The 56,984-nt window shown below is 32.1% G+C and overlaps 1 protein-coding gene across 4 annotated transcripts; it reads right to left on the bottom strand.

Moving 5' to 3' along the window:
• Positions 1–7,056: 7,056 nt before the first annotated feature.
• LOC134686946 (recQ-mediated genome instability protein 1-like) lies at positions 7,057–53,630 on the bottom strand. Of its 4 annotated transcripts, none has more exons than XM_063546809.1 (14): positions 53,566–53,630; positions 44,461–44,578; positions 43,148–43,294; positions 41,729–41,833; positions 36,856–36,975; positions 31,761–31,894; positions 27,497–27,654; positions 26,452–26,489; positions 24,424–25,087; positions 21,426–21,511; positions 19,624–19,737; positions 12,840–12,881; positions 10,441–10,494; positions 7,057–7,502 (listed from the first exon to the last, which is right to left on the bottom strand). In XM_063546809.1, exons 2-14 carry the CDS (start codon positions 44,566–44,568, stop codon positions 7,335–7,337), a joined length of 1,938 nt encoding a protein of 645 aa, XP_063402879.1. In that variant the 5' UTR covers positions 44,569–44,578; positions 53,566–53,630; the 3' UTR covers positions 7,057–7,334. The 4 variants fall into 4 exon arrangements, with proteins under 4 accessions (XP_063402879.1, XP_063402880.1, XP_063402878.1 ...); XM_063546810.1 differs by having other exon boundaries at positions 44,461–44,624; positions 53,566–53,626; XM_063546808.1 differs by having other exon boundaries at positions 44,461–44,624; positions 53,472–53,623.
• Positions 53,631–56,984: the final 3,354 nt, after the last annotated feature.

The raw sequence follows: 56,984 nt of genomic DNA, 5'->3' as shown, positions 1-56,984 counted from the left end.
TCCTAAACTGTTTGGACCAAAACTCCCAAAATCAATACCAACCTTTCTTTTATGGTCATAAACCTTGTGTTTAAATTTCATAGATTTCTATTTACTTATACTAACGTTATGGTGCAAAAACCAAGAAAAATGCTTATTTGGGCCCTTTTTTGGCCCCTAATTCCTAAACTGTTGGGACCTTTACTCCCAAAATCAATACCAACCTTCCTTTTGTGGTCATAAACATTGTGTCAAAATTTCATTGATTTCTATTTACTTAAACTAAAGTTATTGTGCGAAAACCAAGAATAATGCTTATTTGGGCCCTTTTTTGGCCCCTAATTCCTTCACTGTTGAAACCAAAACTCCCAAAATCGATCCCAACCTTTCTTTTGTGGTCATAAACCTTGTGTCAAAATTTCATAGATTTCTATTAACTTAAACTAAAGTTATAGTGCGAAAACCAAGAAAATGCTTATTTGGGCCCTTTTTGGCCCCTAATTCCTAAAATGTTGTGACTAAATCTCCCAAAATCAATACCAACCTTCCTTTTGTGGTCATAAACCTTGTGTTAAAATTTCATAGATTTCTATTCCCTTTTACTAAAGTTAGAGTGCGAAAACTAAAAGTATTTGGACGGCAACGACGCCAACGTGATAGCAATATATGACGAGCGGTCGTATAAAAACTGTTGATTGCACCCTTAAAGGGACAAACATATAATATAGTGAGGTTTTCGCATAGAAATGTGTTAGTGAATGGACTAAAACAATTCTGAAAAATATTGTATGGCATGTGTACATTAATTTTAAAGCATCAGTTTGGTATATTTAATGCAAATATTACAGATTTGTACATAGCAACCAGATATAAGAAAACCAGACTCTGTTCAAATTTTGAAGTTTTTCAGCTTATTGCAGCGTCATGAAACTTTTATTAATTCTCTCCTATATATGGAACCAAAAGTTGCACATGCAAAGTGTTGATTTTTTCTTCTTTAGCCTGTACTACTGATTAGTGTAACATGGATTTTTTTTCAATAATTTATATTTTTTGTACTTTTTATAGTTAAAAGGCTCCAAGTATCATATATAAGAAATACACTATTTCAATATTTTTCTCAACTCAGCTACAACGTAGTTCATATAATAATAGGGACAAAATATGTTTAAAGTAACTTTATTTATGCTTATTTTACAGTTTTTATTCTATTCATTCAAAAGAAACCCAATTTTATGTTTTTTCTTTTTAAATAAACTGATGACAATAGGATACAGGAGATGTTTGGAATATGCCAGTTAAACTATTTACCACTGGCCAAAATACCACAACTATGCAACATATAAAATTAGCTGTAGTTTCACCATTTGGGGTCACAATCCTTAAAGTAAGACATCATTTTAATCGGTATTGTGTACAGATTCATAAAAGCTGAGAAGTTTTTATACATTGCATACAAGGTTTTGCTTAAGGGTGCTATAAACAGTTTCGTATAAAAAACTAGGGGTTATTCCCCCGACTAAAAATAGACTTGGAGGGAAGTCCCTTTTTATCAACATAATTGGTAACCAGATGCTCCGCAGGGCGTAGCTTTATACGACCGCAGAGGTTGAACCCTGAATGGTTGGGGCAAGTATGGACACAACATTCAAGCTGGATTCAGCTCTAAATTTGGATTGTGATTAAATAGTTGACACAGAATGAATGTGTTCTAATGAACTTTAAACTTTTGTTTTCTCTTAGAGCAATTCACTATGCTGTTGAATATTAATCCTCTCAAAAAAATGTTTGAAGAAATTTTCTTTTTATTTATGAAATTTCAAATGAGAAAAATTGAACCCAATTTTTTTTAATCACATCCCCCTTTCCCTTATTCCAAAACTAATCTCAATTAAAATTTCTAATGGAGTTTGCAACAATAACTACTCATTTAAATACATCATAATATATTAAGATGTAAAAAAAATGCTTGTTATCACTGAATGGTAAAGATTATTTTAATTTATCAGTTGGTAGTAAAAAGTGAATATACATTGTATATTGTATATAACAAAGATTTAAGTTGATTCTGGACAAAGAAAGATAACTCCAATTAAAAAAAATTATTGCTATTGCAAAATATTGTGAAATTAGATATTTCTTGTTGATTCTGGACAAAGAAAGATAATTCCAATTAAAAAAAATCTTGCTATTGCACAATATTGTGAAATTAGATATTTCTTGCAAACTATCCTGGACAAAGAAAGATAACTCTAATTAAAAAAATTTAGCTATTTCACAATATTGTGCAATTAGAAATTTCTTGCCATTGCGCAATACTGTGCAATTGAAAAGACTTGCTATTGCACAATACTTAATATACCTGATTTGGACCAACTTGAAAACTGGGCCCATAATCAAAAATCTAAGTACATGTTTGGATTCAGCATATCAAAGAACCCCAAGATTTCAATTTTTGTTAAAATCAAACTAAGTTTAATTTTGGACCCTTTGGACTTTAATGTAGACCAATTTGAAAACAGGACCAAAAATGAAGAATCTACATACACAGTTAGATTTGGCATATCAAAGAACCCCATTTATTCAATTTTTGATGAAATCAAACAAAGTTTAATTTTGGACCACGATTTGGACCAACTTGAAAACGGGGCCAATAATCAAGAATCTAAGTACATTTTTAGATTCAGCACAGAACCCAACCGATTCATTTTTTGTCAAAATCAAACTAAGTTTAATTTTGGACCCTTTGGACCTTAATGTAGACCAATTTGACAACGGGACCAAAAGTTAAGAATTTACATACACAGTTAGATTCAGCATATCAAAGAACCCCAATTATTCAATTTTGATGAAATCAAACAAAGTTTAATTTTGGACCCTTTGGGCCCCTTATTCCTAAACTGTTTGGACCAAAACTCCCAAAATCAATACCAACCTTCCTTTTATGGTCATAAACCTTGTGTTTAAATTTCATAGATTTCTATTTACTTATACTAACGTTATGGTGCAAAAACCAAGAAAAATGCTTATTTGGGCCCTTTTTTGGCCCCTAATTCCTAAACTGTTGAAATCAAAACTCCCAAAATCAATCCCAACCTTTCTTTTGTGGTCATAAACCTTGTGTCAAAATTTCATAGATTTCTATTAACTTAAACTAAAGTTATAGTGCGAAAACCAAGAAAATGCTTATTTGGGCCCTTTTTGGCCCCTAATTCCTAAAATGTTGGGACCAAAACTCCCAAAATCAATACCAACCTTCCTTTTGTGGTCATAAACCTTGTGTTAAAATTTCATAGATTTCTATTCACTTTTACTAAAGTAAGAGTGCAAAAACTAAAAGTATTCGGACGACGACGCAGACGACGACGCCAGTATGCCAGTATGATAGCAATATACGATGAAAATTTTTTCAAATTTTGCGGTCGTATAAAAATGAACACAACTTATTGTCTTGCTTGACGTAGTCAAAAAGCAAGACAAAGGCATGCTGTTTACGGCATCGGCGACGTCAAAAATGTATTAGTTTGTGATTAGGCCTAGTTTGTGGTGAACAACTAGTTGTAGGTCAATGATATTTGGTATGCAGTTTTATAAGCAGTCATGTCTCATTTCCATGGAGATTATTTGGTGCCCCTCAGTCATAGTCTATTGACTTTAAAACTTTTGCTTAGTTTAAATAATTTTTTTTTATATAATTTAGTAAGGTTTCTAAAAATATCGACATATTTAAATTGCAATCACAATATGAAGTTTCAAAGTCAACAATTTTCACATAATACAGACCACTCAAATAAGTGTATCAAATAAATGCATTGTAAAATAATATAAAAATTCTTTAAAAAAAAGTTAAAATGTACAAAAGGAATTCTACCCTAAACTATTTAACTTTATCATAATCTACTTAAATATCAAATTCAAAACCCAGAAATACAAAAACTCTCTAACTCAATTATTACTAGAGAATGCAGTGGAATTAGACTCTATATTTAGAGGGGCTTTAGATAAAACAGGTCAAAATAAAGTAACTAAGCATCACCCTGGGAAATAAAGCATATCAGTTTTACTCAAAACAAGTTGCAGTGTCTTATAAAGACATCAGGGTGTCATGAACCTGTAAGTGGTGATCAGTTTGGCATGTTTATTTGACCTCATTTTCATGGTTCATTGGTCAATCTTGAGTTTTCCTGTTAAGATTGTTTCTGAGATACTATATGCAATAGGTCATTTATATTTAAAGCATGTAATGGTTGTAGGCTGTACAAAGTCTATCTGGCAGGGTTCAACTGACCTTGACCTAAATTTAATTACGGTCATTGTTGAATGTTAGTTTTAGCAAAAAAATATATTTAAGACTATCAACATAAAATCAATGGTTAGTAAAGAAGGCGAGACATTTCAGCGTGTGCACTCTTGTTACTTTAAGTCTTATCCTTTTAGATGGGTCCATTTTATTTTACAACGATGAAACAGCTTACTTACCAAATAATCAAAAATAAAATCTTGCAGAATTGTTTTACATTTTTTCATGTTGGGGCCTTTTAAACCCAATCATTTTGTATTTACTAGTAGGATTTTTCTCATTCTTGAAGGCCATACAGTTGCCTGAAATTTCTTACAGATCCACTTCATATAAACTCTGGAAGATTCTTTCATCAAAACTGTTAAAAAAAAAATTTACATTTAAGGTAGTACCCAACACCTTCACTAAAATTAATTTGGCTCGTTTAATTTTCATAAAATTTTGACAAAGTATTAACTTTGACCCTTTGACATAAATGTAAAATTTTCAAAACATTTGAACCTACCATTTTATCAGAAAAATTACACTGGTTATAGCAGTTTGACAAGCACTCATTTTGATCATTGAGAAGCTTAATATTCCCTTAACAACACAACGTAATTAAAATGTTTAGATGATTTTACAGAGTTATCTCCCTGTAGTGTTAGGTACCACTTTAAAGCAAAATTAAGTCCAATATTCAGGGAGAAATTTCTTTCAAATTACTTGAGACTGAAAAATTAATGTAGAGGCATTTCTAGCAATCAACTTATGTGGAGCAGGATCTGCTTACCGTTCTGGAGCACCTGAGATCACCCCTAGTTTTGGGTGGTATTCGTGTTGTTTATTCTTTATTTTTCTATGTTGTGTCATGTGTTCAATTGTTTGTTGTTTGCCTTTTCCATTTTTAGCCATGGCGTTGTCAGTTTATTTTTTGATTTATGGGTTTGACTGTCCCTCTGGTACATGTATCTTTCATCCCTCTTTTATGGATGTGTTTAGTTAAAGAGTTCAAAAGTTGGTCACACTTTTTGGCAACTAAGAAATGTCAAAAAGCAACAAGAAGTAAATTAAGAAAAGAAGGAAAATTAAGCATTAAGAAAGATTATTTGGTATTAATACAAACAATTTGTTCTTTACTAATCATTGATATTATTTTAATAGTCCTTAATATAAAGCTGTATTACAACTGTCACATAAACTTAACATTTACCAAGAAAACTAAACATTGACCAATGAACCATGAAAATGAGGTCAAGGTAAGATGGAGGCAGGCATGTACAGCTAACAATTCTACCATAAAACAAATATAGTTGAACTTTTGCTTATAGTTTAAGAAAAACAGACCAAAACACCAAAACTTAACACTGAGCAATGAACCCTGAAAATGAGGTCAAGGTAAAATCAAATCTGCACGACTGACATATAGATCATAAAATATTTCCATACACCAAATATAGTTGACCTATTGCATATAGTACAGTGAAACTTCTCTAAACCGGTCCCTCTTAATACCGGTTCTCCCTTCATACCGGCCAAAACCGAATGTATTAGAAATAGTTATCAAAAGTACCAGGATTATAATTTTATACGCCAGACGCGCGTTTCGTCTACATAAGACTCATCAGTGACGCTCTAATCAAAATAGTTAAAAAGCCAAACAAATACAAAGTTGAAGAGCATTGAGGACCCAAAATTCCAAAAAGTTGTGCCAAATACGGCTAAGGTAATCTACTCCTGGGGTAAGAAAATCCTTTGTTTTTCGAATAATTCAAAGTTTTGTAAACAGAAAATTTATAAAAATGACCATATAATTGATATTCATGTCAACACCGAAGTGCTGACTACTGGGCTGGTGATACCCTCGGGGACGAAACGTCCACCAGCAGTGGCATCGACCCAGTGGTGTAAATAGTTATCAAAAGTACCAGGATTATAATTTTATACGCCAGACGCGCGTTTCGTCTACATAAGACTCATCAGTGACGCTCTAATCAAAATAGTTAAAAAGCCAAACAAATACAAAGTTGAAGAGCATTGAGGACCCAAAATTCCAAAAAGTTGTGCCAAATACGGCTAAGGTAATCTACTCCTGGGGTAAGAAAATCCTTTGTTTTTCGAATAAAGACCAAAACTCAAGAACTTAACTTTGACCACTGAACCATGAAAATAAGGTCAAGACAGATGACACCAGCCAGCTAGACATGTTCACCTTACAATCATTCCATACACCAAATATAGTAGAACTATTGCATACAGTATAAGACAAACAGACCAAATCACAAAATAATAACTATAACCACTGATTGCACTGAACCATGAAAATGAGGTGAAGGTCAGATGACACCTTACAGTCTTTCCATACACCAAATATAGTAGACCTATTGCTTATAGTATTTCAAATATGGACTTGACCACCAAAAGTTAACCTTGTTTTCTGATCCATAAAATGAGGTCGAGGTCAAGTGGAAACTGTCCAACAGGCATAAGGACCTTGCAAAGTCCAAATACAGTTATCCTATAACTTATAATAAGAGAGAATTCAACATTACAAAAAAACTTTTTTTCCAGTAGTCACTAAACCATGAAAACTAGGTCAAGGACATTGGACATATGAATGTCTGAAACTTCTTAACATGAGGCATCCATATACAAAGTATGAAGCATCAAGGTCTTCCACCTTCTAAAATATAAAGCTTTTAAGAAGTTAGCTAATGCTGCCGCCACCATAGCTGCTTGATCACTATCCCTATGTTGAGCTTTCTGTGACAAAAGTCACTGGCTCAACAATAAGTAACTCTGTTTTAATTGATTTTATTTTTGTAATTTAACTATTTAACAGCTCATTTTCTTGGGATGTCAAATCTGTAGCATCACCAGGGACGACTTAGCAAGCATTGAAGAGTTCTAAGTGTTTGCAGGAGATGATTTGTTTTGGCCATTAGATCTTCTAAGTAACCAAGCCTGATAATTCTACTCATTGATATTTTTTAAGAAACAAATAGAGAAAACATTGACTGATAACCAGTATGTTGTCATTCAATCATTTAGAAAAGCATAAATTGACAATATACAATTAACTGTATTTCCCCTCTATATTGTGAAGTCTATCGGCTAACACTGATACATCTGCAACTGTTATTTCTGTAAGGGAGGTAACTTCTGGTTTGGCTACATGTGGTGATATTTCGATCTCCATGATACAAAGTAATTCAATTAACTTCTGTTGACAACTTTTGATTCCCTGAAATAAATAAATTTAACATAGAAACACTAGAGGTTAGAGTAATTTACAAATGGAGTTTTTATCTCTGAACTCAAAAGTACAAATAGATTCACCTGAAATTACCTATTGTAAATTCAAAATTAAATGAAAACATTCATAATTGTACATTTCAGTTAACAGATGGTGATAAAAACATTAACTTAAAATATTATCTACATGTAGACAATTTTCTATTAAGCGATTTATTGATGATTTCCATTTTTTTTGTAGATCTAATCTTTCTATGTCATTTAGGCTATGGTAAGGTTCCCTGAAGTGGCTTTGCTCTTACTGCTTCTTTTTGTGAGATATAAACTTGAAACTGCAGTTTTACCCCTTATGTGGATCCATTTTGTTCATCCTATAGGAACAAAGATGATAGGGGTTTACGCAGTATATATTGGACGTGTGATGTAGTCTTTCGGAATACCGGATGTTATTCGGAACACTTCTGTTCTTTCCATGACCACCTTTCAAATACATGCGCAATAGCTATGACCACTTTTCAAATGCATGCGCAATAGCTTACTTATCAGTTGAATATGCATTAGCATCTTAAGTTGCTATAGAGATATTTTACGTATGATCTGAAATTTATATAACACTTTCTTGCACACGATTACAAGCTGCTAATATTAACCTACATGCGTAGTATTTCAATTAGTCAAACGATGTAACCAGCTGTGCTAGATATGAGATAAGATTTCATGTAAACAATGCGCTTTATATTCTGAACGAGAATAATTAAAAATAAAATCTTTAGAAAGAGTTTTAGTAGCATTTTATTTTAGATTTTACGTTAAGTGAAGATGTACATGTTTTTTATACTGAAATTAAAGGGAAGTCTTTCTTGCATATGATTAAATAACAGTTAATTATGAAAGTTATGTCCGTATTTATTTTCATTAATATTGCAAATTTAAAGTTATTTTCTTTGTTTAAATATTGCAACATTATTTATTTTTTTTTAAAACAAGGAGGTCACATAACAACCTCTGAATCCTTTTCGTCATTAAAATGCGACTGATAAGTATAGATATTCAATATGAAAAGGGGGGAAATAACCGTGACTGAAATCTAAATCTAAAATTTAATTAAAAAAAATACACATTTGACCATGCAGATGTAAGAAATGATACTTCAAGCAATAAAACTATGAATTAAATGTGCCACTTTCATTACGACTGATAACCTAAAAATGAATCATGCATGCATTTTTAGCAGACTCAACCAGGTCGGCGATTAGATATCGAATATAAAAAAGAAGATACAGTTTGGTGTCAATGAGACAACTATCTACAAGAAACCAAAATAACACAGAAGTACAAACTATGGGTCTCCGTACGGCCTTCAACAACAGGCAAAGCACGTACCGCATAGTCGGCTATAAAAGGCCCCGAAAAGACAATGTAAAATAACCAGTCAAAAAAGAAAATTAACAAAGTCTGTATCATCGTATGCGTAACTTAGTTGCTCACCAGAGGAATGCTACGCAAGCATTTAAACCCGCGTTCCATAAGTTTGAAGTACGTCAAAAAGCAAAGGTATACGCTGGGTGAACGCTTTTCCTTCAGGAAAATTTTAATGGAACATAAAAAATTTCATTCAGCTCAAGCGTTTGTCAAGCGTATACCTGTATAATGCACATACATAATATACATGCTGCACGAGTGTTGAAAACGCTACAGATAAGTTTGAGACAAGTTAAGGGCACATTGCATAAAAAAATACTTGTCGCCTTAAAGCTTTCATTCAGGAGAAGAAGTCCGATACGGGTGAAACTTCATCAAACCTACAGAAGATATTACACCCTCTCCAACCATGCAACATGGGACAAGACATAGAAGTACAGGAACTACTCCCATTAGTTTGAGCTGTACAAGATCAAAAAAATATCCCGCCTGCCTCAAAGGTGCATAGGATCGACCATGGTCCAGCACTAATGATACAAGTATCAACCAGAGTTACAATGACGTGGTATTAAGTCTTTAAAGGCCACCGAGCGGCCTCCAAAAATGAAAAAAACTCTATTTAGTCGGCTATTAAATGCCCCGACCATTAAGATTTAAAAACAAAAATCAAACAAAACTAAATAGCCTTATTGATAACACAATAATTTACGAAAAAAACTTGACCGACATGAATTATGAACAACAACCACTGTACTACATGTTCCTGGCTTTAGAATGGACATTGGTATATAAACAATGTGGTGGCCATAAACCCAACCCTCCCTAATGAACCAAACCATAAGGACAACACATTGCAAGAAAAAAACTGTAAAATATCAGTTGCAATTTGCGTCCCTAAAAATATGGGTAAGGTGCACAATAATCACTTACATAAAAACAATAGACACAAATCACTGAAATAATCGCACTTACCGGAAACTATTTCAAAGCTTGTGAACATGTAGACGAACCAGTGGGCATAGACTGACTGGTAAACATATAAACAGACGGGTGAATGTGACAGACTTTTTGACAAACATTCACATATAGACAGACCTGCAGTCGGGAATGTAGAAAGACTAGGAGAAACGCATAGGTACGCTATACGCACACCAAATACACGTTTTAGGTCGTTGGTCACACGATACAGATATGATTGACAGGTTGAATGCATCAAATTTACTAGCGTATTGGTAACGTGCATGATTTTTTTTACCACGGCCGACATACGTCGGATCTATACGTTGATGTGTGAAGCCGGTATTACATTAGGTAAACAGGCAATGTCAGTTTCTAATTCTTATGCACAACAACAAAAGTAATATAAAACAATACATCTTTATTAAACAATTATCTAATATATATATAATGCCAAACAAGCATTTGGGTTTACGATTGCATTTCTTTTTTTAAAGAAAGCAACTTGTTTGTAACATTAATCATTACATTGTATTATGATAAATTACCTGTGTCAATCTTTCCTTCACATGACAATCTGTTTTGGCCATTCTTCTCATTACCTATCAGAAAAACCATAAAATAATAAATTATTTGAAGAAAATTTTAAATATCACTCCAAGGTTAAATATTAAGTATAAAGGGCTAGCTAACCTGTGGTTACAATGCTTTAGCATGTGTAATATTTTTTTATATAACGTACTTCGGGTTCCAGAAGGTGTGACTCGATTGGCAGAAGATATTTACAGATAGATAGATAGACATGGTGGCCATGTTTTATTGGTGCAGGAAGCGAGAGTACATAAAGAAACCCTCAAAATTCAGCTGGAAACTTGCAATCTTATTGAGTTAATCCACTGAAGCAGCTTAAGGTCAAGTTCCAGAAAATGGGCTATGTCACAGATTCCAGTAAAATTTGGCATACAACTCTGGCTCGTTGAACTACAACTGAAAATTGAAATAATAATGCATTTATCTCTTCCATTATCTGAAATATTAGTAATTGAATTCTTACAAAATGAGTGAATATTTGTATAGAAAGCACATAAAATCAGCGAAATATCTTCTAAAATTTGTCTTGAAATCATAAAATTTCTGATTTTACTCCATAGATTTTTCTTAAAAAGCTTTATGTTGTTAATACAAATATTTCCGTTTTAATGATGCAATATAAAGATAGGGTGACCAACTTCATTTTTACAGTATACACCATTCAAAGTTGTGTTTATTGTGAAAAATGCCAAAATGTTACCATGTTATTGGCCCTAAAACATTATTTTTTTACATATTTCACTACCTAAAGGTAACAAATTGATTATTAAACAAAAAACGAAGTCGGTGACCATATGATTATTTTATATCATTAAAACAGAATTGTATGTGTCAACAACATATATTTTTTCAAGAATAATCTAGAGTAGAATTAGAGATTTGATGATTTTAAGACAAATTTTAGAAGGTTTTTCGCAATTTTATGTGTTTCCTATACAAATGTTCACCCATATGAAAGAAATCAGTCTGTGTTTTTTCAGATAATAAAAGAGATGAATGCATTATTATTTTGATTTCTCAGTTGTAGTTCAACAAGCCAGAGTTGTATGCCAAATTTTAGCAAAATCTGTGACATAGCCCATTTATTGTTCCTTGACCTTAACATCTGACCAGTCGAACCTAAAGAACAAAAATTTAGAGGGTCAACACAAATTATGTCATTGACCAGTTAAATAGTATTACTGTTTGTGACTGTTTCATTTAAATGATAATAACCATCACAGAAAGTAAACCAAAAAAATGTTCACCCCTTTTGTTTATTTTACAAGCTTTAGTAACCATATCACCTCAAGTTGCCAATATCTTTTAGAGGAAAACCACATAAAACAAGGTGTCCCTAGTAGAGGGAATGAAGCACTATAATTTTATATGCTCAGTGGATCCTGAAAATGGGTTAAATACTCTAATTTGGCATTAACATTAGAAAGATCATATCATAGATAACGTGTGTACTAAGTTTTACTTTGATTGAACTTCACCTTCATCAAAAACTACCTTGATCAAAAACTTTAACCTGGAGCTGGACAGACCAACAAACAGATGAAAGGACGGACAGACAAACAAACAAACAGAGGAAAGGACACACAGACCAGAAAACATAATGCCCATAAATGGGACACAAAAAGAATGGTAAACCCAAGCTACGATGGATGTTTGTCATTCCAGGGTTAATTTCCTTCAACAGTCAAACTCAAGGTAATATTTTTTCATATGAAACAGATGTGACATACTATGATTTGGTGGTATAACACCAATAGTTATCTCCCTGACACCTGAAAATGAAATTTAAGCAAGTCCCAAGTCAGGAGCCTGTAAATCAGTGGCTTTTGTTTGTTTAAGTGTTACATGTTTGTTTTTCATTCATTCTTTGAACATAAATAAGGCTGTTAGTTTTCTCTTTTGATTTGTTATTTTCCAGGTCTTTTATAGCTGACTATGTGGTATGGACTTTGCTCATTGTTGAAGGCTGTATGGTGACCTATAGCTGTTAATTTCTCAGTCATTTTGGTCTCTTGTGGAGAGTTGTCTCATTGACAATCATACCACATCTTCCCTTTTTTTAGATTAAGAGTTATCATCCTTACTTCAGAGGGTGAAAATCAACATTTTCTACAGGACATGACTTCCAAATGGGCATCAAAGTTATCTCCCATGCATACTCAATAAAATGAAATCCAAACAAGCTGTAGAGTTATTTCCTTATTCATGTCTATGTCTGAAATTTATTTTATTAATTTTTAACAAACTTGACAACAAGAAAAGAAAATTGTAAATTGATTGTTGCCATAAGATTAGAATGTAATATCTGGTTATTAAATATTTGATAATCATCCCTTTAACACATTTATTTGCCTACCTGGCTTTCAGCTGCAGAAAATCCAATGAGTTCTGTTAATACCTGTAAGAACAATTACAAAATATAACCTTCTATTTCATAGCAACATATTTTAATAAACCTGGGCTCTTACTCACAAACTTTTTATTAAAGTCCTTTGGACTTTTATTCAGTTTGTGAGTTAATCGGCCAGGTTTACACATCAATAACCTCAATAAAAAATGTGTTTGATGTGTTTAATGTGTTTAAATGTTAAGTGTGATAGTCAATCATTCCAACAGTCTAAATGTAAAGTTTGATAGTCAATCATTCCAACAGTCTAAATGTTAAGTTTGATAGCCAATCATTCCAACAGTCTAAATGTTAAGTTTGATAGTCAATCATTCCAACAGTCTAAATGTAAAGTTTGATAGTCAATCATTCCAACAGTCCAAATGTAAAGTTTGATAGTCAATCATTCCAACAGTCTAAATGTAAAGTTTGATAGTCAATCATTCCAACAGTCTAAATGTAAAGTTTGATAGTCAATCATTCCAACAGTCCAAATGTTAAGTTTGATAGTCAATCATTCCAACAGTCCAAATGTTAAGTTTGATAGTCAATCATTCCAACAGTCCAAATGTAAAGTTTGATAGGCAATCATTCCAACAGTCTAAATGTTAAGTTTGATAGTCAATCATTCCAACAGTCCAAATGTTAAGTTTGATAGTCAATCATTCCAACAGTCTAAATGTAAAGTTTGATAGTCAATCATTCCAACAGTCCAAATGTAAAGTTTGATAGTCAATCATTCCAACAGTCCAAATGTAGAGTTTGATAGTCAATCATTCCAACAGTCCAAATGTAAAGTTTGATAGTCAATCATTCCAACAGTCCAAATGTAAAGTTTGATAGTCAATCATTCCAACAGTCCAAATGTAAAGTTTGAAAGTCAATCATTCCAACAGTCTAAATGTAAAGTTTGATAGTCAATCATTCCAACAGTCTAAATGTTAAGTTTGATAGTCAATCATTCCAACAGTAAAGTTTGATAGTCAATCATTCCAACAGTAAAGTTTGATAGTCAATCATTCCAACAGTCTAAATGTAAAGTTTGATAGTCAATCATTCCAACAGTCCAAATGTAAAGTTTGATAGTCAATCATTCCAACAGTAAAGTTTGATAGTCAATCATTCCAACAGTCTAAATGTAAAGTTTGAAAGTCAATCATTCCAACAGTCCAAATGTAAAGTTTGATAGTCAATCATTCCAACAGTAAAGTTTGATAGTCAATCATTCCAACAGTCTAAATGTAAAGTTTGATAGTCAATCATTCCAACAGTCTAAATGTTAAGTGTGATAGTCAATCATTCCAACCGTCTAAATGTAAAGTTTGATAGTCAATCATTCCAACAGTCTAAATGTAAAGTTTGATAGTCAATCATTCCAACAGTCTAAATGTAAAGTTTCATAGTCAATCATTACAACAGTCTAAATGTAAAGTTTGATAGTCAATCATTCCAACAGTCCAAATGTTATGGTGGCTCGTGGGTACAAAAATTTTAGCAAAAAATTAAACCTTTATTTTTTCATTACAAATTTTATTTATTACAGTATATGTTGTTACTTTATGATTTGGTACAAAAAACAACCCCAAAAAATGATTTGGTTTGGCCCCAGATGACTTTTAAAAATTGAAAAAGCTCCAATTTATCTCCCTTTGGTGCAAAAATGCCATTTTTTGGCCTTAAATTTGAAATATCTTTTTAAGCTCATTGGTGACCTATATTTTTTATTATTGTTTTCAAATAAGCTGTACATAAACTAAATAATTGTAAAATTTAAGTGATTTCTTATATAAGGTTATTTTTTTATTTCGATATTTCCTCTTTTTCTCCTATTAGTTCAACAGAAAAAAAGGACATTAACAAAAATGTATGCTTCTTCCAGAGACAGATTTGAGCTTAAATGAACGGTGACCCAATTTTTTTATTTCATTTTTCTTTTAAGTATATGATAAAGTTCATTTAGGAAAAAATGTAGTGAAATCCTATATTAGAAAAAAAAATCATTTATACCCAGGAGCCCCCTTAAGTTTGATAGTCAATCATTCCAACAGTCTAAATGTTAAGTTTGATAGTCAATCATTCCAACAGTCTAAATGTAAAGTTTGATAGTCAATCATTCCAACAGTCTAAATGTAAAGTTTGATAGTCAATCATTCCAACAGTCTTAATGTAAAGTTTGATAGTCAATCATTCCAACAGTCTAAATGTAAAGTTTGATAGTCAATCATTCCAACAGTCTAAATGTTAAGTTTGATAGTCAATCATTCCAACAGTCTAAATGTAAAGTTTGATAGTCAATCATTCCAACAGTCCAAATGTTAAGTTTGATAGTCAATCATTCCAACCGTCTAAATGTAAAGTTTGATAGTCAATCATTCCAACAGTCCAAATGTTAAGTTTGATAGTCAATCATTCCAACAGTCTAAATGTAAAGTTTGATAGTCAATCATTCCAACAGTCTAAATGTAAAGTTTGATAGTCAATCATTCCAACAGTAAAGTTTGATAGTCAATCATTCCAACAGTCTAAATGTAAAGTTTGATAGTCAATCATTCCAACAGTCCAAATGTTAAGTTTGATAGTCAATCATTCCAACCGTCTAAATGTAAAGTTTGATAGTCAATCATTCCAACAGTCCAAATGTTAAGTTTGATAGTCAATCATTCCAACAGTCTAAATGTAAAGTTTGATAGTCAATCATTCCAACAGTCTAAATGTAAAGTTTGATAGTCAATCATTCCAACAGTCCAAATGTTAAGTTTGATAGTCAATCATTCCAACAGTCTAAATGTAAAGTTTGATAGTCAATCATTCCAACAGTCCAAATGTTAAGTTTGATAGTCAATCATTCCAACCGTCTAAATGTAAAGTTTGATAGTCAATCATTCCAACAGTCCAAATGTAAAGTTTGATAGTCAATCATTCCAACAGTCCAAATGTTAAGTTTGATAGTCAATCATTCCAACCGTCTAAATGTAAAGTTTGATAGTCAATCATTCCAACAGTCCAAATGTTAAGTTTGATAGTCAATCATTCCAACAGTCTTAATGTAAAGTTTGATAGTCAATCATTCCAACAGTCTAAATGTAAAGTTTGATAGTCAATCATTCCAACAGTCTAAATGTTAAGTTTGATAGTCAATCATTCCAACAGTCTAAATGTAAAGTTTGATAGTCAATCATTCCAACAGTCCAAATGTTAAGTTTGATAGTCAATCATTCCAACCGTCTAAATGTAAAGTTTGATAGTCAATCATTCCAACAGTCCAAATGTTAAGTTTGATAGTCAATCATTCCAACAGTCTAAATGTAAAGTTTGATAGTCAATCATTCCAACAGTCTAAATGTAAAGTTTGATAGTCAATCATTCCAACAGTCCAAATGTTAAGTTTGATAGTCAATCATTCCAACAGTCTAAATGTAAAGTTTGATAGTCAATCATTCCAACAGTCCAAATGTTAAGTTTGATAGTCAATCATTCCAACCGTCTAAATGTAAAGTTTGATAGTCAATCATTCCAACAGTCCAAATGTAAAGTTTGATAGTCAATCATTCCAACAGTCCAAATGTTAAGTTTGATAGTCAATCATTCTAACATTTATATAATACATTTGATAAATTCTCTTTTATTTCAATTTCTATTTTTTACCTAAAGGGAGTTCACTTCTCAGTTTCAAAATAATTAACTTTTCAAAACACTAGTTTATATTGATAAGGAATTAATAAAGGAATCCAAAGAGCAAAAAATATATATAGGTCACCAGGCTTGTTTTCGAGATATGAGCGATTGAAATTTTGGCGGGAAAATATTCTCTCTTGACTTATCATAGCTTTATCATTGACTAGTTAAAGTTCTCAAAAACAGTTAAAAAGTAATTAAAATTTTATAAGACTTTTACAGATGGCTTATCATTATACATGTTAAAGAATTTCAAAAAGAAAAATGGGGGTCACTGGGGAAATTATTTCAAGGCATTCAAATGAATAAAACCAGAGGATTCCGAAAAAATCTGACAAAAAATCCAAAACATGACAAGCCAGCTTCCTCAATATAATGTGGAAATGTACAAAGAGAGACAACTCTTATCTTCAACATTTTCCATGTAAAACCCTTACATTATCAAACCAAAATTATTAAGTTACTTTCATGCTTATTTTCTCATTTAATTATTAAACACAATATGAAATATTGAAACTACATTGTATCTAATAAGAATTAAGCCTCTGATATAATTAGGATTAATGGATTTGAAATTTATTCCTATAACTTTTCGTGCATAAATGACAGTGCATCATAAGTCTCTAAAGGCTGGTTGGTATAAATAAACAAATTAATTGACTGCTTATGTTTAAAATTGTTATATATTGTATTTCATGTATATTTACCAATTTGTACTTTAAAATAAAAATATCTATCTATAAGTACCCAATTCTGTATATTGCTTTCACGTAGAGCTAGAATATCTGTGCCTCTGTCTGTGAGTCTGTCCTGTGTACTTTTTAGTTAAAATTTGAAAGGATGCTCTATTGCTAGTGCAAACAACATCCCTTTAGGAAGATTCACTCATATTCATTTAATTCTCCATGATTTCACATATTTCCTTAAGCAAGATGTGCAATTCTGTAATCACCTTTATTTTTAAGATGTCATATGTATGTAGATATACCGTTATGGTATGAAATTTGTAGATTTACAAGGCAATTGTACAATTAAAGGGTGAAAGTGTTGTTGACTATACTGTTGTGTCATGTCAGGGGCGGATTCAGCCATTTTAAAAAGGGGGGGGGGGGGGGGGGTGTTCCAATCACATGTTCCCATTCAAATACAATGATCGTCCAAAAAAAAGGGTGGGTTGAACCCCCCGGACAACCCCGGAACCCCCCCCCCTTCTGGATCTGCGCCTGTGCCTGCATGTGTGTGCCCTAAGGAGAATTTAATATTTTAGAATGTAAAATTTCAAACCTATTCTATCTTTTTACACATTCCTAAATTTAGTTGGTGAAGGGTTAAACATTCCCCACAACTCATAACCATATAATAGAATTGGTTCAATTGTATGATCAAACACATGCACACTAGTTTTAACAGAAGAAATCAGTGATAAAAAATCTTTTGATAATTTGCAGTATTCTTATTAGGCTTTTTTCTAAGAGTTCTTCTTGTGCAAAAGGGAATGGTTGTGATGCACAAAAGTGAATATTTGTATCAATTTACACATTCACACAACATATTTGTAATCTTGGATAGGGCGTATGACATTTGCGCCGATTTAGAATTTTTGAATTCTTTCATTTGCGCCGATTTTATATTTTTTCCTAATTGGATTTACAGGTAAGTTTATACTTTTACATTGGCTGAGCAGAGAGTATAAAGACAAATCAAGTGACATTGCAATTAGTAAATGGCTATCCCAATGTTTCGGGTTACCATTCCTTTCCCTAAATGAAATCGATGACTGCTTCACGTTTGACATTGCCTGACGCTCCACTCCTTCTGATGACAAATGTCATACATTCTTAGACAAAGTACAAGTACACATTCGGCATAACGGTCAACCAATTCGTGATAGCATCCATAAAATTAACGAAGGGATGAATTCACCATTTGGAACTCTTGGTTGAATAACTTCATTGTGAGAAAATGCTATCTCTAGAAATACCCCCACCAGTACGTATGTCAGACAAAGAAAAGGTGGCCTTCATTATCAACAATTACGCCGAAAATAGAAGAGACGAAATCATAAGAAAGATGTGTTGTCTATACATACTCGGAAAGAACAGATTTATGATTTAAATGTATTCCGTTTTTATGGATTTGAATGCTGTACATATATTTTTAATTGGTCATTTTAGTATAAACAAAGTGCTTTTATCTTAGGTTTTTACTTCTTGATTTTAAGCAGGAGACAACAGTTATATACATGTTATGATTGCATGACAATTCATAACATATAAACAACTGGCTAACGGAATAGGTCTTTATAATTATAAATGAAAATAACATTACTGGGATGGAGAGTTGTCTCATTGGCACTCATACCACATCTTCTTATATCATTTCACCTGTAAAAAAATCGGCGCAAATGAAAGAAAAAATCGGCGCAAATGAAATGCAGATCGGCGCAAATGCAAAACGCCGCTTGGATATGTCTACCTGCCTTGTTTAAAATGATTTTTGTTTTGTTTGTTGGTATTTACAAGGTTAAGACACCAATCATCACAGTATTGATTAAGTACACGTTTCAAGTACACGTTTCTTTTGGAGTCCTTTAAGACTTTTGAGAGTTTGAAAGTAAATTAATGTTGTCTGCATACATTAATCAATGAAATGAACAGTTATTTAACATTTAGCATTTTTTTGTAAATCATTAATAAAGATATTAAACAGATTAGGACTAAAGTTATTGCCCGGTTTTACAAATTAATTGATTATGTTACAGCCTTCTATTAAATTTTTTTTTTTATGTTTTGATCAGCTTCTAAAGCTTGAGTTGTCTCTTTTGCGTTATCTTGTATATTTAAGAGGTCAATTACCATGCATCATATTACTTAGTACTGGTTTATTGAAAAATGTTGAGAATGAATCAATTCAGTATTCTTAAACTTGTGTTCAATGAAGAACTTGACCTCTTGTAACTCTACTATTGTGCAGCCCTTGACAGCTGATTTTGAGTGTTGTTCCTGTGGAACCAAGCTTTCCCTCTGTTAAAGTTCTGTTACGTAGAAATATACATAATAAATATAAGTTATATACTAACCTTGTTAGAAAGATCAACATCCATGCTGGCAGTTCCATCATTTATCTTGACCGGTAAACACCATCTTTTAGAATCTGGACATTCAAGTTTTCCAATTAGTGTTGATATATAAGCCTATGAATATGTAATTTAAAGAAGAATGTACAGTATTTTATAGTATATACATATAAAGTAAACTAATTAGTAAAAGCAGGAATTATGTGATAACATATACTCTTAAAGTGAACTTTTTGAAGAAAATCCAATATTAAGCCATTATAAAAGCCCTCCTTTTGATGATATAAAAACATTTTGCAATGCTGCACAGGTTCTGCCCATTGTTGAAGATAAAACACCACTAATTCATGTCTGGTCATAAAAGAACATACCAGATGGTACAAAAACTAGAGGCTTTAAAGAGCCTGTGTCGCTCACCTTGGTAAATGAGAATATTAAACAAAAGGAGGAGATATTCATGACAAAATTGTGTTTTGGTGATGGTGATGTGTTTGCACATCTTTACTTTACTGAACATTCTTGCTGCTTACAATTATCTCTATCTATAATGAACTTGGCCTAGCAGTTTTTCCACTTAGTAAAAATTTACAAGTTTTATGAAAATTGTTAAAAATTGACTATAAAAATTGACAATAACTCCTTAGGGGGTCAATTAACCATTTCAGTCATATTGACTTATTTGTAAATCTTACTTTTCTGAATAGTATTGCTGTTTACAGGTTATCTCTATCTATAATAATATTCAAGATAATAACCAAAACAGTAAAATTTCCTTAAAATTACCAATTTAGGGGCAGCAACCCAACAATGGGTTGTCTGATTCATCTGAAAATTTTGGGGGAGATAGATCTTGACCTGATTAACAAATTTACCCCCATGTCAGATTTGCTCTAAATGCTTTGGTTTTTGAGTTATAATCCAAAAACTGCATTTTACCCCTATGTTCTATTTTTAGCCATTGCGGCCATCTTGGTTAGTTGGCTGGATCAAAAAACACATTTTTGAAACTAGATACATCAATAATGATTGTGGCCAAGTTTGGTTTAATTTGGCCCAGTAGTTTTAGAGGAGAAGATTATTGTAAAAGTTAATGACGATGGTTGACGACAGACGACGGACAACAACAGACGATGGACGACGGACGCCAAGTGATGAGAAAAGCTCACTTGGCCTTTTAGGCCAGGTGAGCTAAAAATGGTTAAAAATTGACTATAAAGGGCATCAACTCCTATAGGGGTCAACTGACCATATCTGTAAATTAACTTATTTGTAAATCTTACTTTGATGAACATTATTGATGTTTACAGTTTATCTCTATCTATAATAATATTCAAGATAATAAACAAAAACAGTAAATTTTCCATAAAATTACCAATTTAGGGGCAGCAACCAACAACGGGTTGTCCGAATCATCTGAAAATTTCAGGGCAGATAAATATAGACCTGATGAACAAATTATCCCACATGTCAGATTTGCTCTAAATGCTTTGGTTTTTGAGTAATAAACCAAAAACCGCATTTTACCCTCATGTTCTATTTTTATCCATGGTGGCCATCTTGGTTGGTTGACTGGGTCACCGGACACATTTTTTAAATTATATAACCCAATGTTGATTGTGACTAAGTTTGGTAAAATTTGACCTGGTAGTTTTAGAGGAGAAGATTTTTGTAAAAGTTAATGACAAAGGACGCCAAGTGACGGGAAAAGCTAAAAATCTATTGCATTGGCATAAATTTGTATTTTTCCCCCTTTTTTATTTGTTAAGTTATTACTAATTCTTTCAATTATAAAATGTCGATCTTACCTTGACCTTGAAACTGATAAGTTGCTGTGTTTGCAAATATTTCTTGACAACACTCAGGTATGTCCATGGATCATAGCTCAAATTTACTGTAATAAAATGATGGCCAAACTGGCGTATTATTAACAACATAAAATTATCTCAAGTTATCTTCATTTATCAATAAATAATATATCTAATATTGATATGCTGATTAGACTCTTCCTATTTAGTGAGGTTTAAAATGTCTGTTTATAAATGAACATTTCTGCTTTTAGTAAAATAGACATGATAGAGGCATAAGTTGAAGACACCAATGTACAGTTGTATGGTATCTTTGCTCACATGCCAGCCTGGCTTCTTTTGCACAAAATTCCATAAGAAATGTAAGTGTGCTAACAATGCAATGTTCCAAATTAATACATTTAAAAGAGACTTATCTCTAGTAAAATTATTGAGTCATGCTAATTTTTCGAACCCACCCTAGAGATTGCTTTGGCATAAATTTCATAAAAGTCTAACAAAAAATAATGCAGGATTGAGCTACAGTAACTTACCATGCAAATTTTAAAATAATTCTAAATATTTCAACATTACTACCAACATTATCAAACATGATGTAAGTGTTCTGGTCAAGTGGAATTTTCACTTGTTACAGAAAAATTAAACTCTAACAGTTAAGTATTAATATTGCATATTGATAAAGAAATACTCCAAAAAGAAATATATTTGATTTTGTTTGAAATTGGGTTTTTTCCTTTGTAGTTTGCATTAATTATATTTAAAGATGGGAACTAGTATTAAAAATAGTTCTGATACTGGTTCTGCAACAGTATGTACTATTTATAAAGTTTAATGTTAGGTGCATAAATCATGAGAAAAGTTTTGGCAGTTTCTACAGGTGGGGTTTAATTGTACTATATAAAGTTTGGCATTGAAATATATTAGTATCGAAGGTGCTCACAGCTGCGTCAAATTGAAGTTAAGTCACATTGGTATATTCACAGTTGCTGCTATGTTAATTGTATGTTACAGGCCTCTAAAATAACTCTTTTTTTCAACTTGTCCTGTAGGACAAGTACATACCAAAATTTACTTGTTCGAATGAAATTGTTACTTGTCCAAAAAATTTCTATTAAAAACAACCTTTTTACATTTTTAGTTGATTAAAGGAACAAAACGAATTTAAACAATAGACCGGATTTGATGTTTTTTTATTTATTTAAAATACTTTCAAAAATATGAGTCAAGTACAAATGTACAACTGAATCTAGTCATGTCACATGACTTAGGTTCTAGTTTTTCACCAATGCCAGTCTAGTCAGACTCTAGACATGAGGAACAATCTGATAAGCATGTACACTCATTGGATTTGTATCCTGATTTTTTTAAGTCGAAAAAAGTTTATTGAAATGCAATCAATAAAAAGAATATGATTTTGTGAATTTTATGGTAAAAAATATTTTTGTGAAAAAATTACCAGCATGGTATTTGTTATAAGGAACAGAATCATGTAGCAAAATGAGGAACTGATTTGTCTTGGTCCCGAAATGTCTCCTGTCTTGCCAAACTGTCTATCAATCATGTCTACTAAATATGTCTCCTACCCGGTGCCAAACTGTCTATCAATCATGTCTACTAAATATATCTCCTACAGTGCCAAACTGTCTATCAATCATGTCTACTAAATATGTCTCCTACAGTGCCAAACTGTCTATCAATCATGTCTACTAAATATGTCTCCTACAGTGCCAAACTGTCTATCAATCATGTCTACTAAATATGTCTCCTACAGTGCCAAACTGTCTATCAATCATGTCTACTAAATATGTCTCCTACCCGGTGCCAAACTGTCTATCAATCATGTCTACTAAATATATCTCCTACAGTGCCAAACTGTCTATCAATCATGTCTACTAAATATGTCTCCTACAGTGCCAAACTGTCTATCAATCATGTCTACTAAATATGTCTCCTACAGTGCCAAACTGTCTATCAATCATGTCTACTAAATATGTCTCCTACAGTGCCAAACTGTCTATCAATCATGTCTACTAAATATGTCTCCTACCTGGTGCCAAACTGTCTATCAATCATGTCTACTAAATATATCTCCTACAGTGCCAAACTGTCTATCAATCATGTCTACTAAATATGTCTCCTACCCGGTGCCAAACTGTCTACTAAATATGTCTCCTACAGTGCCAAACTGTCTATCAATCATGTCTACTAAATATGTCTCCTACGTGCCAAACTGTCTATTAAACTTGGAGCTAAACATGTCCAGGTGAAGAACTCTCCTGTAAAGTTACCTTATCTACAAAGCACATCATTGATTTGGATCAGTTAGACTGGTTTTCAAGAATAGTATACCTTTTACCTGCTAAAAAGTACCTGTTAAAGAACCAGTTAAAAATTATCTATTGCAAAAAAACATGTTGAAGAAAAAGGTTTTGCATTTGAATAAACAGAATGCAGAAACATGTCAAATTAGTATTTGTTTTCTTAGTGTTTTTTTTATAATTACTTTATTTATCAAAGTTGGATTACATTCATTTTCTCCTGAATAATTGTACTTGTCCCGACGGACAAGCTTGATACAGCTTTTACTTGTCCAACCTTTTTTCCATCTGGTAACAGACAATCGAACAAGCTTTATTGTTGAGGCCTAATGTACAGGCATTGAAGGTATTACCTGAGGAAAAAGAAACGATGCGAAAGAGGAACAATATTGTATGTCATGTATTTATATGATGTTTGAATCAAAAATCTGTACAATAAAGTAAAATAAAATATTATATCACAAGAGAAAATAATATGTTACTGTGAGAAACTAATCCTATATCTGTGTTTGTCTTGTTTATAGCCTATTGAATTTAGAGATTAAATACTTTAAATTCGGATGAGCATGGCTAGGGAGAATTTAACCCAAGTTATAATCTGGCAAGAATTTGTCAAAGTTAGTATTTCATTTAAACAACTCAATACATTGTATGAAACATTAATACATGATTGACTTTACCTTCCTGTGATAAACACTTCTGTCTTTCCCTGTTAGTAATGTTTTCAGGTGAAAAAGCTACTTCAATGTTAATATCAATATCTACATCAGATATACCACTGACAATGCCACCTTCTAATTTCATGTTCAGGACAGGTTCTTTCCACTGATCTGTAGCTGATACATCAGGTCTTATATACTCCCCTACATCACAATTTGACACATATGACCTCCTTTTGCAATTTTGATTGTCTACTGGTGATATTAATTGCCTCTTCTTTGTGGCACTGACTTGTAATTTTTCATTTGTATCTAATTTAGTCCTTGAATTAGTGAAATCTGACATGTCAAAGTCGTCATCAAAGTCTTCCTCAACAAAATTCATGTTAGTTATGTCCTCATGTCTAGCTGAAGCTCTTGGTAAGCTTTGTCTTTGTAAACTCATTTGTACACTGTTGTCTTGATGAGGAAATTGATTGTTTATGTTTGAATTTAAAGATGTGATATTATTATGATTGACAATTGATCCTTTGGTGACTCTTGTAGGATAAGTGTTCACACAACTGCTATGCTGAGATTGAAGAGGTAAGGTTGTTGTTGAATTACTAACATTCAAACCTACCCTGTCAGTAAAATCATCCATATCATCATCTAAAAATACATCCAGTGGCAAGTCTTCATCAAACTGAAATATATATATATATCATATAATTAGCATTGATATGATTGCTTTTGCATATGTGTAATAAGCGGAAGTACACAAGCCATAATTTCCCACCCGGGCTGATAACCCATATCAGGGGCGTCTTATGCAAAAACCCATAACAGTGCTTCTCGTGCAAGTTAATTACGGTGTTTCTGGTATAGATTGTTTTCTTTTCCATTGTGACGTCAGATATTTTTTGTGACGTCAAAATTTATGGGAACTTTTGTGGGGATAGTTTAGTACTTGCTAACAAATGCCATTGACAATTAAGAATCATTTTTATAGTACAACAAACAGTAATAATGATCATAAAACTCTTCCAAATTTCCAATGTTTCAAAATGCCTCTATAGGAAATGTTACCATACATATATATGGAGGTAGTGATGCTGTTGTTGGATATTAATTATAGTATATTTGATTCATAATTTAACTTCTTTATAAAGCTTTTGACTGTTTTTGGTTATTGCATTTATTTATTAGCCTTACATGAAACTATTGTCGGAAGTATATGATAAAGCGATTAATACATGGCCTTTTCCACATCAGCCTGGGTATCATCCCTCTACCCATATCAGCCCAAGATGGAGTGGAGGTGCTGATATGGGGGTCTCGGGATGATACCCAGGTTGATATGGAAAAGGCCATGTATTAATCTCTATATATATACCAGTATATGTAAACATTCTAGAATTACAACTGTGTTTTCATTTTTTGTGTACAGACACTTTAGTAATTGTATGCAAAAGCACAGCTGCATACACATCGAAAATTTGACAAAAATAAAAATATGGTGAATCTATTAAGAATAAAACTTAATTAATAAAATAAATTAAAAAGTATTATACAAATATGTGAACAGTCACTTTGTATCAATATTATGTTCCCAAAACTAGTCTTTCTTTTCTTTACAGAAGTTCCAGCATCTTGATTATGTTGCTGATGCAATTAATTAAAAGAGTCCTGGAGGTGTCAGAACACAATTGTTATGTCTTTTACGTCTCCTTACCCTGGCATCTTTTATGAAGATTTCAAAATAATTGATGAATTAAATTATGACATTCCAAAAAGAGCATGCATGGGCAACGATTCATTTTTATGATTTTTACTTTCTGTATGTTTATATATGTCCTCCTTAACATATTTTTTATTTTTTTAATAGTCCAGTCAAATTTAACACGGTTAAGGTTAACTGGGATTGTTAAGGGTAGTTTTTGTGCAATGTTTTCACCTCTTTTCGCCCCTGTTCAACTTGTTCACCCAAATAAATAATTTTTGCCTTTCGAGATTAAAAGTGACCTTAATGTTGTATTGTAATGAATAATAGCTGACTAATCTTCTTACCTCATCAATGACAGACTTTTCTTCTTGTTTGAATTTTTCTGAAAAATATGAATTAACTGTATTTATTATTCAAAGATTTTTGCCTCTGGAATTCATAATAATTACATTTTTATATTGAATTTATATTTGCAACTTACTTTTGACCTTGATCAATATAAAAAATAAAAAAACTCATTCAAAATTATGAAGATAAGTTGCTATGTGTTTAGTCCCAATAATGTAAAAACAAGTGAAACTGCTAGCTACTGCTCACTGATGATACCCAGCCGCAAGTCATGCAAGTGGATAATATAAATAGTGTAAAAATATGCAAGTGTTTGTTAAACAGGAAGTTGTCAACTGATGAATCTGAAAAAGCATCACACGGTATAGCTGACTTATATAAATCCTGAAACCAAATTTCAGAAATCCTTGTATTGTAGTTCCTGAGAAAAGTGTGACGAAAATTTTCAACTTGGCTATCATGTGTAAAATCGTACAAGTGTTTGGTAAACAGGAAGTTGTCAAGTGATCAAATCTGAAAACGCATCACACGGTATAGCTGACTTTGATAAAGCCTGAAACCAAATTTCAGAAATCCTTGTATTGTAGTTCCTGAGAAAAATGCGACGAAAAATATTCATGGGACGGACTGACTGACGGACGGACAGACAGAGGTAAAACAGTATACCCCCCTTTTTTAAAGCGGGGGTATAATAAACAGTTACCGTTTATATTCCTGTAAGACATGTTTTAAGTAGTCTGTGAAACACATGTTCCTCATTTAAAACTATAACTTGTTCATTGGATTTGTCACCTCTACAGGCTGTTGTTACATGCTGAAGTTTACCTTTGTGTAAATCAAAGAGACAAAGAGGATATGTAAATTCCATCATGGCAACAAATGTTTTTTTATGGATTGTTGAGTTGCTCTACCATTGATGTTTACCTGAAAGTTGCTTTCATTTTTCAGTAATCAATTGGTGTTTATTTGACACAGCATCAGCTAAAATAAGGTAAATCCCATGGTGACTGTCAAAAGTAAATAATAGGTAACAATATTTACCAGAATGGGTTTTCCTTTGGTTAATTGATACTGCACCCCTTGTTCCATTTCTATTATCTCTAGTAACCACAGGCTTAATATCAGACTTTGTATTCACTGTAGGTCCTCCTTCAAATTCCTGTCTATATTGTTTACCAGCATTGGAAATATTGTTTTCTCTAAAATATATTTATCAAAATTATTTTAAAGGTTTCTACTGATATGATGGGTAAAGATAACTCTAATTTCTATTGTGAATGTATATTATACATTGCATTGTATTATCGTTTTATAATACAATATAATGTATATTACACATTGCATTGTATTATCATTTTATAATACAATATATCATAATGACCTTACTATGGCCTTGTTCAATGATATATAAACACAACTAGAATGTGTCTAAAGTACACGGATGCCCCACTCGCATTATCATTTTCCTTGTTCAATAGACCATGAAATTGGATAAAAAATATAATTAGGCATTAAAATTAGAAAGATAATATCATAGGGAACATGTGTACTAAGTTTTAAGTTGTTTGGACTTCAACTTCATAAAAAACTACCTTGACCAAAAACTTTAACCTGAAGCGGGACAGACGGACGGACGAACGGACGCACAGACCAGAAAACATAATGCCCCCTCTACTATCGTAGGTGGGGCATAAAAATGCAAAATCATGTTTAAGAGCTTTTTTCAAAACATGATCCTGACATCTGGACAAGGGGTTAAAATCCTAAAGATCACTTCTAAACTGTGAAGTTGGCAGGTATGCTGTAACTAGAGGCTCTAAAGAGCCTGTGTCGCTCACCTTGGTCTATTTGAATATTAAAAAAAGGAAGCAGATGGATTCATGACAAAATTGTGATTTGGTGATGGTGATGTGTTTGTACATCTTACTTTACTGAAAAATTCTTGCTGCTTACAATTATCTATATCTATAATGAACTTGGCCCAGTAGTTTCAGTGGACAATGTTAGTAAAAATTTACAAATTTTATGAAAATTGTTAAAAATTGACTTAAAAGGACAATAACTCCTAAGGGGTCGGGTCAATTGACCATTTCGGCCATGTTGATTCATTTGTAGATCTTACTTTGCTGAACATTATTGCTGTTTACAGTTTATCTCTATCTATAATAATATTCAAGATAATAACCAAAAAAACAGCAAAATTTCCTTCCTTAAAATTACCAATTCAGGGGCAGCAACCCAACAAAGGGTTGTCCGATTCATCTGAAAATTTCAGGGCAGATAAATGTTGACCTGATAAACAATTTTACCCCCATATCAGATTTGCTCTAAATGCTTTGGTTTTTGAGTTATAAGCCAAAAACTGCCTTTTGCCCCTATGTTCTATTTTTAGCCATGGCGGCCATCTTGGTTGGTTTGGCTGGTCACGCCACACATTTTTTAAACTAAATACCCCAAGGATGATTGTGGCCAAGTTTGGATTAATTTGGCCCAGTAGTTTCAGAGGAGAAGATTTTTGTAAAAGATATATAAAATTTACGAAAAATGGTTAAAAATGTACTTTAAAGGGCAATAACTCCTAAAGGGGTCAACTCACCATTTTGGTCATGTTGACTTATTTGTAAATCTTACTTTGCTGAACATTATTGCTGTTTACAGTTTATCTCTTTCTATAATAATATTCAAGATAATAACCAAAAACAGCAAAATTTCTCTAAAATTACCAATTCAGGGGCAGCAACCCAACAATGGGTTGTCTGATTCATCTGAAAATTTCAGGGCAGATAGATCTTGACCTGATAACCAACTTTACTCCATGTCAGATTTGCTTTAAATGCTTTGGTTTTTGAGTTATAAGCCAAAAACTGCATTTTACCCCTATGTTCTATTTTTAGCCATGGCGGCCATCTTGGTTGGTTTGGCGGGTCACGCCACACATTTTTTTAAACTAGATACCCCAATGATGATTGTGGCCAAGTTTGGTTAAATTTTGCCCAGTAGTTTCAGAGGAGAAGATTTTTGTAAAAGTTAACGACGACGGACGACAACGGACGACAGACGCCAAGTGATGAGAAAAGCTCACTTGGCCCTTTCGGCCAGGTGAGCTAAAAATGGGAAAATCAAAATGAGAGTACAATTTGGTCAAATACATGTGATGGATAAAAATCCGACAAGTATGAGAGCTTTTCGTAAAATCAACACAGTTGTGTTCACAAAATATCACTCTGATAAAAATGTCAATTCATATAGACAATATAACAGTCAAGAGAATATAAATAATAATCCTATCAAGTATGAAACCTTTATATCAAATGGTCTCTGAGTGTAGTTGTGGGAGGGACTAAAGGAAGGACCATAACAATATTCCTGCAAACATTTTGGTTGGTTGGTGAAACTAATTGACTATATTTAAAGAGAAAACATTTTGTGTTTCCCCCTGCCAGTACCATTGGGCTTAAATTAAAATATTGTTTGTTTGCAGTTTACCGACCGACCCTTGAAAATCCTCCCGACTGTGAAAATTTTATTGCTTTAAATTTGAAGAATTTTTTTTTAATACCTCTATTGACGCGATCCGGAACATTGGGTCTTTTCCGGAAATGATTTAAAGTCTGGATCAATTACGCAATTTAAGTTCGTTTTTTCTTAGCTTCCCGTCAAGCTTTCATGTGACCATTTAATGATAAAGCACATGGAAATTGTTTACAGGTATCCATGAAGTCACGGAGGAGTACTTTAAGCTGTCGTCTCGTGTCAATTTTAAGACAAATAACAAACAAAAAAGTTTATTAGTAAACTTTTAATACAGATTCAGGCACATGTAATGATGTGTGATGATATCATTGACGATGATGCAGCGGATATTCATAACTGACATGATAACCATTCTGTCTCAAACAAATCTGGTTCAGAATCTGTGGAGCCTGACTTTATGGAACCAATTTCAGTGGTTAAATAATTCGACAGCAGCTTGAAGTATGGCATATTTTCTACAAATCAATGGAAGACGACAAAGATGAAACCACTCCTCCGTGACTTAAATCTTCATGGATATCTGTAAACACGCCTGTACGGAGGAAGGGCTCATTTGAAATGTTAATGGATATAGATCATGCCAAATCAATAAGAAGCAACTCTAACTACACAAAGATGTAGAGAAAATGAATGGTTAGCTTGAAAAATAAATATACTCTCTCTATATTAAATCTATCTTCAATTGCAATGAGTATGCTCCTTTAGGATAAGGGGGGCTGCCCCACTCATTGCAATTATTCTCTTTCTTACAATATTAAATATACCCAAACTGTGTGGCCTGTGTGAATTCAATTAAAACATGTCCTTAGGAGCTATGCTGCCAATTTTTTTTATGCATAAAAACATTTCAGTACAGACCATTTACTTTTAATGGGGTGCTATGGATTTCACCCCAAACTTAAGATTTCTTTGGTTTTCATTAAAGCCTGGCAAAAATATAACCTTATCACATATAATTAAATATTGTTAGAAATATGAAAACAGTTGGATGTCTTCATACTTTTTTTTCAAGTTGCCTTTTTTTCAATTGAGGAAGATTCAATGGTTATTTTTTTTTATCAAAAATATACTCTTTAATAATTGTCTTATAAATCTATAATATATACATTTTTCTGATGAAAATACTCTACTCATGAAAACATTCTAGTCAAGAAACATACATGTCTGAATATATTTCTTTAAAACAGTTCTAGTCATAATGACATTCCTTGTTTATAAGTGTTCCAGTATTTAATAATTATACCATATTTTATGTCATAAATTGGATAATGACACTATGTTAAAGTTTCAGTTTTGGTTAAAAAGTTTTTTATCTGAAAATACCTGTTCATTTGATGTTGGTTATCAGCATGTCCAGTGTTTGTTGTTTTAAAATGGTTTTTTTTTTCTTCACAAGAAACTTGGTTTAGTAAATGCTTGTTTAAACTGTATTTTGGCTGATAAAATAAAATATTTTTCCTACCTACCGACCCTTCAGTCTGAAGGTACAGTCGGAAAACTGCAAACAAACATATTTTTAAGGTTGGCCTTGTCAGTGTAAACGAATAATGTTGTCTGTAAGTAAGTCTTTATGTCAGTAAAATCTGGAAATTATTTAAAACAATTCAGCATTTTTTTATTCAGATTCTATTTCTTCATCTTGAAGGCCTTAAGGAAGGTTAGGACAATCTTAAAGATTTGTACAATTATGCACATATCAACTTACAAAGTCAATTGAAGGATGTTTTTATGTGTGTTAGATTCCATTAAAGTTATGCACATATCAACTTACAAAGTCAATTGAAGGATGTTTTTATGTGTGTTAGATTCCATTAAAGTATCAACTTCCCCTCCTAAAACAGATACATTTTCTTCTTTCAACATTAATAGTCCATGGCGACATAGTATTTTTCCTGTTACAAGAATCTGAAAATACACATATAGATTATATGCTGACATGTTAAACCCCGCCACATTCTGTATGTATGTGTGGCATAATGTGCCTGTCCCAAGTCAGGAGCCTGTAGTTCAGTGGTTGTCGTTTCATAATGTGTAACATATTTGTTTTTCGTTCATTTTTTGTACATAAACTTGGTTGATAAGGGATGCATATGAAAATGCATTGCACAATAATTACGTTAGATGTATGTTTCCTTATAACACTTTATTCTGATTGGCTAACTGCACATCACATGTTATTCCTTTTAAAAGCAATTGCATTACTCAATTAAACTTATCATTCTAATATGACATCCTTATTACGCTTTGTTAACAAAGCCGTGTTCTAATGAGCATAAAAAATATGTTTCACAAATGCGCACAGACTTGCTGTTTATATTAATGTTATTTCCATCGTTATACTTTTAAATATCTGCATTTAAGCAGCTAAAATAAACTTTTATTATATATCTTTATCAAACAACATATATTTACCATGCTCGTAGTTTTTAAACTTATCAAATATGAAATGTAATATACAGTCTGACTCTACGGGAGGACATGGGAACAGCCAAACATTCTTACGGTATTTTACTATAAATATATTGTATTTGTCATATTAGAATCGAAATAATTCCTTCATGTCATGCTCTATGCTCATTTTATCATGGGTAGGCATTATATTTGACCACATTTTACACCTCGCTAACGCTCAGTATAAAATATCGACAAATATAATGCCTATCCATGTTAAAATGAGCATAGAGCATGACATGAAGGAATTATTTCTTAATTCATGATAACACGTGGTCCCACAATAAAGTGCACAGGTGAATTAAATATTTTTTTTTATAAAATTCTTGTTTTCATGATCATAGTTAAACAAGAGGCTCTCAAGAGCCTGAATCGCTCACCTTAATTTTTTTGGTTAAATCTCTCATCAATGATTATTTTGGCTTTTCAATTTATTTAAATGTTCTTTGAATCGTCCTATTTTCTTCAAAAGCAAAAAAAAAAGCCAGGGGAGCTAAAAATGTAATTACAATGTATAAGTATTAAATGCTTCATTTTATAACTTCATAGAGTTGTAAAAGCGTTGACTGTGCGCACATTTTTAGAATGAAGAAATGTACTTCGGTCAATGCTTTTACACCCCAATAAAGTTACAAAAAGAAGCATTCAGTTCTTAGGTATATAAAGTTGCTTTAATACTTGAAGCTTGAAACTTAATTTCAGGAAGATCTGATTTATTGTTTAAAAAAAAATGCAATTAAAATTAAACTAAAGGCTCTCAAAAGCCGGTGTCGCTCACCTTGGGTCTATGTTCATATCAAACAATGAACACAGATAAATTCATGACAAAATTGTGTTTTGGTGATGGTGATGTGTTTGTAGATCTTACTTTATTGAACATTCTTGTTGCTACAATTATCTGTATCTATGATGAACTTGGCGCAGTAATTACAGTGGAAAATATTTTCTAAAAATTTACAAAAATTTATGACTATTGGTCTATGTGAATATCAAACAACAAAGGGCACTGATGGTAACATGACAAAATTGTGTTTTGGTGATGGTGATGTGTTTGTATTAACATCATTGCTGCCTACAATAATCTCTATCTATAATGAACTTGGCCCAGTAGTTTCAGTGGAAATTGTTAGTAAAAATTTACAGTTTATAAAAATGGTTAAAAATTTACTATAAAGGGCAATAACTCCTAAAGGGGTTAACTGACTATTTCTGTCATGTTTACTTATTTGTAAATCTTACTTTGCTGAACATTATTGCTATTTACAGTTTATCTCTATCTATAATAATATTCAAGATAGTAACCAAAAACAGCAAAATTTTCTTAAAATTACCAATTCAGGGGCAGCAATCCAACAACCAATTGTCCGATTCATTTGCAAATTTCAGGGCAGATAGATCTACACCTGATAAACAATTTATCCCCTGTCAGATTTGCTCTAAATGCTTTGGTTTTTGAGTTATAAGCCAAAAACTGCCTTTTACCCCTATGTTCTATTTTTAGCCGTGGCGGCCATCTTGGTTGGTTGGTCAGGTCATCGGACACATTTTTTAACTAAATACCCCAATGATGATTTTGGCCAAGTTTGGTTTAATTTGACTTATTAGTTTCAGAGGAGAAGATTTTTGTAAAAGATTACTAAGATTTACGAAAAATTGTTAAAAATTGACTATAAAGGGCAATAACTCCTAAAGGGGTCAACTGACCATTTCGGTCATGTTGACTTATTTGTAAATCTTACTTTGCTGAACATTATTGCTGCTTACAGTTTATCTCTATCCATAATAATGTTCAAGATAATAACCCATAACAGCAAAATTTCCTTAAAATTACCAAGTCAGGGGCAGCAACCCAACAATGGGTTGTCAGATTCATATGAAAGCCAAGTGGCTGCCATCTTGGTTGGTTGACCGGGTCACGCCACACATTTTTTAAACTAGATACCTCAATAATGATTGTGGCCAAGTTTGGTTAAATTTGGTCTAGTAGTTTCAGAGGAGAAGATTTTTGTAAAAGTTAACGACGACGACGGATGACGGACGCAAAGTGATGGGAAAAGCTCACTTGGACCTTCGGGCCGGGTGAGCTCAAAATGGGAGGATGGACAGACAGAGGTAAACCAGTATATCAACTCTTCTAAGTATATAAAAACTTGTCCTCTAAAATCATCCATGCAATAAAATTGAGAATGGAAATGGGGAATGTGTCAAAGAGACAACAACCCAACCATAGAAAAAACAACAGCAGAAGGTCACCAACAGGTCTTCAATGTAAAGAGAAATTCCCGCACCCGGAGGCGTCCTTCAGCTGGCCCCTAAACAAATATATACTAGTTCAGTGATAATGAACGTCATACTGATTTCCAAATTGTACCTACACAAGAAACTAAAATTAAAATAATACAAGACTAACAAAGACCAGAGGCTATCTGTTTGAGGTCTGTTTTATATATTGTTTTACAAAGATTTACAGAAATCAAAGTCATATGCTGGTATGTTAATGGTGAGAAGAAAGGCATACAGAAGATGGATTTGTTTTTAGGTATTAACAAAATGAGAATGTAGGAACAATGACTGAATATTCAGAAATTATTGCATGCATTTATTATTGCGATTTCTGCATTTAAGACTGAAATGCAATTTTAATTTTAGCGATATGGAGAAAAATCTTGTTTAATTCATATAAAATATTTCAAAATGCAAGTTTTAATTATAACGATTATAACCGTCGCATTTTTCGCAAAATAATAAAAACATCGCAATAATTTCTGACTTTATAGTATTACTGAGGCTTAAATTAAAATATTGTTTGTTTGCAGTTTACCGACCGACCCTTGAAAATCCTCCCGACTGTGAAAATTTTATTGCTTTAAATTTGAAGAATTTTTTTTTAATACCTCTATTGACGCGATCCGGAACATTGGGTCTTTTCCGGAAATGATTTAAAGTCTGGATCAATTACGCAATTTAAGTTCGTTTTTTCTTAGCTTCCCGTCAAGCTTTCATGTGACCATTTAATGATAAAGCACATGGAAATTGTTTACAGGTATCCATGAAGTCACGGAGGAGTACTTTAAGCTGTCGTCTCGTGTCAATTTTAAGACAAATAACAAACAAAAAAGTTTATTAGTAAACTTTTAATACAGATTCAGGCACATGTAATGATGTGTGATGATATCATTGACGATGATGCAGCGGATATTCATAACTGACATGATAACCATTCTGTCTCAAACAAATCTGGTTCAGAATCTGTGGAGCCTGACTTTATGGAACCAATTTCAGTGGTTAAATAATTCGACAGCAGCTTGAAGTATGGCATATTTTCTACAAATCAATGGAAGACGACAAAGATGAAACCACTCCTCCGTGACTTAAATCTTCATGGATATCTGTAAACACGCCTGTACGGAGGAAGGGCTCATTTGAAATGTTAATGGATATAGATCATGCCAAATCAATAAGAAGCAACTCTAACTACACAAAGATGTAGAGAAAATGAATGGTTAGCTTGAAAAATAAATATACTCTCTCTATATTAAATCTATCTTCAATTGCAATGAGTATGCTCCTTTAGGATAAGGGGGGCTGCCCCACTCATTGCAATTATTCTCTTTCTTACAATATTAAATATACCCAAACTGTGTGGCCTGTGTGAATTCAATTAAAACATGTCCTTAGGAGCTATGCTGCCAATTTTTTTTATGCATAAAAACATTTCAGTACAGACCATTTACTTTTAATGGGGTGCTATGGATTTCACCCCAAACTTAAGATTTCTTTGGTTTTCATTAAAGCCTGGCAAAAATATAACCTTATCACATATAATTAAATATTGTTAGAAATATGAAAACAGTTGGATGTCTTCATACTTTTTTTTCAAGTTGCCTTTTTTTCAATTGAGGAAGATTCAATGGTTATTTTTTTTTATCAAAAATATACTCTTTAATAATTGTCTTATAAATCTATAATATATACATTTTTCTGATGAAAATACTCTACTCATGAAAACATTCTAGTCAAGAAACATACATGTCTGAATATATTTCTTTAAAACAGTTCTAGTCATAATGACATTCCTTGTTTATAAGTGTTCCAGTATTTAATAATTATACCATATTTTATGTCATAAATTGGATAATGACACTATGTTAAAGTTTCAGTTTTGGTTAAAAAGTTTTTTATCTGAAAATACCTGTTCATTTGATGTTGGTTATCAGCATGTCCAGTGTTTGTTGTTTTAAAATGGTTTTTTTTTTCTTCACAAGAAACTTGGTTTAGTAAATGCTTGTTTAAACTGTATTTTGGCTGATAAAATAAAATATTTTTCCTACCTACCGACCCTTCAGTCTGAAGGTACAGTCGGAAAACTGCAAACAAACATATTTTTAAGGTTGGCCTGAGTTTAGTCCACAAACCTTACAACCAGGGTTTAGGTTATTATTTAGGCATCGTATAGGTTCATACTCCATTCCTTGTACATCACAGGATCCATCCGTCAACTTTAACATTAACATTCTCTTAGCTTTTGGTTCCCACTAACAGAAAAAAGACAATACTCATACACTAATAGTATTATAACATTAATTTGTATACAAATTCAAACATTCTAAAAAACAATTGTAAGAGGTTACACTTAACTAGTGTTGTCAAGTCGTACACTTTTGCCTAAACGGTTACTCATATAATCGCTTGACTGATTAACCGGTTAACCGGTAGTCGAAGGCCTTATCAATAGTACCTTTCACATAGATATAAGAAGATGTGGTATAACTATCAATTTGACTACCTTCCATTCAAATCACACATTTACGTTTTTATAATACGATGAATTGAAGTTTGTCCTTCCACATTATAAAGATGTGAAGATTTGTGTCGAAGGCTTTTAATAATCAAATACACAGTATTAATTATGGTGTTTGTACTCACTTCAGATTGAAAAATTAAAAAAAGTCTTGATCTCGTAGAATTGAATATGTCTGAAATTGATGATTCTTTGTTTTCTCTTGTTGTCTCCGAAAATAATCTGGAGTGTTTAAATTCAAATTGATGAATCCTGATACTCGTACTATCAAGTATACATTGATTACATTCACGTTGGATTTTTACAGTTTTGGGGTTAGCTTTTCGTTTAAAATATGACAAAAACATGCACGAAGGAGATTGCACATTTAAGATGTAGGTCTACACTATACATTTGTATTACTAATAATCTTTTTTTGTTTTCATGGTTTTGTTTGTTAAATGTATTTTGTGTATGTTTATATTATATGTCACAATCTTAATGTTCAGAGTTTACATGACAATAAATATTTGAATTGAATTGAATTGAAATAATAGATCAAAAATGAATTATAAAGTAAATCGTAAAATTTAATCGTATTACTGATTTAAAACAAGAGGCTCTCAAGAGCCTGAATCGCTCACCTTAATATTTTTGGTTAAATCTCTCATTAATGATTATTTTGGCTTTTCAATTATTTAAATGTTCTTTGAATCGTTCTATTTTCTTCAAAAGCAAAAAAAAAAAAATCATTTTCTCCTATGTTCTATTTTAGCCATAGGAGCTATGTTTCTTGACATACAAGGAAATAAAATATAAAATTTATACTAGATACTCTGAAACTCATTTAGCCTATGTTTGGCTGGAATTGATACAGCAGTTTCAATGGAGAAGATTTTTTAAAGTAAGTCAACATGATGAACAAATTGTGAAAAAAGTCTTTAAAGGACAATAACTCCTTATAAAGGGGTCAATTGACAATTTTGGTCAAATTAACTTAATTGAAGATCTTACTTTGCTTAACATTTTTGCTATCAACAGTTTATCTGTATCTATAATAATATTCAAGATAATAACCAAAAACTGCAAAATTTCTTTAAAATCATCAATTCAGGGGCATTATACCTGAAAAACCAGTTACCCAATTCCGCTGAAAATTTCAGAACAGGTAGACCTTGACCTAATAAATACTTAATACTTCTTGTCTTATTTGCTCTAAATGCTGGAGTTTTTGAGATATAAGCCAAAAACTGCATTTTACCCTGTGTTCTATTTTTAGCCATGACGTCCATGTTTTTTGACAAAATAGAAAATAAAACACAAACTTTATTTTATACACCTTACTGATCATTCAGTTGAAGTTTGGTTGAATTTGGTTGAGTTGTTTTAGAGGAGAAGATTTTTTAAAGTTAGCAAATATGATGAACAAATTGTGAAAAATTGTCATTAAAGGACAATAACCCCTTAAGGGGTCAATTGACAATTTTGGTCAGATTAACTTATTTGTAGATCTTACTTTGCTGATCATTTTTGCTGTTTACAGTTTATCTTTATCTATAATTATATTCAAGATAATCACCAAAAACTGCAAAATTTCCTTAAAATTACCAACTAAGTGGCAGCAACCCAACAATGGGTTGTTTGATTCATCTGAAAATTTCAGGGCTGATAGATCTTGACCTAATGAACATTTTTACTTCATGTCAGTTTTGCTCTAAATGCTTTCGTTTTTGAGATATAAGCCAAAAACTGCATTTGACCCCTATGTTCTATTTTAAGTAACAGCGGCCATGTTTTTTGACGGATCAAAAATCGAAGCACAAGCTTTGTGCAGGATTATCTAAGGAACAATCATGCTAAGTTTCATCCAAATCCATTCAGTAGTTTCAGAGAAGAAGATGTTTGAAAAATTGTTAACGACGACAGACGACGACGACGGACTCCAAGTGATGAGAAAAGCTCACATTTCCTTTTAGGAAAGGTGAGCTAAAAACATGTAACTAATTATGTTTTCTTAAGATCTTGACCCTAGCTGAGAGGCAAGTTAATTTTTTTATTTTTGGATTAATAACAATAGCAATCATTATACTAGATAATTGATCCGTCAAATTAATTATCAGGACGACAATTTTTAAAAGAAAACATAACTATTTAATGATTTCAATACAAATTTATATCAAATGTATTAAAATAAATAAAAAGTCTGGTTAACCGGTTAGCGTTTTTGGTATTCGGTATTCGGTCGTTCAAACGGTTAACCGGTTAACCATTGACAACACTACACTTAACCTTTAGTGTAAAAGTGTAATATTAACTTAAAAAGTGAGGCCATTTATCAGTTACATTTAACAAGTCTGGGATTAAAGTTTGTTACACATCATTAACTACGTCAAACCTTCATAACATTTTTTCTGCATCTAAAGAAAAAGTTTGAATGTTGGGTTTTTTAAATTCTAATTATAAAAAAAAGAAGATGTGGTATGATTGCCAATGAGACAAATTTCCACAAGAGACCATTTAATAACACAGAAATTAACAACTTTTAATAAATAATTCTTAAATTAAAAAAAATATCAAATGAGTACACAGTTTACTACTCAAATACACCTATCTTTTAAAGTCTTAAAAAATTCAAAGATACATTAATCAGGCAAAAATCATTATTTATGAGCAATTACTCTTATAGCTAATTCCCTAATGCTTGTAGAGTAAAACTTTGGTTGGCCAAGCTTGCTTTGTTTGTGTAAATGTTTATTCAGGCTTTGTAATTAAGATTGACATCTTCAAACAATATATATATATAGGCATAGTTCAACCTGTATACATTATTTAAATTTAATTGGACTTTATCCCAATATAGTTGTACGATATACAAACTAAGCAAGCAAGCTTACATAAGTCTTGCTCTACATGCATTAGAAAATTAACTGTAGTAGGAACTATATTGGCATATTTGTAGCTATCTAAGCTGATAATTTTGGCTTATTACAGTTTATACCTTTCTATTAAAAGTTTTCAAGATAATTTCAAAATTAATAAAGGGCTGTGCTTTAGCGCATAATACGCCCGTTGCTCTTTTAACTTGTCTTTTATTGGAAAATTCCCCCTTTTTTAAGCATAAAAATTAATAACAAGAAAATGTGAAATCTGAAATTTATAAAAATTGAAAGGGAGTTTACATCAACAGATATAAACAATTCAACAAAGTTTCATGGACATTGGTGAAAGCCTTTTTGAGTTATTGTCCGAAATGTTAAAAATCACCCTTTTTTTTATGAATAAAGCCCCATAAATCCAAAACTTAAAATCTGAAATTTATAAAAATTGAAAGGGAGCTTACATCAATAGATATAAACAATTCACCAAAGTTTCATGGACATTGGTGGAAGCCTTTTTGAGTTATTGTCCGAAGTGTTGAAAATCCCCCCTTTTTTATGAATAAAGCCCCATAAATCCAAAACTTTAAATCTGAAATAAATAAAAACGAAAGGGAGCTTACATCAATAGATATAAACAATTCACTTAAGTTTCATGGAAATTGGTGAAAGCGTTTTTGAGTTATTGTCCGAAGTGTGCACGACGGACGGACGGACAGACGGACAACGGTATACCATAATACGTCCCATCCCGGGCTTATAAAAACTAGTCAAATCAAAGTTCATGTAAAAACTGAAGGGTAAATAAATGCTTTTTTTTCAGCGTCAAGTAAATTAAACAATGTATTGTAAAAACAACTACAATCATTTATGGACAAAGGAAGATAACTCAAATTTTACAGAATACTTCAACAATAGCATCATTGATATTTTTATAACAGATCTGTAATTCCTGCACCTTGCACTTTATGTAATTTTCTTGACAAGTATCACATCAGTTTGTAACTTGTATAATAATTTTCCAAATACAACCAAACACATTTTAAATCTTATCTATAGCTGTTTATACAAAAAGTTGAGTAGATTGTAACTCACAAGTTTGTAAACATATTTTTAAAGATTTGTGTTACTCACAGGTTAGTAAGCATATTTAGAGTAGTGTTACTTACAGGTCTGTGTGTATCAGCTGACACATCTATATTTAGAGAAGTGTTACTTACAGGTCTGTGTGTATCAGCTGACACATCTATATTTAGAGAAGTGTTACTTACAGGTCTGTGTGTATCAGCTGACACATCTACATTTAGAGTAGTGTTACTTACAGGTCTGTGTGTATCAGCTGACACATCTACATTTAGAGTAGTGTTACTTACAGGTCTGTGTGTATCAGCTGACACATCTACACATTTAGAGTAGTGTTATTTACAGGTCTGTGTGTATCAGCTGACACATCTACATATTTAGAGTAGTGTTACTTACAGGTCTGTGTGTATCAGCTGACACATCTACATTTAGAGTAGTGTTACTTACAGGTCTGTGTGTATCAGCTGACACATCTACATTTAGAGTAGTGTTACTTACAGGTCTGTGTGTATCAGCTGACACATCTACATTTAGAGTAGTGTTACTTACAGGTCTGTGTGTATCAGCTGACACATCTACATTTGCATTATCTGTCCCAGTAACTCTCTGCAGCTGACTATAACAAGACTGACTAATGTCAACCATAGAATCAATCTACAAAACAAGGACTTTTACTGAAACTAAATTAAGTTACACATCATTTACTCTAGATCCATTTATTTCTATGAATTGAGAAAAAGACATTTTACCAAGATTTTCTATTTGAAGTAAGTGACCTTGACAGTTGACCTATAACCTTGAAATAGATAAGCTTCTTCCTGTTACATGACCTTGACATTTGTCCTATAACCTTAAAATAGATAAGCTTCTTCCTGTTACATGACCTTTACATTTGTCCTTTAACCTTAAAATAGGAAAGCTTCTTCCTGTTACATGACCTTGACATTTGTTCATATAACCTTAAAATAGGAAAGCTTCTTCCTGTTACATGACCTTGACATTTGTCTTATAACCTCAAAATAGGAAAGCTTTTTCTGCTACATGACCTTGATATTTGTCCTATAACCTTTAAATAGATAAGCTTCTTCCTGTAACCTATATCATTCACCTATATGATCTGTATCAGTTTCATTTTAATCAAGCAAGGCAAATTCAAGGTAACACACAGGAAGTTATTTTCCATTTATCCTCAATCTTTTGCCAAAGTATCCTTGACTTTTTACCAATTGACCCCAAAATATATCGGCTTCTTAAATCTTTTTCTGTACACCAGTTTCAATCCCATCATGCAAGTAAAACTGGCAACAATTTTTCATAAAAAACCAATCCATTTTTTAAAAATAGCAACCTTGACCTTTGGCCATTAAAAAGATTATTTCCACTTATTTGTTTCTAAATTTAAAGCTCTTACAAATATTTTTTTTCTAACAATATACATGTATTGTATATTCATATTATTGTTTTGTTTTTAGTTTAAACCATGGTATTGTATCTTTTATTGCACTTTTGATTTTTGATTCCTTCTTAGTATATTTTCTATGGTGTTGTTCAAATGATGAAAGTAACTTTAGACTACAGTAAAAATGCTCCAATGACTTCCATCTTTGTGAATCTCCAAGTTTACAAATATGCACTTTGAATTGAAAAATCTTTTTTAACAGTAAGTTATTCGGAAAAGAGTCACAGTTATTAGTGGTTTATGATTACTTCTGAAATGAAACATTTCCATGGAGTCATTTTCTCTCATTATGCAATTTTAATTTTTCCCTGTTCACCTGCCTAATGACTCGCACAAAAGCTTTCGAAATGAAAAAAGTATTTACTGGAAATAATAAAGTGGAATCTAGTTAAAATAAATAATAAGGAGTCTATACTGTTTGAAAGCATCAGACATGCTAATTTTTGAAATAATTATTTATTCTGTGACTCAATTATATTTTTATGACATTGTTTTAGGACTGTGTTTACCTGTAAAGCAAACTTTCCATTGAGCTGATACTTGTCAGAATTGTTGATCTGTTCTGGCAGGCATTGTGTTCCTAGTTCATGTAAGTCTGATAACAACCATTGTTCAAATACCAACTTATTAACCTGTTGTTGTGATGGTATACTTCCCTATAATGGAAATTTCAAGACAATGTCATATCATTACAGCTAATTTCATAATGCATGTAGAGCAAGACTTTGGTTAGCTTGCTTGTTAAATGTTTGTATATTGTACAATAGTAATTTCAATTATTTGAATAACTTCCAATCAAATTTAAATTTAACTATGACTATAAATACTGTTTCAAGATGTCAATCATTATTACAAAGCCTTGGTAAACGTTATTTTATACAAACAAAACAAGCAAGCTTTTATCCTACAAGCATTAGTAAATTAGCTGTAACAACACATTATAAATCAACTTTGTAAAGAAAGGCTAAATTATACTGTAGTATCCATACCCCCCTAGCATAGTGATTTGTAACTAATACTAAATTATTCAGTGTCTGTAAGATACACAATAATTGCCCAGCATGTAAAATAGAAAATTTACATATAAATATCAATTAATTCCAGGAACCTACATGTCTACTTTGTTTTAATTTGAATATAGTTATTTATATTGAATGTTGAAATTTATTGGTCAGTAGCACTGCCTGAAAATTATTAAAAAAATGGATATAGTCTTGCTGTTTGTATCCATAGGAATAAATAAGGCATTATCTTTATGACTGAAGTGAAGAAAACAGAGAATGTTTGGCTATAATTGAATGATCTTATCCAAAAAGTGTTTTTAATTTTGACATAAAATATAAAAATTTAATCATTTTCAATTGGATAAAAATATGCTAGTGTCTGGTTTTAAAAAAGTGTCTATGCCTTTAACAGTGAAATCTGAGTTCAAACTGAAGTTAACCTGTATACTAAATTTCAATTTGATATCTCCTTATTGAACTAAAATTTTACTTAACATTCTAAGTTCAAAGAAATAAGAACTCAAAACCATAATTTGGCATATCTTTTAAAATATAAAATGAAGACAGGCATTATGCTTGCTAGTGAGACAACCAGCAATCATATATATATATGATGTAAATGAAGGAAAATGTATGACCTTCAAAAATAAGCAAAATCTGTACAGCATGATGATTAAAGGGCAATAACTCCAATAAGGGTTCCAAAAACATCAATGATGGTGATACATGGCTGTGTACATAATGTATATACAACTCGTCTAAACATCAACCCAACAATGTTAGATCTGTAAATTTGCTTTACCATATTATATATATACCTGATTCTCTTCTCCAATCCATTCCACACAAGCTTCCAACCAATCACTTGGAGCATTGATGAACTTTGACTTCAGCCATGTTGCTGCAGCTGATATACAACTGTTCATTGGATCACATCTAAATTACATAACCATAAAATTAATATAGCAGTCTCAGATATTATCTGAAAAAATAAAATATAATATCTGACATATAAACATCAAATGAAAGATCAAATTATAAAGACTTTGTTTACATTGTATATGTGTGTACATAAATTAGTAGAAATAGAATTGTCATATGATATTGTTTCTTACATGAGAAAGAACTACATTATTCATCTCTGCAAATAAATAACCACAAACAAACAAAAATTGAACATTTATCTTTCAATTATCTATTTACCTATCTATTTAATTTTGTTTCTTCTTTTTTTTTTGCTTTTGTTTTTTTTCTGGTTTTTTTTCTCTTTTCATAATTTTAAATTCAAAATAATCTACAGACATACCTAAAAATATATAGCTTATAGATACTTATTTTTTATTACTTCCAACTACTCACATTATATATTTTTTCATAACCTGTGCATTTGTTATATTAGATAATTATGTTTGATTATCTTAATGGTAAACTTCATTTTTTGATATTACTGATATGGTATATAATATTTTCAAATATGGAAAATTGTATGTATAATACTAACAAAAACTAACAGTTGTATATATATATTATTTACTAATGTTAACGAGGCCGGGATAAGGTACCGGTGCTTGATGTTTTAAAACTAACAAATGTACAGATTTCAATAAAATATGATAAATTTAAAAAAAAAAAGACTTTGTTGATTACGTAACTTTTATCAATCCTGATTTTGATTGAATTAAATGATTATATAATTAGTTCCTGATCATCCAACAATTGTTGAATAAACAAACTACAGTAATCATAAACGAATGATTTAAATTTTTATAGGTTCCATTGGACTGTAAATATCTATTTAACTCTTCCATGTGTGAAATAAATAAAATAACTATCGCCATGCCATTCCAAGTTATCCATGAAAATAACTTCATATTTATAAACTAGGCTGCTATACAAACAGACACAATCGTTCTCATTTGTATTTCCATTTGAAATAAATCATCTTACTGGTATTCCATATTTATACTTCAGTCATCGATACTTTTTACAAATTCCATTTATTGTGATTGAAATTTTTCACCCCTCCAAAGTCAATATAGATAATTCATATTTTATTGTTGGGCCATATCCATGTGGGCCAGATCGACTTGGGGCCGGAACGTTTGGGGCTGGATCGACCAGATACCAAGTATGCGATACAGTTCATTTACTGAAAAAAAGTGAAATCCAATATTTATAAAAAAGAAATGGATTTATACTTAATATCCTTGTATGTACTCAAAGTAGATAATTTTTGTGGTATAAACACAGTGTTGTGAAAATCCATGGATTGTACCAGTGAGATTCAAACCTTCAATCTTGGGATCACCTCACCTCACCTCTGTATCTTTACTCCCTTCAAAGGAGAACCACACAGTTTCTGTGTGTTGAACAGGTGCTTTGGGTGGCGGTGCTCATTATTTACATTGGTGCTGTGTCTGTGGGTCCAATTGTAACGGTTTATTTCATTCTCTGTGATATTTTATCCTGAGGATAATTTGTCCTGGTAATTTTATTTCAGGCATGGTATTTCACAGGTTGATTTTTTCCAGAGGAGTGAAAATCTATATATGTTATGCGGATAGTATGTACCGGTATACATTTGCCGTATATTTCACAGAATCGTGTGAAATAGAGTCCCATTAACTACAGTCAGAGCTCAGACATAAACAAGTCGATTTTTGTTTTTGACTTAAATAAGTCGAAACATGTATTTATTATAAAAATGTAGTTTCAATTTTAGACTTATCTAAGTCAAAAAATGACAGACTTGTTTAGGTCTATTTATGTTGGTGAAAAAACTTAATGTTACTTTGTGGCCAAACTACACCACCTATGACAGCAAAAACCTGTATGAGAGTTCACAAGGACTTGAGCTATCTATATTTAATTATCTAATTGAACATCCATACTAAACACAGATGTTTTACCTCATTAAGTGGGATTCCAGGTGGTTGCATTGTCACTGGGGTAAAGCTGATGACCGTAACTGCATTCACGGTCATCCCAAGATGTCGGACGAAAAATTAGGTCAGTATTTGTATTGTCTGTTAGGGTGTTTCTACATCATTTTCTTTACAAAGCATACATTGGTACGATGTAAATTTATAAAAGATTCACACGGAAGTCACAAATCTCTACCGAGGAACTTGTATAGAACGGGAAATTGGATTTGAAAAAATCGCTAAGATGACCGTAAATCATCTTTAAAATATTTTCAAGATGACCGTAACATATAATAAGGATGACCGTGATTGGTAAATTGATGACCGTAATTTCGAAAGGATGACCGTAATTTATAAAGGATGACCGTAACTCATAAAGGATGACCGTAACTTTCATAGTAGAACCGTCATTTATTGTCTCTGTTGATTGGTCTTCCATTTTATCTTGTTAGTAAAATAACAGAAAATGTTTTTAAAATACTCCGACCAAACTAGTGAAGGTGAGCTCCAGCAAAATAGATCCTAAAATAGTCTTGTATAAATAGCGAATTTCAATTTTTTTTTTTTTTTTTAATTTTTTTTTTAAATTTTATTTGTATAAACAGAAAAAAGAATTGTTTTTTTTATATATCAAGACAAATCAAGATTTTATTCTGCTCCTCTCGAACCATACACATGGGCTCAATTACCGGATATTCATAATGTTTAAGGTTCATATGAATGAATTTAAAAATATGGCCGTTTTTACACACACATATCTATTAAAAGAACAGACAAACTGATGCATCTAGGACAGTATTAATGATTATGTACCCTTGTGTTGCTTCATTGCTAAACATATGGAAATTTTATAGAAAATCCACAGCCTTTATCCTTGTTCTATCATATTTGACAATTTGATGACCGATAGATTTAGGATTATTGCATGCAGTGCTAGCATTGATTTCCTTAAAACAAGTTTATTGATGTAGTTATTGGTTGGAACAGATAAAAATATGGACCAAATCAAGTACACCTTTTAGGGTGCGCTCGACTTTAGTTACTCTGCACGAGGTATTTTGAAATTTACAGGTTGATTAGAACTTTTTGTAACAAATAAATACTAGCACATCATAGAAAAGGAAGAAAGTAATCTATGTTTCAAATTTTATAACAAAAAATCTCTTTATTAAAGGCTGTTGATTTTCTATAAAAATCTTGGTTTATTTGCCACAAAGTACTCTTTTTCTATTAAATGCAATGCAAGTAACAGTAAATAATAATGCTTTGCATCAAGTTTCCCCCTAGTATATGTTTAAAATGGACTGTATCTATTATTCATTATATCTCTAGTTTTTATACAATTGATGTTTAAAAAATTCGTACAACAATGGCTACAGAAGGGTACATAAACCTTAAAGCATGGCAGGACCTTCAGATATGTAAAAGTTATATAAAGTCTATGTTTGAGAGAAAAAACTAACTTAACTGGTTTTTGAGTTGCATTTTTATTTTAAATATGCAGAAGATAGCAAAATAAACAGACATACGAGTTTCATTTGATACGGTCCACTCAGTTACACAGTTAAAATCACCTAGGCCTACTTCGATTCGTCCAACTCGGGTTAGTAGAGTCTGTTGAGTTTACTCGACTGACAACCGAATACCCCGAGTTTTACCTTTTGAACCTACCCGAGTTAACTCTATATCAACCCTGGATCGGGGCAGGTTTAGTCGAGTTTCAAGATGGCGTCAAATAAATGCAACAACAAAAAATGATACAAAATTACTGGTTTTTTTTTTACTAAATACAGCCAGAGAAAAGGATTGACAAGGGAACTTATGTTTGCCTGCATTATGGAATCAATATATACAGTTCAAAAAGAGGGACGAAAGATACCAGAGGGACAGTTAAACTCATAAATGTTTGCAGGTGTCTATTGTCTATTGTTTCCATTTAAATCAAAACTACTCACAACATCGATTATACTATTTACTACCATTTGCATATTAACTCAAAATACGCCAAATAGTTAAAAAGAACTAACCGAGCCCCTATTGCGACAAACTCAACAAAAAACAATGCATACAAACATGGATATTTCTTTCAATTGACGAAAATCCTTTTAAATTTAGTCATTCTTTATAAATTACGGTCATCCTAAACAATTTACGGTCATCTTTTAACCAATTACGGTCAGCCTTGTTATGAATCACTAATCCTGTTACGGTCAGCCTTGTTATGAATCACTAATCCTGTTACGGTCATCTCGATTACGATTTACGGTCATCCTAGCGAATTTTTCAAATCCAAATTCCCGTTTTATACACGTTCCTAGGTAGAGATTTGTGACTTCCATGTGAATCTTTTATAAATTTACATCGTATCAAAGTATGCTTTGTAAAGAAAATGATGTAGAAACACCTTAACAGACAATACAAATACTGACCTAATTTTTCGTCCGACATCTTGGGATGACCGTGAATGCAGTTACGGTCATCAGCATTACCCCAGTGATTGTAAGTTAATTAACATTATCTCCGATTTTTTAGACTCTCATTCATATTTTTCTTTAGGAGACGAAGCATTGGCTTTCAATGTTGTCATTATTTGATTTAGATGCATGACCTCCTTATAAATATGCGTGGGTCTTGAAGTTAACCAATTTTGATCACTCATCGACTTGTAGGAGTCGATATTTGCAACTTTTTGATTCTGGTCAATTATTTCTTGTTTAACAATATTGTACTAATTCAAGTCGTATTTTGTCTTCCATTAAAGGGAGACAAATCCTAAAACTTACAAATTAAGACCTCTATGAGTCAAAAGCAGATTCAGACTTATTTATGTCTGAGCTCTGACTGAACTACTTTGTAATTTACTCACAATCAATATATACCTGACTATAATTATAAAATGTTTCACAAAGGTAGAACAAATTTGCATAATTTATCAAAGGGAGGTAATTATGAGGTATTAATATTTTAAAGATGTTAATATAATATATTTCTAAATCTATTTCATAGTGAAATGTTTCCTTGAATCTTATTTTTTATATATTCAGAATCACTCATATAAAAAGATGACTTATAACTTGATTTAAAAAGACGAATAACATTTCACAGGAAAATACTATCCAGCTGTTAAACATGCTTTTGTTCCAATATATTGTTATAATATGATTTATCTGATTTCTATATAATCAACAACTACATCTCTGTCCCCAGACAAAATTTTTTATATAGTTAAAATATCATCATTATCAAATTCTTCTATTACTGTTAATGCAACTATATTTCTACCTTACTTTAAATTCATATTTGTACTGAGATCTGAAAACAACTCAAGTTTTACATGTATTTCACTAACCTTATTTAATCATTATATTATTTTCACAATTACGATCTTTGAAATTACTTCTGGTTTTCTTCTCTATGTTTCATGATAATTTTCTTTTTAAAAGGATGATATTGACTTGAATATTTCTGTAAATTTTTTCAATGATAATTTGTGAAATTATTTCCCATTATAACACATCTTTTATTAACTATTTCGCTTTAATTCAAATACACTATTATTATTTCATAGTATTTTTAAAGGATAAGTTTTTTCTAATAACTATTCAATAAGTTAACTACCCAGATAGAATTTCACAGCAAAGGAACAAATATCCCAGGGAAATATTTTCCTCCGGATAAAAAAAATAAAAACAACTATTGTGACATTTTTTCCTCCGGATATAATTTTGCTTTACACAATCACCACAATTTATCCATGATTTTTTTTAATCATCCTTCCACCATTATGTACATTATTTACATATATGAATATCACTAAAGATAATATTTGCAATCCGCAACGACACCTCCCGACATTTTAAAATTCATGTATGTTATAATTAAAAGTTCATGGCGATTTTTATCAATGTTAAAACAAGTCTATCCACACGGAGTTTTGGGTTAATATATAAAAACGACATCTTATTTATCGTTTATAATCTAAAATCTAGAATGTCTTCACATATGTAATATTTATAGAGAGCGACTTTGCCTGGTTAAAATACGTATGTAAAGCTCCATGTTTCAAAAAAATGTTTGCTCTTAAAAATCTAAAAGTTCAGTGTTCATACGAAGTTACTATATTGTCATAAAAGTATATGTACGGTAAAATCTAAAAGTATGTCCACTATGAATCTGTAGGCAATCCGGTGCTTTAAGACCCAGAGTCAATGGTATCCCCACACCTCCCCCTCTCCATGCTAGCTTATCTTCTACTACCGTATAGCGGGTTATTTTCGTGGGTGTAAAATTTCGCGATTTTCATTGAATAAGGTATACGAAAAATTTTGGCGGTTAATATTTTGGCGGATCCTACTTTTGTATCATTACCTTTGCATGTACACTTTTAAATTGGCGGAATTTATTTTGGCAACTTTGTTCTATCCGCGAAAATAAGCGAAAATTTACACCCCGCGAAAATAACCCGCTATACGGTATGTGCCTCTAAGTCTTTTCGTCTAACAGTACATTTCTCTTTATGTGCAGCTTGAATAAAAGGTTTCTGGAATGGTTTTCCATACGGGCTACGCTGGCTGAGTTATGTCTATTTAGGTTGATGAGTTTTGCACTGTCGAGGAGCATTTGCATTTGCGTTGTAATGTCCAAATCATGGAACCTTACGGTATTATTCATTTCATTTTGCCATATGTCATTCACCTCTTTAAGTATCACCGTCCTAACGGACTGTAACTTCTCGCATTGCATTACAAAATGTTCTAGTGTTTCCTCCTGTAACCCACAAAGCAGGCAGGTCGGGTCTGTTTCTTGTCTGTAGAATTGAATCCGTTTTGTTTGAAGTACATAAGTTCCAGTAATAAGGCGTAATCTGGTAGGGATTCTGCTATTGTCTAGAGCAGAGTGACTCTTGTGTTGGAGGATTGGGTGAAGTTTTCCCTTGATGAGGTTTTGACTGCTCAGGTACTTTAGGCCCAAGTATAGTTCGGACATTTGTACAATTTTGATGCTCCAGTATTTCATCACAGCGTTCTTTATCAATGTAATCCACTGAGTTTTCTTAGTTGGGTTGGCCAAGTAGGTGTTCGCTTCGTTGAGATCATATAGACGTAGCAACTTGTTGACGTGTATGAACCAACTATTACTATCCTCACTGCAGACTGTCAGTTGTCTCCTGGCAAGCTTTTTCTCGGTACTCTCTTCTGATTGATGGCAGATATTGTTAAAGAAAGTTAGCGTCTTAATGTGAATTTGGGCTTCAACCGGAAGAATTCCTGTGAGTATGTAGACTGCTGGATCGGGGCATCTTGTTGGCAGCGACAATATCTGTTTAAGCATTCTTTTTTGGAAGATCTCAAGTTGTTCAAGTGGCTTACCGGAGGGGGTTAGTAGTTCCATTCCCTATAGTAGGACAGGGAGTATATATGTCTTGTAGATATGCAGTAGCGATTCAGGGTCCAACCCATTGTGTCCATGAACCCAGCTCCAAGTAGTCTGTATGCACTTCTTCTTGCCTTTGTTATATTTTCGTTGGTGTTGCTTTGTATATATATTGTTCTTCCGAGTTGAACAACTCTCGGGATCTAAAGGCAGAGCTCTATAAACCAATTGAGCCAAAGAAGATCTTCCCTAACTCAACTAGTTAGACTATAAAATTGAGAATGGAAATGGGGAATGTGTCAAAGAGACAACAACCCAACCAAAATAAAAAAACACAACAGCAGAAGGTCACCAACAGGTCTTCAATGTAGCGAGAAATTCCCGCACCCGGAGGCGTCCTTCAGCTGGCCCCTAAACAAATATATACTAGTTCAGTGATAATGAACGCCATACTAATTTCCAAATTGTACACAAGAAACTAAAATTTAAATAATACAAGACATGCAAGACTAACAAAGGCCAGAGGCTCCTGACTTGGGACAGGCGCAAAAATGCGGCGGGGTTAAACATGTTTGTGAGATCTCAACCCTCCCCCTATACCTCTAACCAGTGTAGAAAAGTAAAAGCATAACAATACGCACATTAAAATTCAGTTCAAGAGAAGTCCGAGTCTGATGTCAGAAGATGTAACCAAAGAAAATAAACAAAATGACAATAATATTACATAAATAACAACAGACTACTAGCAGTTAACTGACATGCCAGCTCCAGACTTCAATTAAACTGACGGAAAGATTATGATTTCATCATACATTGTATGAACATCAGGCACAATCCTTCCCGTAAGGGGTTCAGTATCATACCATCATAACATATATGAGAAGAACATAACCCGTGTCATGCCAACAACTGTTTTTAGAATAAATGTGTTTAGTTCCGACGCAAAGACCTTATCAGTGACTCAATATTAACGCCAAAATATGCAATCTTTAATGACTTGACAACAGTATCGTAATTATATCCCTTCTTAATAAGTCTATTCAAAGGTTTTGTAAGTTTATGAGGTGAATACTGACACCTTTGTGCTTTATAAAGAATATTTCCATAAAAAATTGGATGTACCTTTCTATCTCCAGGTTTACACCACTCACCCCCTTTCCTTTTTTATTTGGGCAGATGCTCGAGCGCCATTGGCATTGTTGTTAAAATCCATGGATGGTACCAACAGGATTTGAACCTTACACTTGTATGCAAATTTTTCCGCCATTACATAACATCACACAGGTTCCCGTAAACCTTGACATCATAATTCAAAACATTTGACGTCACAACTAAAAGGTGATTGTTGCTTGACGTCAAAAGGTTATAAGGAGGTGATATAATGTCATTCGGAGGCAAAATACAGCTAAATACCAAAAGTGTAAATACGTTTATTGAGCCAAAGACGATGCCTAACTCAACTAGTTAGACTATTTTTTATACATCTCCAGGTTTACAACAACAGCTATATTTTTCCTTGTGATGAACCTTACCAATAGATGAGATAGTTGATTAAGTTGAGGAATTCTTGAGAAAAGTCTAAACAATCGATAGCAGAATACTGCTCTTATGTCAAATCTCATTCACCTGCAAAATTATCAATAAATAAATTTGGCGCTTTCCCGTCGACTGAAGGACCACATTTAAGAAAGGGAGAGAAACGACAAATTATATTATCAACATTTTCCTTTATATTTCATAGTCATGATCACTCCATCAGTGGGAACACTCTGTGGTTCAATCGATAAAAACTTAATTTCGTGCATACTTATACGTTGTATAGAATTTAAAAGACTCGCTAGAGACGATTTCAATTGATTTCGTACTATAATATATATTAGTACAAATCAAACTCCCGATGATGATCCGCATATAAATTAGAGTCTGACTTAGAAGCGGCTGGCAGGTGGGAGCAGGACTGGCTCATGTATTTTCATCCTGATAAGTGCAACATTCTCAGTGTAACTCAAAAACGCAAACCTTTAGACTTCACTTATAAATTACACAATCACTCTCTAGAAAAAGTTGACTCTACAAAATATCATCAGGCCTAACTCTTCAATCAAATTTAAAATGGGACAAACATATAGATAACATGACATCAAAAGCAAATCAGTCCCTTGGATTTATTCGTAAAAACCTAAAAAGTAGCCTCTCCAAAAGTTAAAGCACATGCATATAAAGCTCTTGTCCGACCAAAATTAGAGTACTGCTCAACAATCTGGGATCCACATCAAAAACAGCAAATTACACAAATCGAAAAAGTTCAGAGAAGCAGCAAGCTTCTCATGCAATAGCTTCCATAACACCAGCTCAGTTACTGAAATGATGACAGACATAAATTGGACGGTACCCACTCGAAATTAGGCGCTTACGTTACAGACTTGTATTCTTCCACAAAATTATTCATGAAATTGTTGCAGTCCCTACACATAACCTTTTGATCCCACTAGACAATAGAACCAGACATAGCAATCCGCACTCATTTAGGCAAATACAAACATCTAAAGACAGTCATAAATATTCTTTTTATCCACGAACAATTATGAATTGGAACTATCTGCCACAACAAATAGTATCATGCAGTACAGTAGAGGGATTAAAGATTTGGAACAAATTTAACACTTCAAATATGATTGTGTAAATTCGTTAAGTATGCGCTTAACTGCAGTCTGGACTAGCAGAAGGTACAAAACCACTCAGAATTCGGCCCTGCTGACAAAAAGAACGTATAAGAAAGTAGTACATTGATAAAACAAAATAGTTCCTACGGATGGGTGTTACTATAGAACTATGTAGAATATAATTTAGTTATTACAGTGAGTTGCCTATAGGTGTTACTGTAAAAGTTTACCTATAGCTCAACCTGTTTTTAAAATTGTCAACACAATAGGGACATTTAAATTGACCAGTTGGTATTGTAAGATTTAAATCTACCTTGATGCTACCTGTAAAAAAAATTATTCACCAAACCCAAAGTTTCAGCATGCTTCAGCATGCTTTTTTCCTGAACTTTTTCTTACCTAGGATTATTCTATTGAGAGATTTTTATTTTACTGTCATTCAAAATATTAGGAGTGATCAAGCCAAACAAGAATGACTATATCATATATGATATTTTCTTGCAGTTTGTTTAAAATTGCATGGCCTTAAATGCACTACATTTCATCTTAATGTTCGTATAGCCACTACTTGCAGTGTTTATACCCTAAATAATCCAGTCGTAATATTTCACTGATTTTATGAAACATAAAAATCATATTTGAATAAACAATTTTATTTATTTTTTAACACTAATATTTGAAATCTCATCCAGAATTCCAAAGATTTTAAATAATTCCCAATTTTATTCATTTTTCACTACTTCACTAGATTTTTTTCTAAATCCATAGTATAAATTCTGATTAACTTCCCATGATATACAACCTAATTTAACAGGTGCAGAATCTTGTTATTTTGTTATCAATTCCATTACTATATTCCAAATAGATATCCTCACTTTACAAATATTTTGTAATATTTTATTTATATTTTTACTATATATCACTTGATTTTACTATATCCACAGTAAACATTTTATTTCTTTTCCTATGATAAATTTCCAAATCAAACAATATTTGATCCAGAATTTTATAATTACTATTTCCAATTTCACATGAATCACTTAAAACATTTCCTCACGTTAGGAATATTATATTTTACTTTCATTTTTCACTTTATCACTAGATTAGACTATATCAACTGCATTAATTCAACATTTTATTTCATTTCCAAGATCCCATTTAAATGGTAAATCATCTTAAGTTTGTAATAGATCCCAAAACTAATAATGAATGTTTTTAAAATCACGTTTAAAGCCACAGAAACATGTTGGATGAACTCGCACTATATCTCTTACTTGAATTCCAGTTTTGAATTTGTTTAATCTTTAACATAGCTAAATCCCATCGTATGAAAATTTTAATTTCCTTGATTGAACACAGAATTTAATGCACAAAAGTCCCACTGATATTATAATAGATTTCAAAGAAAAAACACAGCAAGGTATACTCCAAAATTATTTTCTAATTTTACATGTACAACAATATATGTAAGCCCCACAAAACAGTTTGAATGAATTATTTCCTCCTTGATGTCCTTCATGACAATAACATCTTGAAAAAAACACATCACATTTTAAGAAGCAAAATTGCCATAAAAAATCTAAGAAGTGAATTCAAATGAAATAAATCCAATATTGTATGCACAATGACACCAAAAGATTTCAAACATTGCAAATAATAATCCAAAATGAGAATATTGAAGGGTCATGTGAAGAAATGAACAACATATCCCTCTGAAAATTTAAACTGTAAACACCTGAACAGCTATTTCTTGTTTCACTGGCAGCTGGACAATACTATGTATAAGGGTTAGAATTTTAAAGAAGCATTTAGTGTGTAAATAAAGTTTAAATTTTCAAACATAGTAATACATAATTAATTTAATCTTTTAGTGATTTAGAATTTTAGGTAAAAATTTGATAAATCATAAATATCAGGGATTTAAAACAATTAAAACCAAAAACTATTTTCTTCCCTATCAATTTTTTAATAGAACAATCCTAGGTAAGAAAAAGTTCAGGAAAAAAGCATGCTGAAACTTTGGGTTAGGTGAATAATTTTTTTTACAGGTAGCATCAAGGTAGATTTAAATCTAACAATACCAACTGGTCAATTTAAATGTCCCTATTGTGTTGACAATTTTAAAAACAGGTTGAGCTATAGGTAAACTTTTACAGTAACACCTATAGGCAACTCACTGTAAGGTATCAAATGAAAGGTGAAAGACTGCGGGTCCTTTGTAGAACACATACATTTGAGTATTGAGTGACAATTCTGAATGACACATAAATGTATGGATGAATTTTAAAATTGATCAAGAGTGCATATTTTGCCTTTTTCTCAGATATGAAGTACCTGGTTTGGTGTGTCCAAAGTTGCGGTAACCAGTACGGTACGTTTGTC

The sequence above is a fragment of the Mytilus trossulus genome, chromosome 10 (assembly GCF_036588685.1).
Source record: "Mytilus trossulus isolate FHL-02 chromosome 10, PNRI_Mtr1.1.1.hap1, whole genome shotgun sequence".
NCBI classification, from domain to species: Eukaryota; Metazoa; Mollusca; class Bivalvia; order Mytilida; family Mytilidae; genus Mytilus; species Mytilus trossulus.
The sequence above is the reverse complement of the archived record's forward strand: the minus strand, read 5'-3'. Positions and strand labels throughout refer to the sequence as shown.

What these genes read in the sequence shown, in the direction of transcription:
- LOC134686946 (XM_063546809.1), bottom strand. Translation starts at nt 44,568, where the DNA reads ATGAACAGTTGTATATCAGCTGCAGCAACATGGCTGAAGTCAAAGTTC. An exon ending in ATGGAAAGTTTGCTTTACAG is followed by an intron (nt 41,834 to 43,147) that starts GTAAACACAGTC and finishes CTTGTTTTGTAG; the next exon opens with ATTGATTCTATGGTTGACAT. An exon ending in GAAGTGTTTATCACAGGAAG is followed by an intron (nt 21,512 to 24,423) that starts GTAAAGTCAATC and finishes ATTTTATTACAG; the next exon opens with TAAATTTGAGCTATGATCCA.